Raw genomic sequence first — 68364 nt, forward strand, 5'->3', positions numbered from 1 at the left:
AAATCTGTGAAAAAGATTTTCAAACTCTAAGAGCAAGGGAAATATTTATGGTTGCTGATGACAAGCCATAACCATTTTTTGTGAGACAATAAACCTTTTAATTTTAATTCCCTGTGACTTCAAGACACAGTGTATCAAGTGGGTTTAGTTTCATGCTTCACTACCATAGTTCATTTGGAAGCAGAAGAGTTGGCATATAAAAATATGCAGTTTTACAGGATGTTTCCAGTGAACAGACAGATCCAAAATACTGGTTTGAAACTCCGTGGAAAGTTTACTATTTGATTTCTACATTGAGAATGGAGTTCAGTACGTGTATTGTGTTAGGGAAGGATAAGTGGTGAGAAATTGTTGTAGTAATTAATGGTAGCAATTAAGTTTCCAGATTATAAGGAAAGTGATAATGAAGTGTTGATTATAGCAGGTGAAAGAATGGGTACGGTATTGTATCCAACTGGGAGTGTGCTACTTGAAGCTCTAACAAGCTAAAAACTTCATAAATAAACTTTTTTCTATTCTTTTCTGCATAAAACTGCTGGAAAAGAAATGACAAACCTAAAATAGATACTGATCTCAGTTTCGACGGTATTACACAACTTCTATACAAAATTAAACTCCAATACAGTTTACAACCAGTACGAGTACATAGAAGATGGGTCATAAATCCTGTTTTCTGATCAAATGACCACCGATGCATGTCCATCTACAAACTTCCTCATTCAATTCACCACACTGTAGTCTCCCCTCAGTTTTAACCATATTTTTATTTTAGGTAGAAAAAAGGAGAAATATTAAAGCAATTTTGTTTCACATGCTGGCTATTCTTTGGCTAGACAGGGATTTGTGATTCCAAAAGTAAAAATACTTGAAAATGAGCAAGGTTAAGGGAAAAAACAGAGAAGGGAGAAATGAAGAAAGGAGAGAAAAAACAACAAATTGACTTTTGGTGATTTCTGAAGGCCTGATCTAGGGCTTCAGTGTTGCCTAGAGCCATGGTCCCTCTGTCCTTGTTCGAAGTTCTCCTGAGAGCTTCCAATGCAACCAGGCTGACCCCACCTTTACCTCCTATGCCAAGCTGCTCTGCCAGTCTGCTTCCTTCACATAGAAAAAGTTACACCAAGCCCAGACGTATCAAGGCCAATAGCAAAAGCAGGTAGAAGTAGCAGGAACCTCAGCCTGAAGGAGCATCAGAGAATTACTTCAGTGGACTGCCTCCAGGGGCAGAGGAGAAGGGATCTGATAGCTGAACCATATCATATACACAGATGCACAAAAGCAACCTCCCGCTTTGGCTGCTACGTGACCCTTCTGGCTAGTTGGTGCTGCCAGTTCAAGGTTGGATTTTTTGTACTACAGAGATCAGAGATGCACAGTCAGAGAAATGAAGAAGAAAAAAAAGAGTTCCGTTTTATTGTAGGCAATGCTTTTTCTGTTTAATTCTCCTTTTTAGCACCCCCATCTATGACAGCAGCCACCCACTCACGGCAGAGTGCAACGAGACCTGCTTGGGCCAGCTCGCTGTGCTGCTCTCCACTGTTTCCTAGCATCTTATTACCCGGAGAGGCAGCTGCCCTTGCAGAGGGCGATCCTGCCACAGGTCAGGCGCGCAAGCAAGGGAGGGTGATGGACTCCTCTACCTTTCATACAGCTTGCAGCCTTTCAAATCAAGACAATAAGAAGCATTCAGTCTCGTGCTCCAGGCTGTAAGATGATCACCGACAAGCCTAGGAGAAGAATTCTCCCACACAGTCATGCACAGAACCAATGAATAGCCTGCGAGCACTGTGGTTTGCCTGTAGTCCGTCTCCAATTTGAGATGTTAGTCCTGGTAGGGATTGGTTAGCAAACTGCATGGATCTACAGTCCATTCCAGTACGGGCACAGAAACCATACGCTAACTTTGGGTATCACAACTCAGACAAGTTATTGCAACAAAATAAGCCTGTGCAAGAAGCCAGAGAACAGATGTTATGTATTAATTGCTGATTTGATAAACTCGGTACATCCGGAAATCAGCATATACAGGCACTACAGAGTTATAATTATATCTCCAGCAACTGTTATCAGAATCACTTACTAGTGAATAGTTCAGTGCAGAGGACTTAGATGCACTCACTCAATGACAGCAAAAGAGGAAAAGCCTTTGCAAACATCTACGTGTGCCTGTGCACAACATCCTTTTTAAGCACAATCCATTGTAACCCAAATGTTAAAATATTAAGCCAGAAGTATTGCATACTTCTGAATTGGCTCTGCAAAAACATGAAATTGAATGCGAAGGTCTTTCATTTTTCTGTTTTATAGGCCTTTACAGCAGACCATTCTTCACAAAAACTGGATTTCCTCTTACTTTATTAAATAAAACCTGAGACTACCAGAAATAAAGCAGGAATCTAAAAACCTTGAATGTGAGTGATGTAGCAAATCAAGAAAGGCTGTGATTGTCTTTGAAAACATAACAGCAAACTGCTACGCAGTGAAGAGAACACTAAGGCAAACTCAAAGGACATATTGACCATGGAAAAAACCCTCAAGAATAAAAATTTTAGGTCAATAATTTCATTTAAAAATACAGAAAACTGTTCATGAGGAGCAAAACCCAAGAAATATTAAAAGGATATCTACAGAGGAAAGTAGCCTACAGTAGGATTACAGGCTTTTGACTTCTATTCTTTCCATGGGTAAGGATTAGCTTTGATTATACAACTACTCTGTTACTATTAGCGACTTTCTCACTTGCCAGTTTCAATAAAAGCAACACAAAATATATTTAGTTATTTTTGACACCAAAAAATGCAGCCACAGGGCAGTTACTTAACTACAGTTATGGGAAAGGAGTCCTGTTTTTTGTTATCTTCCAGAAGTAGATGCCGAATTTAGTTTGTACTGAAATCAACATCATTATGCGTATACTGTCATTCCTTCTAAAACCTCCCCTATCTTCATATCCCCACATAAATAAAACCAACTAACTCGATAACCTAAATCTCTCAATCAATGCCTCCAAAGCACATTTGGTCTTAAAAAAAAAGTCACTGTTCAGATTGAACTAAATAATCTTTCAGCAGAAGCAACTAAAACCATTTCTATGCATGCACTTCTCTAACTGGATTGTCGGAAAGTTGAGATTTCCAGCTGTTTACTGTCCTGGTAGGTGGCTAATTCAGCTGCAGTGCAAACACCGACATGCACAACAGCAGAAAGTTAAGCTACGGCATTCATTTTGTCCAAAGGCTTCCTATATTCTTAGTCAGATGATACCACCCCAGAGAGCCATAAAAAGAGAGCTCTATATTGCAAATAGTATGACAAGCAAGTAAATGCACAAGTTGTAATTCCACAATAAATTACATTAAGGTCTGATTTTAGGATGAGTAGGATTTGATAACTTCCCAGAGACACAGCAACTCAATATATAATACATCTCAAACTGCCTTTAGAGCATCTCGCCTCTGTATGTCAAGCCAAACACCCGTTAGATTTAAGACAGTTTAAAACGAAAAGGGCTTAATGGGATCTGAGTGCCCTTTGCTGGGTTGTGGACTCCTGTTCCTACTAGTGTTCACAGGATTAATTAATCTTGAACAGAAAAAATTAGTAATGCACCTGTCCCATACATCTTTAATTCAAATAAATCACTCTAGAGATGAGATTTGAATTTCCCTTTTCAAAGGACAAAATCTAGCACCCATCTTTATTTGTGCAACGTTACATTTACTTGTATAAGTACTCCAATGACAGCTATTTACAAGACATTTGTTTCCAGATCAATTCCTTCCTCCTGCTGTCCCTCCATCCTTCCCCAGCTAAAGCTCCAAATTTGTTTGAGGATCAGGCTTGAGTTACACTTGGAGATCTTCACTTGGTCTTGTCAAAGCTTATATTCAGACCAAGTCAGATTCTCAGGCAGTTAGCAGGGTGGCAGCCAGCCAAAACATTCTTAGGATTATGTTAGCTCTGACAGGGGTGAGCCTGACCTTTCCATCCTGAGTGTGCATCTCCAATTCTTATTCTGTTTCAGCTCTTCCTTTCTCAGAAGAGCGTGTTTTCATTGACATCAGCTTGCCGATTTGAGCATCTGCATAATTACTCGAGCCCTGCCATCAGCGCTAGACAGACCAGGACTAAGAGCCTGAGAACCAGGAGAGAGACCAGACCAATCCTTTTGGCAGCATCATGGACATAAGCTGTTTAAATTCAGTCACAAAATGCATTCTTAACTACTTCATAATGTTGCCTTGATCCCATAACATATAACTAGGAAGATGAACATACACAAAATTCTCTCATCAGTGTACTGGCTTTGCCTACCTCTGTGGTTATTCCATCTGTGCTGGTCTCTGCTCCTGGGTCTCGGTGCCATTACATGCAAACTCTTCCACTCCCAAAGGTATAAATGCAGAACTGTAAATTAGAAAGATGTAGGTGAAGATAGCATTGCAGCTTTTGCTTTTTACTTAACTGCCCTCATTTCAGGAGAGAGGTGAAAGTCCAGCTCAGTTTCTGATAGGTTTGTTTAAAGTGAGCTATCGCAAGATCTTAGCTGTATTCATTTAAAAGTGGCATAACATACTAACTTTACCTACAGTAACCGTAAGTCTGATGCAGGCAACACTTATCTACTACTAATCTTCTAACTGATAAATACTTATCTGTTTCAAATCCAAATTCTCTGAAGCCCCTAGAAGGAACAGAATCCTGCTCATTAAGTACAGTGTTAACACCTCCATCGACTATCCTGGATTTGAAGAGAAAGCTTCAGATACTGAATCGGAAGTTAAACACTTTCAAGAGCTCTTTCCTTCCTCATCACTTGTGTGGCAGAGAAGAAAACCTACTGTTAAAATTTTTAGAGAAAAAGCATTTAGGAAAAGAGCTTGAAATATTGTCATTACCCTTACCTATCTGTCTTACCCTGGAATCACAAAGCTGTAAATAATTACCTTTATAGAAATCAGACATCAGGATTATAAGTACAGATACCCTGCAAACCCTCTATTTATTTGGTATATCACACTATAAAGATTTTCTGATATCATAACCATGTGAAAGGGAGCGTGCATAGCATCTTTTTTTCTGATACACTGCTATGTACACATTAATAGTTTGATTATATTGATTTAGTTTCTCTTTGTGGCCAGTAAAGGAAGTCTTTCTTTGAAGGCACCAAGACTGATGTCTTTCTGCTCTTAAATTGATGGAGCTGCTATGTTGCTGAGTAACTTTTTTTATTGCTTTATTAATTAATTGGCACACCTAGCTGCACTTATGGTGCTAAAACCACATTATGCTGTGCTAGGCAAAGGCAGGTATTTTTTCTGTTGTCTTTGCAGCTGCAAAAGGCCTCCTTTGGAAATTTGTGATAAACATCCACCCCCTAAGATAGTGCTTGGACACGCACAACTGCCCTCTTTGTACCTCCTGAGGGATTTGTTGCACGATGAGCGTTAGGCAAAAGTTTACAGCAGCACCATCTACCGGAGAACCCCTTCCTTCTGCACTACACTGTGGATTCCTCGTATTTGTTAAAAAAGCAAAGAAAAGAGAAGTTGTGGCAACAGTTTCAAGTGGTAGGCATTGGCCACTGTTGTAAGTGATGCTTCCAAGGACCCTCGTGAAGCCAGTGCTCCATAAACATCTCTGCACATCACTGGACTCCCTCGGTTCTTCAGGTTACCAGAAAGAGAGACAGGCAACTGCTCCTTTCCCTGCACAGAGGCTGAGAGAGACAACACTTGCTTTAATTACAGACTGGGGTGGAGGCAGAGGTGGTATCTGTATGTTAGCGTGAGGAAAGGAGAAAATGTGGCTGCACCAGATGATGCGGGATCACACAGACCAGCTCTTGGTGATAGTACTCCGCAGGTTTGGTTCTTTAACAGTACTTGTGCCACGGCTCCCCTTTCACTAAGCAAACCGAGCATCCACTTTTATCCAAAGTAATACTTGCAAAACAGCATGAGATCGAAGATTAAGAAGTACAAACCTTAAAAAAAAAAAAAAAAAAACCAAACCCCAAAACCATGGAGAGACCCTGGGAATGGGCAGCAAAGCTCTTGGGTTCTGCTCTGGCACCCCTAAACATACATTTGATCTCAGAATAGTCACTGAAATTCTGTGCCTAAAAGTTTGCCTTATGCAAAGAAGCAAAGTTAATAGGATGTAGACCCCAAAACACTGATCCTTAGAGCTTCACTAAATAAAACAGGTTCCCAGAAGTCTTATTCCAACGGATCAGTTTAAGAATTAAGAAAGACTAAGGAATGTGCACTGGAGATGCATTAGATAGTCTTATGATGTATACCTACAAACGTATCACTATCACCTAATTTAAGGGATCCAGCTCTGCTGAAAATGAACTTCAAATGGAGGACAGTTTGTCCTAGAAGAATGCAAGCAAAGCTCTACTCTTAAATTCAAAGGCAGGAAGGCTTCTCTTTAATGACATTCATCTATTTATATCTTGGTTCATAAATAACTATAGAAATCTCTTTTCTGTGTGAATAGAAGCAGACTACAGAACATTTGTAAATGCATGCAAGCAATACAATGCACAATTTTGTTCTATGCTTTCTAGAATTGTCATCGTCTCAGGTGGAATTATCAGAATTAATTTTAGGATCATTAAAGGACAAAGCCCTTCTTAAAAATGGAACCAGAACAATCTATCTCTTAGTTGCCAAGAAGTGCGTTTAGGAAAAATCTGCTACTTTGCATTTAGAACATGAGATAATTTAGTAATGTCAACATCCAGCAAAACGGACTGAAGTGCTAAAGTGACTGCTGCCAGGGTGTAATTAAAACTTGAGTCTTAAAGGTTACAAAGCAGGTAGACCTGTATTCTGCAGAGGTTGACTCCACTACAATGACTAATTATTTTTTAAGAACAATGGCAAACCATATCAGACATCTTGCTGCTGATTTAAAAACATTAAGCTTTTAGTGCAAAACCTCTATCTTTTAGTTACATCTGAAATAGCAAACAAGGCATTTAAAGAAAGGAAAGGGAAAAAAAATTGTAGCTATTCACCATTCCTCAGACAAATACCTCAAAGCAAATAATACAACTTACAAAATATCAAAGAATCAATTTGAAGAAGTCTAAATATCTGTACACCCACAGAGGAAAATGTTGTGAAAATTGCATGGTTCTTTTACTAATTTTAACAGGTTTTATTTTAATAACTTTGAAGGCTTTTTGTTGATTTGAGTTTATTATTCATTCTTCAAGTTCTATGGGTAAGTTTTTCCCTATAGCTGTAATACATGTTAGCTCTTCTACTCCCACCAAATCTTTACTCATACAGGTTGATCAGCGACTCGGGTAATTTTATGCCTAGATATAAAACATTATAAAGGATCGGCTTTATTTCTAAGCATTTCTGAAAACAGACTTATATTTAACTAATGAAAGTTATACATCCAAAAGATTATATTCTTACAGGGACTTCTGGATGTTTTTTCTGAGGGCCTGGAAAGAATTTTGAAACTACCTGCATTATATCTGTGTGGTTAGTTAAAATTATTCTTTTAAATATTTTTAATGCAATTTCAACACCTAATTTTGTTTCTTTTATGATATCCAAACATCAATGTATATCAAGTCCACAAATGTTTCACCAACCTCTCTAGTCTTCAGTAACTAGTCAATTTGTTTCATCTGTAAATTTTACCATTTACAATACAGTGGGAACAAAAAGATGCTAAGAGATTGAATGAGACACAATATGAATCCTTGTGATACATCTCTGCTAATTTTTTGTCTCGCTAGAAGTTGACTATTGTTCTAATGGATTTATTTTTTTCCAGATAAAAAGTATTTACAAAACTAAAGAAAAATGAGCTCTCTCCTTGACAATTTAGTTCTTCTGCCAGCTTAACATTTGGACTTGAAAGTCTAAATTTATTAAACGGTTAACCACAAGAAAACTCTACCAGACCAGAAAGGCAAGATTTTCAAATAAGCTATTTTTTTCCCCAAACATCTGGCAGCACAGTTACAATGAGATATGGATGGAAACAAAGATTTCCCCCCAAGAATTTAATTTTTTTTAAAGACTGAAATACAAACTTTCATCCCAAACATTCTGTTTTCAATGGAGGGGATCTTGAGGGTGCTGTTGGGAAGGCTGGCAAGAGCCAAAGTTTCCCAATGGAAAACAAACTATTTCTGCAGACATACAAACAAAATTTTGTCAAAAAAGAAAAAGGAGGCAATTCTTCACTAACACGAATTTTTACATCATTCCTACTCATCATTTCAAGTGATACCTCTCTGCCAACCATGGGCTTACTCAAACACTTGAGTGTTTACTTAAAGACACATGACTTCTACTGAATGTCCATAATGTGGCATTACCCCCAGCAGGTAGGAAAGACCGTTCAAACACTTAAACATTGAAAAACAAAAATAGGCTAAACTAGATGGACTTCAGTTTGTTTTGTTTACTTCAGCTCATTTTTGATCTATCAGTATCCAGCACTGCCTTCATCCCTTACTCCCTATCACTCTTGCTTTTGGTATATTTGAAGTAATTTCTTGTTTATCTTTCTATCTTTAGTTATTTGCTCTTCAATTTTCTTCTTAGTCTTGCTTGACTTTTTCCTGTAAAAGTTTGTTCTTTCTATTGGAACCATTTAGATGGGATTTCCATTTTCTCTGTTTGGCTTGAATAACCTCTTAAACTTTACCAGCAGAAGAAAAATCTGCTATCCTGATTGAGTAATTAAGATTCTTTAGGCATGTTAATGAAAGGACACTGACAAGTGACTGAGCTATATATAATCATGGCCTTTTATAAAGTGTCACCAGAAAACCAGTAAAATAAATTCACTAATACTAGGTCTTTTAAACCCCATTAGAGAGAAAAGTCTATGAGATAGCCTGAACATTTCATCAGGTCAGCCAGGTTCTTTTCTGGTCTTATCTTCATGATGAGCTTCTCATTGCCATATGTGAACTTTCCAGATGAGATTCACTCATATGATTATTTCCCTAGGGGCTGGGAAGAGCACAGCCCTAATTAGCAATCTACTTTGATATGAAATAAATATTAATTGCCTTTTTCAGTCTGAAGGTGTCTACAATCCTTGTCTTATAGTGAAAAGAATGTGTTTCTTCTTAATTGTATTTTTTTTTGTTTTTTAAATCAGATGTATGTGCTTTCATTTTACTATTAAATAGGCCTTAAACTTGCCCAGGCAACATTGCTTACTTAAGGGTTTCTGTTATGCTATTATTGAGAAAGCACTGGGTTTTTTAATTCCTTTCAAGGCAGTTTCAATGTGGCTGTGCAATACAACATCTCAACCTGTACAACCGGGCATTATATTGTATTTTTAGATCTTCATTTCCTATTATGTTTGCTCTGTTTCCATTAGAGAGAGATTGTATCTAGCAAAGATAAATGCTCTGCTTGGAAACGTGCAAAGCTTGGAAGTGTTCAGACTCGAGGCATCACTGAACCAACTATCCAGGTCAGTAACTCTGGATCCAAAATTTAATCATATTCTGCTGTTTGTTTGCCTGGTGAGTACAGTTCAAGGTGGGGGAAGTCAATATACCAATCCAAAGCATCAAGTGCACAAACAAATTCCTGTCAGAGGAGACATAAGAACCATGACAGATATCAACTATGTCACTTCAAGAGCGACTGAAAAACTCAGACACTGTGATAACAAAGATGACATAAAATTCATTAGTAAACAGAAAATCAAATTGTATCATCTATCTTGGTCAATTAGTATTTTGAACTAACGCTTTGTGGTGAATACCTACTACTTACTATGAAAAAGGAAAAGAAAACCTAGGAGCTCCATGATGGATTAAGCACTGTTGTTTCTTCTTTCTGGTTTGAAACAACCCTAATGTGAAATAATATCAATCTCGTATCTTTCAATTTTCTGATTTCTAGAAAAATCTGTAGGATTATATTTCTAAAAGAAAAAAACCAAATCAAAAGCAAATGTAAACACTTATTGAATTCCTTAAAGGTAGATGAACATGAGCAAATACTAGATACAATATCTACTTTTATAGTATTATTAAATAATTCTTAAAATGTTTAAAAAACCATGGATTTTCCTCTGTAAAATACATATTTGGAATTAATCTAACAAGTGGCTGTCCCTACTGCTCAATATTTAAGGCATAAGGCACGATTATCAGGCAGTCAGAAAGATGGCTCTTAAAAAAAGCAATTTAAAGACATTAGTGCAGGGCAACAATTAATATTAAGGACGGGAAAGGGGGCATGGGACTTTGCTTTGATGTGAGAAGCGGGGGTGGAAGAATAAAGGCAGCTGCAGAGGGAAAATGAAATTTCTCCTTTCCAGTCCAGTGCTGTTTTTCTTCAAGCAGCCTTTTTTCAACTCCCTGCACCACGTTTTCCTTTTAAAAACAGTCAAGAAGTTTCCTTACACAACATCCATGGAAATCATCTTCCTTAAGAAACCTCAGGAATATAATGTTAGCTTTTCAACTTCTCCTCTTCAATAAGACAATAATGACAACCTGGCAGAAGCAGGAGGCAGGCATGAAAGCCTAGGGAGGATTTTTTTTCTTATTATCACACCATCACATCTGAAATCAGTCCAGGACTCAAGCAGAGATCTTTGACACAAATATTTGTAACGTTGAGCTAAAATACCAAACAAAAAAGCAGTCAAGCTCCGTTTGTGAAGTCAGAAATCTTCCTGAGGAGTTTCTAGATTTATCTGTCTTCATAAGATAAAAGAAAAGCAAAATCCAGAAGTTTTTCTGAACTGATACAGTTTCAGGATTGAGCATGATCTGCAGACTGAACATTTCACTTGAATGTTCTTTTTCTGTAGCCATGGAGGATTTAAAGTTTGCTAAAACAAGTGAACACGTTCTTCAAAACAATGCAGTACATCTTTCTTGTGAAATGAGAGCTAATCAAATGCAGCATCCTGTGCTATTGATGTCAGCCAGCAAGCCACTCACAGCACTACTAGATTCTCTGCCTTTAGGCCAATAAGTGTATTATGAACTGTTTTTTCCACCTGTTCTCAAAGCAAATGCCAGGATGGTCAATGTGTGAGAACATCCCACTGAAAATTGGATCAAGAAGTGACCGGAGCCGCCTTGCTAGGATTGAAGTCTTTGCAAAGACCAAATCTGTAGAAATTAAATGCACAAATGTAGAAAATTTAGAAATAGAGAAATCTAGTAAAAAATTATAAGGTAATTCAGCAGAAAAAACCCTGGATGGACTTTGAGGCTTTCAAGCGGAGTTTACAACCCAGACAAATCAATGAAAGTTAAAACAAACAGCAAAAACTGATTCTTTTACAAGGCAAAGTTAAAAGCATAAACTGTGTGCTTATCAGTGCTGATAAGTAAACTAGAGCTCTTAAAATACATCTTTAGAGCTGGTGTTGGTCTACAGCAGAGACACCCCATTGCCCTGCTGACAGCAGAAGCTGCATTCTGTGTGTCACAGGTGCTGTTTTAAACAGTCCCCTCTACACATTTAACAGCCCCAAACAATTTATCCCAAAACACTAAAAAGGTGTGAGTAAGGAAATTCAGGATGGGATCAAAGAGTGCTGGTTATTTCTTTCAAAAGTGTGTTAGCCTCCCATATGGCTACAGTCACCTCGTTCTAACCTGACATTAAAGATTTTCTCATTACAGAAAGAAAGAAAAGGGGTACAATCAGGATGGGTAAATGAGGTGACTCAGACCTTGAGAGGATGGAAGAGGAGAAAGTGAGATGAACAGTAAAGGAGGGGGTGGTTGACGTGGACACAGTGCAAGAAAGAAGGGAGACTGTTGGCAAAGAACACACATTACTGGAAGCAAAAATCATCTCTCAGAAAACCAGGCATGGGGTTTGGTTAAAATCTCAAGAGCAGCACAAATTCTTAGAGGATGGAAAAAATTATATTTAAATAAGAACAAGTACCTAGAAAATGGAAGGCAGGAAAGAAGAGATATATGCCTTTGTGGATATGCCTACTTTCTACTTGTACTCATGTTGTAGAGGCTCCTTCTAAGCTTTGGGATACTCTACTCTCTTCACCTGGCCTGGAGAACACCACAGACTGAGTGCAGAGGGTACTGCATATAAAGCACTGCTCAAGCACCGAATGCTCACACTTCCCAGAATCACAGAACGGCAGGAATTGGAAGGGACCTTCCATCTGATGTGTTACTCCATGAAATGAGGAATTGAGCACATCCTGGCTTTTTGCCTTCCTGTGGAGCCTAGCTGAAGCTACCAGAAAACATAATATCTTTCTTTAAATCCAGGTGTCTCGTGCAGCTGTCAGCTGAAAATCTCTATGGCAAAGCCAGCCTTACTGGCCATAACTTCTTGCCACAGAAAGAGGCATCTGAGCAGGAGAGGTCATAGCTACAAGGGGGGAGATGACCTGCCTTTTGGAACAGCAGACGCTACCACTTCACTCCACCAAAGATGGCAAGAAGAGCAAATCGAAACTTGTAAAGCAGTTCATCTCTCCCCTCCCTCCTTCCAATCCCCTTACCAGGGCAGGAGGGGTCAGCCTCTGACACCTCATCAGAGGTAGCAACATTCAACATAACCGGTGCTGCTGAAAGACCTGGATGAGTTCTGTACTACTCAGAAAAAAAGTTTAAACTGTTTGTAAGCCAAGATCTTCCAAGCAAGCACTGTAGTTTTCAGTGAATTTTCTTCTACAGTGACAGACAGAAAATGCCTGTGGATTTGAAACTTCCATTTAAATGTAAAACATTGCATTTTGCTGACTGACCAGAACAGGCCATTATGCTTTGTATATTAAAGCCTTGTGTTTTCCACCTATCGAGTGCATAAACAACAGTTTAACCTTTATCCCAAGGCATGTACACCCTTCTACTCCTAGAAAAATGAATTCATGTTTAGCAGTTAAATCAGTATCAACCTGACCTTTAAACACATCAGTGTTTCTTGGAAAAATATTATGGCTGAGATGCCTACTGTGGTAAACAATATTAGCTGCTCCAACCCATTGTTGAGCCATGCTGTGCGGAGCCTTATCAAAATAAGAGGGTGGAAACCAGCAGGGACCACAGATTTTCTGACAAACTCCACAGGATATGAAGAACAATGTAAATGTAACAGTACTGGCAGATATATTTCTATATTACTGTTCCAGAGATAACAGCTAAGGTGAATCATTTCCCACCACCTACAGTACTGAATTATTTCAAATTCTGAAGGGACCGTATTTATTTCATTGGTAGGTAGCAATTTACTTAGCTGAAGATCATTATATTTATGTGTCTGTGAAATCCTCACAATAATTATATATTTGAGCTGTCTCAGAAGTGCTATATATATTCTCATTAGTCATGTACTTCCAAGGATATTATCATTTTTTTTTCCTTCAACAACCTTTGCAATCTGAGTGTGAAGTACTGCACTGCATATGAACCTCAATTCTTATAGTTTTCTTAAACTCCAGTTTAATCAAACAGCAGGGTGGCCTATATTCAAATGCTAAGCGCGCTATGAAATATCTTCATTTCCTTAAATGACTGCACTGTAGAGCTTATTTAAAACAGACCGCACTGTGCAGCAAAACAGAGGAAGACATGGGAAAAGAGCCCTCTGTTCAATATTACTCTTGCAAAACTTTTCCAAAAAAGGTCATGAAAACATTTAGAGCAGGGTAAGCAGATAAAGACGAGGAGTTTCCTTGGTTCCAATCCTATCTTTGCCAAGTTGTTAATTATACCTCTCCAGGGTGGAGAGAGGTCCATTTATTTTCTTCAATACACTTCAGAAGTCTCATGTGAAAAATATTTTCCAAAAAAAATGGTGTACAAGTCTAACTGTAAGTGGTGGTCCATGTAGCTAGAGATTAATACACCCAGCGAGTACCATTCCTCCAAGTTGCAGTACACATTTACATTAAAACTTTCACCCCACAAGCCTGGATAAGACCATCATGCTTTCCTTTACCCCCAGTTTGTTGCACTCTGCAATGTTCCCGCAGGTAAATTTTTTTTTTATTCCCTCCTTTTTAAGTGCGACAACAGGAGGAAATGCCAGGCTTAGAGTTCTGGAGACTGAAGGTTCCTTGCTTGTGGTTGATGTTAATACTCCACCCTTTTTCACAAAGTTTGAGCCAAAGAAACCCAAGAGCTTTAAAAATATTAATCACTGACATCAGTAATCTCATTCTGTCTAGCTTATTATTAGCACACCTTCTAAAAGCAATTAGGAAATGGCGTCAGTTTTATTTTCCTCTACCATCCTTGCCAAAAGCAGATAATGCTTTGTATTTTGTTTCTCCTGGATGGCTGATGAATATTTCTTTTTTCTTTTCGAAATTAATCGAATATAAGCAGATGTAGTGTAGAACTTGTGTGCGAGGTACATCAGGTCATAAAAATTACTCATTAGGTAATTACCAACCAAAATGACAAACAACAGTTAAAATAAACAACAAGCACACGTAGAAGACTCAACATTATATCTTATAGATGCAATGTAGTTAGCAACAGTGGACAAAGCAGGCACAGCCACTGTAAGGTTGTTATAGTCTAGCAGCAACGTACTACGATTGCCAAAGTCAAGAAGGAAGGAGAGGTTAATTTGTAGCTTCAACTAAATAAGCTAAGGTTGAAACAGAGATGAACAGTTCTCACTCCTCTTACTGGTTTGGGAAATTGAATAGCGAGGGGGCGATGAGGAATATCTTGCTGTACTCTAGAGCGTCATTAGTGCACACAGTTATTCTGGCAAGGCACAGTGTTGCCAGGGGCCACCATCCTCTGAAAAGCAGTGTGGTTAATGCACAGGCAAATAGGCAAACATGTACCAGCCACCAGGCAACAGCAGTAAAGTAGTTTAAATCAAGAACATCAAGAGATGTTCTGGCTTGAAACATCAGTTCCCTTTGATCCTCAACCCATCATTGCAGGAACCTTTATTCTTCCCTTTGTCAAACATACTCCTAATTTTCATGGTGAATGCCTGCATTTAACTCCATCCTGTTTTTAAAAGTCTCATCACTGAAGATCACTGAAGAAACAATTTGAAAAGCATAACTACGAAGTTTCCCATAAACCATCCTTACATCAAAGGAAAGTCAAGAAGCAACGGACTTTGAGGAGCTCACTCCTCCCCTCACCTTGTATCTATATGTATGGAGATATATATACACACATGATCCTGTTGACTTCAGTGAGGCTGCTTCCATAAATAAAGAGTGTAGTTACACATAGGATGCACCACTTCTCTTCAGCTGAGCACCTATTCCCACCAAAGTCATAAGGCATTTTTTTTAGTACTCTAAGGTTGTGAAAACAAGTAAATAAGCACGACTGGGCAAATAGACATACACATTGTGAAACTCATCTACAGCAAATTAGTAAGCCTAAAAGATCCTCACAGTTTGAAACTGTGGTTCCTAATCTATGATTGCTGCCACATTTATTTTATTATGATATAAAATAAATATCACACCTTTAAACTTTTCACATTTCTAATAAATCAGCTCAGAGGGGATGACTCTCATGAGAGGATCGTGCCTGTGGTTAGAGTCCCACAGATACACAAGAGATGCAATTATGCTAGAATAGCCAATTCTACTGCTCTGACACGACTTATTATTTGACTAGCAAACAGGGAACTTTTTCAACTTAATTGCAGCCTGGCTTTTCTACCACTGATCTTTTTCATCCTTCTTTGCCTTTACCTTTGGCCTTCGTAGAACTTCATTCTATTTTAATCCTTTGGTTATTGATGTGGCCACTTCTTGTGTCTGTGTTTTGTACTTGCTATGAAAAAGCATAGCTTCAGAATAAGGTGAAGAGTAGTTGCTGATAAAATTTACCCCATCACAGCTCACTCATTAGAAACTTGTGGTTCAGCTTAAAGGAATCTACAGTGTTAATTTGAGTCATAACCTGATAGGGATTCTTAACTGTTGTGGTGCACCCTCCCCTCCAAAACCTAGGAGATCATCGAGTCTCTTGTCAAAACGTTTCATTTTAGATGCATCTTCAGACAGTAATGTTCCCTGTATCATAATGTACATGTTTGATAAGGAATTTGAAAACATAGAGGGCAGCCTTAAATACGTATCAGTAATGATTTGCATGATCTGCTAGCAAGTGAGAACTGAACTGCCACCAGTGTCAGGATCAGAGCTCACGTCCCTCCTGAACAGCGCCCTTGCTCTGTGGAGCTGCAGGTATCGATCACTATTTTGGCCACACATCAAAGTCACAAACCTGTCCTGACCAAGCATCATTTCTATCCCTTTATAACATTACACTTTGATTGCTCTACAACTGATTTTCACTAATTAACAAACAGCTTTGGCACAGGGCCCATGGATCCTGCTACCCGTGCTCTGGTACCTGCTGGAAAGTGCACAACAGAGCAACTGCCATTGCAGGATTAGGCCTTTAAAGGGCAAGTAATTACCAGCCTTTCAGGAACATAAACCACCTTTAAACTCAACAAAGCACACAAAAACTATTAGAAGATTCATCCAACATTTATCTTTTCACTTGTTATCTCAAATACATGAACTCATTCTTATACTGTTTGCATTGCAATGCATAAAATATTAACATTTAAAGGCTCAGGGACTTCTGAGAAGGAAAAAAAAAAGACTAAAACTACTTTAGATTCAGAAACATTTCATCAATATGTACTGTATTTGCATACTAGAATCAGAGGCTCCTGATTATGCATGTTTATTGATTTTGGCTTTGTTTTGATTAATGACAAAACTATGATGCATCTTGTGAGGTACCAAGGCTTGAGGGAGCTTAACACAATACAAATGGTTTGTATTTTAAGAAATGCTATTTATGCAAATAAGGGGACATTCACATGCATTTTGCTCAACCATGGTTGTAAAAAAGCTCTAAAACCATTCTCTTTTATACTCTGGATAATTTGGGGAGGCATGTTTAATACAGAAATGCTGCATAACAATTACATTTTTTCTTCATTATGAATGACTTCTATTATATCACCTTGGACAAAAGAACAAGCTTAAATTCCCACTGTGTCTAATTTATTATTACTGCAGAAGATATTGTTTTGTGTCAGAGCGCATACAACATTTCTAGAAATCTATTGTGAAAATCCTACTGGGGGGAGTTAAAGCAGAGTGGGGAGAAGTAGGGAAGAAATAACAAAACATAGCTGGCTATAAAAGTTTTTGCTTCTTTGTAAGAGAGCAATGTTAGCACATTAGCCTACAGCCATGCCAGTCAGCAAAATTGGAGAGGTTCTCATTATACAAAGAAAGCTGTAGATACTCATTATTAGAGCACAAAGCAAAGGTGAAGACAGCCTTCCTACGTGCAGTGTACTAAGTACATCCACAGTTATGACAGATTTTATTCATGTCCTAGATACCAGCATTTAGACCAGTGGGCTGAGATTATTCTGAATTTATCCAACAAGACACCTGCATATCAAGAAAAATAAAATTATCACATGGCATGTGTTCTGACACACTAATTATTCTTAGAGATCTCAGAAGATCTGTGTTTGCCTGTATATCAGAAGCCAATATGGCAGCTTTTATCTAGAATAAAGAAGAGAGCAGAGGTGATAAGGATCTTCCTCCTTAAGGTATAGTCCCAAAACTATGTTTTGGACCAACTCGATAGTCCAAAGCAGTGTTGTAAGAGAAGGACATGAAACAAAATTGGCCACTTCTGCAAGCAAGGACTGACCCATCTGCTAACAGATCCTGTGACAACTTATTTTGAGATCACAGTACAGTTTGCTGTCTGCTAGCTGTTGGGGCTAGGGACAACAGAATGCTGCTTTTCCATGTCATCCTCCCATGACCTAAGAATATTGGCTTCCAAAGCAGTTTAGAGCTGCTTCATGCTGTGGGAAATCTGGTTGAATCCCTTCTGCAGGTGCTACTCTGTATTTGGAGAGAGACTCAGCCAGTCTCAGAGGGAAGAAGTGGGGTCAGCTGAACAGTGAGAAAGGGTCAGGCTGCCACACAGTCATTCCTGCATCTGAAGGATCGGATTTGTCTTAGAAATTGTGCCTCTTAATGTCTTTGGCGCTTAACAAGCCCTCTTCTACTTCAGGGACTTCGTTATAAGTGACAGATGAAACGTTCATATTACTCTTTCAGCTCAATATGTTGGAAATTTTTCTCCACTTTAAGAAGAAATAGTATTGCCCATTGAAAGCCTTCATTCTACAATCATTACAGAAAAGCAGGACTCCCAGGTTGCAGGACAGTCTCTACTTAACAACTCAGCAGGGATCTCCCTTTTGTGATGCTCAGGGGTCAGGAACAACAGACCCAAATGGATAGACTGGGGAGATCACAACTATTTTCTGAGACAGTTCTCTGAATCTAACAGTCTGTCAGTGGGGACCTCGGCACAGGCTCACTCCTTCAGAATCCATCACTGTAGCAGGCTCCCTCCCAGTTACTCTGGAAGGGATCATCTAAGCCATGAAAGTACACGTACACTTCTTTTTCTAACAAAGGAAGTTTCATTCATTTTTCCACTCACTTGAAAAGGCAAATACAGACTGAATGAAATTTAAAATTTCATAAGGAATTATTTAACACAGAGGCTAAAGCTCTTGTATACTCAAGCCTGAACCTAAACTGATGCATAAAGAAAACTGTAGTATAAATTAGCACATAATGAAAACCTGACACTAGAAAAATAAAAAGTTGAATTAAATCTAAGTAGGAAACTAAAGAACTAATTTTGTTAATTTGCTAGATATTGTCAGTGATTAAATAAATAACTGTACTCAGATTATAGGCTATCAAAGGCAAAACAAAAATAACTGTGGATTGGAAAAGCTTTAAACTTTGTAAGCATCAAAACTGAAGAACTGGAAAAAGATATTTAAATCCACAAAACCCATACAACTTAGATTTGTGTCCAATTCAAGTATTTCTCTGACATGATCAAGAGCTTGCTGATACCAATATAAATCTGATAATTCAACTTGCTGCAGGTCTTGTGTTAATGTGAAACTTGCATACCAAAATACAGCCGTTCAACATCTGCCCTCCTATGGTACCTAGCTGAACTGCATGTTGCAAAAATATTTTTAAGATTAAATGTTAATTCTGTTCCAAATGATAGCAAGAGTAATTTAGAATGAAAATCTATGCCACACATACACAGAAAACTTTCACAATAATGCTTAAAAGTTGACAATATAGAGTCTAATACAAGTAACAAAAATAGGATTAAGCATTTTTAATAGAAAATATTCTACTTTGATATCAGTCTTCCCCCACCAGTCCTCTTTTTTTAAGTCTTTAAACCTGGTACTTAACTCCATCCATGAAATATTACACAATATGTTGATCATGCTGGTTTTTAATTTCAACTCAACTAAAGATGCATTGTTAAAAGGAATCACTATATCCCAGCTGAACCAGGAAATTAAACTTTATTTATTGGGTTCTGACTTTCTTATAAGTAGATACAGCCATATACCATCTGAGGGGAGGCACAGCTTGAAAAAGAGCACTGCCAATGTGCCACTGGGCCATTGATTAATTAAGCAATAAGATGAGAAGGTCTGTTGCTTAGGGTCATTAATGCATGCCTAAAATGCCATTTGAGGCATGAATGTCTAGTTAGCATTATAGAGCCTGATCCCTCAAGACTTTATGTCTGAGCACAATACTCGATACTTCTGTCAGTCTGTTTGCATAGGAGGCAGTGCCATTTGTACTTATTAGAAAATACTGGACAATCTAAACACAATCTTTATCTTGGGGAGGGAGGGAGGATGTGAATGAGAGAGAGCGCAGATATTTTTTTAGATTTAAAAAAAAAAACCAACCCACACTTCCATTTCAGAAATAGTACAGTTAGAGTTACAAAACTTGTCTCTCATTACACAGGATACTGAAAGAGATCATAAAAACATACGCAGAGCTCTTATTTTCTTCAAGTAATACACTGGCAGGCAACTAGGCCTCTAATAAAACTCCAAGTACTGTATATCAAAGCTATGCACAGGGAAAGAAGTGCAGTTTACAGTCTAGGAGTCAAGATTCCTGCTTTTTATAGTTGCAGCTTTGCTGCTGACTGAGAAGTCACCCTCAGTACTACATGTCACAGTTAAGTCACCTGTAGAATGAGTACTATGACTAAAACTCCTTCACAGGGCTATCATAAGAATTAATTCATTGCTGTTAGGGTAGCGCTTTAGAATCATATTACTATTGAGGCTCTGGAGAGAGTCCAGAGAAGAGCAACAAAGCTGGTGAAGGGGCTGGAGAACAGGCCTTATGAGGAGCGGCTGAGAGAGCTGGAGGTGTTTAGCCTGGAGAAGAGGAGGCTGAGGGGTGACCTCATTGCTCTCTACAACTACCTGAAAGGACGTTGTAGAGAGGAGGGTGCTGGCCCCTTCTCCCAAGTGACAGGGGACAGGACAAGAGGGAATGGCCTCAAGCTCCGCCAGGGGAGGTTTAGGCTAGACGTTAGGAAAAAATTCTTTACAGAAAGGGTCATTGGGCACTGGAACAGGCTGCCCAGGGAGGTGGTTGAGTCACCTTCCCTGGAGGTGTTTAAGGCACGGGTGGACGAGGTGCTGAGGGATATGGTTTAGTGTTTGGTAGGAACAGTTGGACTCGGTGATCCGGTGGGTCTCTTCCAACCTGGTTATTCTGTGATTCTGTGATACTATTTCTAGACATCCCACAGTAAGAAAAATAAAGATATTCCCAAGATTCTTCCAATTTTCTGAATTGGTTCGAGTCATCTGGAAAAAAGATCACTCTGTAGACCCTCTGCCAGAGCTGCTACATTTTGTATGAAATAGTAAAACACTGAGCTTGAAGGAAAGCGCAAGGTTTTCTCTAGTTGAGCAGTCTGAGCAGTCATCTGTGAGCAGGCAGATCTGAGTTCCAGTCCTTGCTTCAAATGAACATCTGCTTCAAATTTAAAAGCCATCCAACAACCCCAATCCAGGCAAACCCCTCTCCCCGGTGAGTGTCCTAACTCCTGGACTAGATAGTGATGCTCACTTCTGTATGCACATGAACTTTCTCTCGCTGATTTAGTGAGCATCTAAGTATTCCATACACATGAGACAGTTTCAGGAATTGGAAAATAAAGAACACTTACACTGCTGTGTAATAAGCCATAACCCTCTCTCTGAAACAATGCAAGCACAGGGGAAAGGAAAGAACCCATTTCGAATGGGTGTTGTAATAATTAAGCTCTTACACACAGAGATGATAATAGCAGCTCTTCATATACATTCTGAAGAACTTAATGTGTTTGACTACTCTTCCAATTTAAAACATGGTGGAGACATCAGAATAACTAATTTGTGCATCTTTTCCCCAATACAGGTTTGGGCTTGATGCTGTTAAGACCAAGGCACTTTAGACTTGTCCAGAAGCAGCATTTTATCCACTCATGGAAGACTTCTGGAACTTGGGTGTCTCTAGTATCTGCTACCAGATTAACAAGAGTTTAAATATATATAATATCTGTAAATTCTACACAGTTTACACATTTGCTGCTTACAGAATTAGCTGCATAACCCCAGAAAAGAAAAAAATTCAAGCTCTCCCAGCTTTTTTTGTTCATTCATTTATTAAAGACCTGGTTTACAGACTGTCCAGATGATTTCAACCAATCAGCTTCAGGAGCAACTAAGGTTTTGAGAATCACTACATATGCAGGCTGAGAGATATTTTTATTCTTTCACTAAAATGGGCTGAACCTGGAATATTGTGACCAACTTCAGGTTGCAGAAACATAGGATAGGATCCAGCAAGAGGTGGGTCAGAGGCACATGACTTGTGAGGAGAGGCTGAAGAAAAATGGATTTGTTTGGTCTGGTGAAGATGAGGCTAAGACCAGTCTGTGACTTCTTGAGGAACAGTCATAAAGGTGAGGCAGCCAAACTTGTCAGTAATGCCCCGTGATGCACTAGGTCACAGAAGGCAGACTGGGAGGTTCAGGATGGGTATTAGGAAAGCATTGTTCCCTTGCACTACATTGCAGAAATGGAATGGTTCATCTGGACAGGTTGTGCAAGCTTCCTCTTTGGAGGCTTTCTAAATGCAGACCAGCAAAGCCACAGCTAAACTGATTCTGTGCTAAGAAGGGTCCAGCCTAAGCAGAAAGCTGGTCAAGACATGCCCAGAGGTCCCCTCTGAGCAGCACTTCTTTGATTTTATTAGGCTGAAACTCACCTATTTCAAACTACATTTCTTTCTGTACAGCACATTTAAGAAATAATAATTTGAGGTATTTCACTTTCAGGTGAATCACAAACTGTGATCAGACAAAAGAGCAGGCTGATAACATGCTTTTCATAAATGCTACACAGCACTCTGCCTGAATCATAAATTGGGTGCTTTAGTGGTTCACTCACACCCACTATTGCAATACATCCAAATTAAGGTCAGCAAGGATTACTTCCCTGTTGAACTGGCCTCCCTTTAATTAGATATTCCAGAGATAATGTTTTAACAGCTCATTATTTTATTACTTTGTTGGGCAGGCAGGCATAAAACATGAAATTTGGGATGAGACAGCTCTACGTAGTCCTCTCCCACTTCTGAGTTAAATGGGTCTCTGGACTTGCCATTTACTGCTGATTAGATAATGCAGTAGCAGCAGGGGGAAGGGTAAGAAAATAAAGTTTGCAGACCCTGCTTCAAAGACAGAAATATCTAATCCCAAATTTCCACTTAATTTCAGAAATTTTATCTCATGTCAACCAGCGTGGCCACAGTATTAACATAAACATTTCTATAAAATACAGGGACATACTTTCAGTTCAACATCAGCACCGTCACAGTTATACCAATGTTTTGCTCAGCTAGGGAGAAGTTAAACCAGTGTAAGAACATTCACAGAAGCTTAACATTATCCACACTTCAATCACATCAACGTAAATAAATCAGAACCAGTTTTGGGTTTAGAAAGATGGCCAACAGTATTGCTACTGTGTAACTCTAGCCCAGGAAAGGAAAAAGGCTGATCTTCAGTGCAACATCTATATCAAGTTACTTCACTGGAACTAACCTTGAGAGCACATGCTAAGAAACAACATTTCAGCTACACGGAGTGATTTGATTACGAACACAGCGATTAGATTAGCAGCAGATGACTTAGAAGTCAAGCTGCTACATCCCCATTGAATTACTAGCTCCAGGAGCACTCCCCCTTCCACCCAACCTTCCCCAGAGGCCTAGCAGTTCAGGCTTTAAAGTATTTCTCTAAGCTTCTCTAGACACCAAGCAAACAAAAAGCAAAATTTAAATCTTGCCTCCTGTCATACCAAACCCAATCTGTTATCATTCAACATCAATAGTTTGTCTATCAGGGTGAAAATTACTATTAAAAGCACTTCACAGGTCACAGCATTTAGTAAATGAAAGAGCTATAAGAGGAAAACTGATATGTAACTTACCAGGAGGCCACAGGGACAAGGACAGCAGCTTTGTGTGAGACCTTTTTCTGAGATCCAACTTATCAGCAACCAGGGGGAAAAAAAAAAAAAAAGAAAAGGAAAAAAAAAACCACCCAAAACCCACTTTAAGCAAGCTGACATAAACACACAGCCACAAGCATAAGACCCTATTCCAAAGCAACTGAACTGTTACAACCCAAGAAACAAGCCATCTTCAACTGAGGCACAGAAAGTTCTGTGACACAATTGCAACTCTTCAGCTGAGCCGTATTAACCAATCTGAGCCTGCTGTGGGGCTCACCTGATGAGTATCAACTCATTAAGGCAAAGGAACTTGCATCCATCTACTCACCCATCCCCATGGTTACTTTGTTTAAACCAATTTTGCTTGAGTTCTGTGAATGTATCTACCATTTAAATTAACCTAAGAGAGACTTCTTAAAAAAGCTGTATAGACAGTCCCTAAACTGATGTAGGCTCAGGAGGAAAAACAGAAATCTGCTCATTTGAAAGGATTATAGTCCACAGCCTGTTGTTTCTCTTAAGGTGTGTTGGCTGTGTCCAAATTGTTGATGATACTGTTCAAGGAAATTTTGCAACAAACTTGCTTGGTTTCTGGGCATTTGTTTGTTCATTTTTGATAAAACGAGGTTAAAAAAAAGTCCATCTTCATCAGCACCATCTAGAGGATAACATCTACTTCTCCAAAGTAGTATTTGGCTGGATCAACCCATGTTGATTCTGCTGAGCCTACATCCACCTGATCCTAATAAACTACCACCTGGGAGCACTACCACCTGACTAGGAAACTTTTATGGGGGGAGTTACCAGCCATCTTCCCTTTTCTGCTACCCCACTAGAAGGCACAAAAACCCCTGCATTGCAAAAATATTTTAACTCAGTAGGCTCTCCTTTTCAGAGACGTTAATTGTCATAAGACTAAACAAAACTGATGGTTTCTAGCCAAAATATGCAAGGCTATGACTTTCTGGAATTTGCCTGGGGTGTTGATCATTCATTTTGAAATCAAGTGTATTGTATCTCCTGATATTTACCCAAGAAACATAGCCAAAGCATGAGATATGTGGAAATCACCTGTTTTGTTCAACCCAGCACAGTGTATTTCAGTTCATAGAGAAGTTTCATGATCTCTCTAGTTTCTGCTCTGGAATTATTATCACAATATTGTTGAGAACATGTATTAATCCACAGTTACTTTTTTAAAAAATGATCCATGTTTGAGTCAAAATGTGAAAAAAAAAAAGAGAGGAAAAAAGAAATCTGTAATCTGGCTATTGTTTTTTTAAGGCATGACAAACTACAGCAATTTATTTCACCATATCCAGTTGTAATGCTAAACCACAGATAAACATTACTAATGTAGCAAGAATGTGTTTCTTCCTTCTGATGGAGGTTCAGGATTGCCCTCTGGAGTATGCCAAACAGCATGGGGTACTTCATTTACCATGTGATTGGCACACACTTTAGTTTTGAATCAGTTTGGAGATGAAATTGTTGGCTAAAGCTCTGGAAATTCTGACTCTAGAGTTGTCAGGCAGGCTGTCTTTACTTTGAGAAAAAAAAAATTCTTTTTAATAACACTATGTTACTTGGATTTTTATCTGTTTTTACATTGCTCAATGATGTTTTGCATTTCTGCATATTGTGCAGCACCCCCAAAACTTTACTAGGGGGAAATTAATTAAAAAAGTGTTTATTATTTCAGCATATGTTAATAAAATTACCATACATTTGCGGAAATATTCTAATATAATCTATTTTGATGGCACACAAAAAGGTCACCCATTGCATGCTCATACAAAATGATGTATCTGTTCAGCAAAAGGCAGAAATAATTTCTTAACAAAGCTCATTTTCAAAGCATCTCTCATAACACAGGGAATTCTAAGAGTTGAGGGTTTATTTTTCTGTTTATCTTGTAAACAAAGGCCATTATCCAATAAACTTATGCTTTAATTTTTTTAGTTGACATTATTTTGCACAGCAACAAGCTTATTTCTAGTACATTTTAAGACACATGTCCTTAGGAATATAAAACTATAAAATCATGAATTCTTTTCTGATCCAGTCCACCTTACACTCAAACCTTCATGCAGCCTTCTATTCTCTGCTTGAGCTTTTCTTCCCCTCACTGTCATGAATGATACATACATGCACACACTTACATTTTCTAAGTGCACACACTGGTATGCAAATAGTGATCATAAAAACCTTTGTTTCTTTACTTATGCAACTGCTGTGTTATAACCAAATCCTACAGTTATTTTGCAGAGCAATCTAATGTGCAGCTTCTTTATTTACTTTCTCTAATGGCTAGTAACCTGCCTTCATACCCATGAAACCTTACACCAAGGTTTTGCTGTTACCTGAACAGGTAGTTTTGGCTCCCTGTTGTGGTGAATCCTCAAGGATCCAGTTCTGTATATACTTCTGTCAGCACAGATGCTGTCAGCTGCTTGAAGTACAGTCACACAAGGACAAGAGGAAATAGACTCAAGTCGTGCCAGGGGAGGTTTAGATTGGATATTAGGGAAAAATTCTTTACTGAAAGAATGGTAAAGCACTGGAACAAGGGAAGCAGTGGAGGGACCATCTCTGGAGGTGTTAAAAAGACATGTAGACATGACACTTTGGGACGTGGTTTAGTAGCCACGACAGTGCTGGGCTGACAGTTCAACTTGATGATCTTAGAGGTCTTTTCCAACCTTAATAATTCTCTACCACCGATGCTGAAATCGAAGGAGCTTTTGTATCAAGATGAGTGTCAGTCAGTATCAAAAAACACAAGCACAGTCACTACTTCTGTTATCCAAGTAGAGGTATTACTAAAAATATGTACAAACATGCTTTTCCTTATAATGTTCTTCTTCATTAAAATGTTTCTAGCAATATATATCTTCAGAGTAACATGGTTATTAATTTCAATGAACTCTCAACTGTACTACCGCATTCGCTTTACACATACGTTTATTTCACCATCCATTTGAGTAACAAGTAGTTCAGATCTTGAGAAAATGCTCTGATGATTATAAGTTAGGGTTACTAAGGTGTTTTTATAACTAAGGTGACTTGTTTGGCTGAGGTTTTTTTTCATTCTCAGGAACAGGTTTGTCAGCACTATGTTTTTCTAAATGGTGTTTTGGGTATCTCCTACAAAATGGGCTCTCAGTTTTTTGATCTTTCAGAAATGACGTCTGATAAACGGTTAAGCCATCGTTACTGCTAGAAACTGGCTCATGAGCCCATAGGAAGAAGTTCTGTGAGTTCTGTTGCCATCTCTCTGGTTCCACCTTCTTCCGGCCCAGGCCCTAAAAAATAGAAAGAAAAATTCATGTAAACATATGATTTACAATCACAGTTTCACAGATGAATCTTGTTATGTTCACTACCTCACTGGGAAGTTAACGAAGCTGTTACCACAGTGATTTCAAGAACTCATGGTTGAGCTTTAGCAAGTTAAAAATAATATTGTCAGACTTGCTTGTATGAACATTTCTGGTTGCATGTAAATGGGAAATCTGTTTACCTTTCATCTCTTAGTACTAATAAACCACTTCTAATTTGCATTTCTGTAGCATATTGTATACTCAAAGCTATTTAGCTCCACTCAAGTAAATTAATCTTCAGAGTAACACAAAGAAATGTGTTAATAATTTTAAGTTCATACTGCAGTAAAGAAAATGAGACAGACCATGAAATCTGATCTTCAAAACTATCCCAAATGCAGAGATGGAGCATGATTTGCACACTTCATAGCTTGCAGGAAATTTCTTTGAAACTATGGTTGAGCACTATCTCTAAAACTATGAGACACTGCACAAAGTGGACAGAAGTGGAAGTTACTCTGAATAATGAATACCAAAAAAATCTAGGTCTAAGAGAGCCCAAAGTCAGACAAACTTTCATTATCACAATTCGCTGCTTTCTCTCCTGCTCATTACCTTGTGAACTGTGCTATTTCTTTTGCTGCCTAGAAAGATGCCAACAATCTAATAAAATTGGAAAAACATGAAACTGCTGCATGAACAGAGAAACCCAAACACATTTAAATTCTATTCAGAGTTGTAGCTTCTGCAACATACGCTTAGCAGATATATTATAAAGAGATGTGGATTGGAAAGTAATACATTCTGGAGATATATTGTGTGCCCCCTATGGATTTTGGTTAAACTTATGATAAAGATGAGTCTGAATCAAACATGTGGGACTGTGAATTATAAGTAGCTGAGATCCCTACAAAAGTTCACCACAAGGCCACTCACTTTCAGCAGACTAGTAGGAAATATAACTGGGTACAAAATCATATTAAGACATAAAACCTAGGACCACTAGAAATTACCTGTCAGAGGCCCAAATCATAGGGGTTTTGTTTCCTTTGTATTCATTCTGCCACTCTCAATGACCCTTCATGATGCTGTACACCTGTGTCAGACCCAGACATGTCCCATCCCTACGTTATTAATAATGATTTCTTTGCTGGCTACACTCTTCTCACAATTTTTAGCATCTCTAACTTTTGCAGAGGAGAGAAAAGATACTGTGTTTAATCTCTGGCAGACTGAAAGATGAATTTGCTTGATTTTTCTCAGTGCTGGATACTTACAAAATCAAAATACTCTCCTGTATTCTGTAGAGAGTGTCTGTTGTCATGAGCAGAAAATGGGAAATTGTTGTTTGCTGCACTCTGAAAAAAAAGAAATTGCAGACAAAAAAAAAAAAGAAAAAAGAATTTTCATATGTCTTGTTTCAAATACCTCTACTAGCCTTAGTTCATATATTCTGACAGATGTTGAAAATACAGATGCCTACGTTCTAACACATAAGTTATATTCATATGTTAAATCTTCAACTGTACATAAATTTTATAGGGGCAACGTGGACCCTCTGTATTTTATTTTAATTTTTGGTTTTTACAAAAACATAAGGGTTTGCGTTCCTTTTATTTGCTGAATATAGACATGGTTAATATAAAAGTGTAAATTTTCAAATGAGAAATGCTACATTCTGTCTGCAAGGAGGAAAATACTTGATATATGTTAGGTTTGCCTTGTTTAATTCACTTGTAAGCCTAAAGCTAATTAAAATGAACTACAAAAGGGACCTCGAAACTGAATTAATCTATGATTTATGTACTGAATGTCATATACACTGCTGGTTGCAGGGGAAGTGGAGGAGGTATTAATTGCATAACACGTCCATAATTTCATTCTTTAACATGTTTACCCAGTCTCGACAATGAAACTAGAGTTTTAGAACAAAACAGGACAACTGCAAAAGAATTATCTTTAAAGTAATTTAACATATTTATTTTTTAAAGTCTTGTTTATTATATATCATTGCAATGTTATTAAAATAGCTCAAAATAGAAAAACTGAAAACACTTCTGGACTATGAGATTGCCTCTGTTCTTTCCCAAGCAGTACTTTCCTGCTTCACATAGGGAACTTTACATTTTTTTCTGTATATGCTGTAGCAATTTTTACTTTTAACATTGTGGAACACATTTTTCATCTTCCAACTATGATATTCACTTCCAAACAGAAAAGCAAGTTTTAATGGGACACAATTTAAAAAACATGTTTCAAGAGTAAGTGAATCTAAACCAGTTCTAAAGATAAATTTAACTGGCAGCCTGATCCAGCAAGAAGAATCACCAAGAAGAAAATTTGCATGCATGGAGTCTGCTGCATGATCACATCTTGCGGTATCTAGTATTCCAGACAGATTCTCTACCTTTTTTAGGTACGTTTCACATGCTCACTTGTTTTCTCATGCAGACTCAACCAAACTCTAGTTCAATGAATAACTAAGTTCAATAGATACATTCTCATATATGTGTTTAAAAATAAACACCTTCTAAGTCAGTAAAATGTAAAATTTACTAAAATATCCTACTGCAATTACATGTTAACCAACATTTTAGGAACAGTGTTTATTCCTAGTGCCTTTATGCTGCAGGAAAATTGAAAACCAAGATGGTAAATATTGAATATCACCTCTTGGAAGGATTCCTCATATTAACTTATGGTTAAAAAAATGTATTACAGAATAATTACAGGGCTATCATGAAGTCAGATATAAGAGGTAATATAAGCTTAAACAGTACTGTATTTCTGAGGAAATTAATTAACCTCACAGCCCGTGAGTTCCCTCATACAAAGAGATTAGAGACATCCAGCTGCTCATGCAGTGAGCTTCGAACACTCTACCAGCACTTTTTAAAAACATAACAAACTTCCTCAGATTGTTCCCGTGACAATACATTTTAGACTTTAATGCATCTTCATACCTCACCGCTGCACTCATTTTTATTCTTGATTTCTGACACGTAGGAATTCCACTGATTTTTTTAACAGTGAAGGACTGGTTAAGTACAAGGCATAAAACGTCCAGTGCACAGTCATATCAGTATTCATAAATGGTCCATGTAACTCGGTTCTCCTTTTCAGACAGTAGCTAAGAGAAGATGCTCCACAGAAAGGTATACGTAATACCAACATGATGTTATACTCATGTCACGGTATAATATTCTCATTTTCTTTTCCCTAGCCCCAGGCTTCTCTTTTAAATAATCCTTCTTAGCCCAATTCTGTTCTTCATTATAGCAAAAACTGTGAAATGGACTCCATGTAATTGCTGTGCTTCTAAAATGAAAATAGAAAATATTCTGTGCACAAAGTGGGTGGGTAAAGCAAAGCTTAGTATGATGATAAAATAAGGATATAAAAACATGCTTATGAAACTGTAATACCTTAAATACTCATCATTTTAAAATACTGTATTTTGCTTGCTTCCAAAACTGTCTCAAATCTCCTCATTTTTAAGCAAGCCCTAAAAATGTTTCAAATGGGAAGCTTCTAACTTTTTAATGATAAAAAAACCCAATCCACACACATTTTGGATCGAGATTGATCATAACATATTCTGGCACACAAAAATGTCTCCAACAGCCAGAGCAGCTAATAAACGGGAAAAGTAACTGATGCTGGAAATCATCAACAACTAGACCGGGACTTTGAGCATCTAAAATTACAACTGAGTAACAGCAAAATATGTTTCCTCTTTAGCACAGCTAGCAGTCATTTTACTCCCTGAGGCACAAAGTCTGCCAGTCCCCTGTGACTGCTTCACTAACTACTGTTAAGTGCTATTCTTATTCATAACTTGGTAAATGATATTTTGCAAAAGGGAGCTCTGGAAATTGACTGTTTTAGCACAGTAACTCACCTGTTCCTGAGCTCTGTAAGTGAGAGGCAAACTATCCTTAGGATGCTGAATTGCTCTTGAGTTCTGGACCTGTTTTAGGGCAGCGCCTGTAGTTGACTCATGTTGACTCTCACTTGCTCCAGCATGAACAAACTAGAAAATAATGAAAATTGTGACCCATGTGGGGAAAAAAAAAAAAAAGCCAACAGCAAAAACCCATATAAATCTGATTGGAAATGTGGGAAAAATGGGATTTTTACATAGTTTTTTTATTGTTTGGATTATAGCAGCACCTAGCGGCCTCTGAGAAAAAAAAAGGAGCCTCCTCACAGAACACAAATCCCTATCACACATACCTCATGATGTAGATCTGTAAAACAGAAGAGGCCAGCACCCTCCTCTCCACAACCTCCTTTCAGGTAGTTATAGAGAGCAATGAGGTCTCCCCTCAGCCTCCTCTTCTCCAGGCTAAACAACCCCAGCTCTCTCAGCCGTTCCTCATAAGGCCTGTTCTCCAGCCCCTTCACCAGCTATGTTGCTCTTCTCTGGACTCGCTCCAGAGCCTCAACATCCTTCTTGTGGTGAGGGGCCCAGAAATGAACACAGGATTCGAGGAGAGGTCTCACCAGTGCCGAGTCCAGAGGGAGAATAACCTCCCTGGACCTGCTGGTCACGCCGTTTCTGATCCAAGCCAAGATGCCATTGGCCTTCTTGGCCACCTGGGCACTGCTGGCTCATGTTCAGTCGCTGCCAACCAACACCCCCAGGTCCCTCTCCTCCAGGCAGCTTTCCAGCCACTCTTCCCCTAGTCTGTAGCACTCACAAGGTTGTTGTGCCCCAAGTGCAGGACCTGGAATTTGGTCTTGTTAAACCTCATCCCATTAGTCTCAGTCCAGTGGTCACACGCAAACAGGATTTGTTAAATAACCCTGACAGCACCTTAAGGGCATTTTTGCCTTTGAGGATGGACTTGCAAACATTGTCACAGTATAAAAAGGATATAAAGCTACTGGAGAGAGTTCAGAGGAATGACACGAAGTTGAGAAGGGTTTGGAGGGGAAGCCACATGAGGAGCAGTTAAAGTCACTCAATATGTTCAGCCTGGAAAAGAGAAAACTGAGAAAACCTAATCACGTTCTAACAGCTTCCTCACAAGGAAGGAGGAAGAGCGGGTGCTGGTCTCTTGTCTCTGGTGACCAATGATAGGACCTGAGGGAATGGCAGGAAGATGTGCCAGGGGAGGGTTAGATTGGATATTAGGAAACGATTCCTCACCCAGAGGGTGTGGGAACACGGGAGCAGCTCCCCAGGGAAGCAGTCACAGCGCCAAGCCTGACAATATTAAGCATTTGGACAATACCCTCAGACACACGATGTGAACGTTTGGGTTGTCTTGCACAGGGACAGGAGCTGGACTCAATGATCCTTGTGGGTCCCTTCCCACTTGGGACATTCTACAATGTGTCCACATGCTCTGACAGCAAGAACTGCCCAGGAAGGGGTGCAGGGAAACACAGTGGGGACTGCATCTCTCAAGGAATTTGGGGTGGCTGCTCTGCCGGCTGGCAGACAGTGATAGAGTGTGGATGCCCACCTGCACCCTGCCACTTGTCCTCCGGCCAGAAAAGTCCCAAGTTCATTCATTTGTATTACAACATAGTTCCTAAGATGGATGTAGCAGACTTTTTGTTTGGTTTTTTTATACAGAACATTTTGTAACATGTTTTTATGGAGGGGGAAGTGGAGAACCAACTGGAATTTAAGGCTTATTTCACAGAAATTAAAACTGAGGCACAGAGCCCTTGCTTAGGGTGAAATAAGACTGTGGCTGAGCAGAACATCTCTCTAAACCAAGCACAAACCAAGACTTTGCCTCTCAGGCCTTGACAGCCTATAAACAACATGACGCTCATTTGGGAAGTGGCCTGTTTTCCAGTATGTTGATATTCAAGGCTAACTTGCGCGGGAATCGGATACCGTGGCTGGCAAATGCACCAAGAAAAATGTGGCACTTGTATTAGTTAAGTATGAATGATTCAGACAGTCATAGCGATTTATTTTGAAGGCAATTACAAAGTTTCCCATTTTACTGTCAGACATTGGCAAGGATATTTGGGAATATCAGCTGCCACCACAGAGTTTTTCAAGGCTTTCTTCTAAATGAGCTACTTTGTTTCCTTAAGTGTCTGTTGAGGTTTTGATAAAACAGACAAGAGCAATTATTTGAATGTTACTATTAATGATGCCACGCTGCAAGTTACTTTTCAGTTCAACACTAGATAAATCACTCTTATAATGATTTACAGGGGCAAATGTAAACATTGCTTATAAAAATAAGCTATTTCAGATAATGCAATTTTGGTTAAGGAGAAAAAAAAATAAACAATTTTAAACAAGCTGTAAGAACAACCTGTTTTGAAGCACTTTCATGATTGTGTTGGTGTCTCAGCCTTGACTGCAATGAACTGTATTGATGTGTGCTGTGCATGGATCAGATCAGAAGGCTGTGGAGATAACTCATCCTATTTTAAGACTGAGTAAGCCGGTGATAGAAACAACTAGAGAAGGATAAAGAGCATGACATCCAGAGGAACCTACAATTTGTTTTCATTCCATTCCACTCCACACATTTTCAGATTCGGTGACTTGCAGTCCATTATTGCAAACTCAGACAAACAGCACTTTGGCCTTTAAATTATTATTCCACATTCCATTAGAATCTCTTTTTTTTTTTTTTTTTTTTTTTCTGAAGGACTGCACCTGTTTGGTATTTACTGGTGTTTTCCAGGAAGATATGGGTAAAGCTGAAGAAGTTTGAGGATGAAACTTTAAAAGGTTCCTTCCTAACACCATAAAAGGATTCCAAAGGAACATAAGGAATAAATAATTAAATCAAGGAAGAGTTATGCCAGTCTGCAGTGGCAGTAGACTTAGATCTGATATAACAAAAGTTTGACTAAATATGCTTTAAAATATTAAATACTTATATTTCTTAAATAGATTCTATGTGTGTATTTTCATAAAGAAGTCTATTGTTGTGTTTATAATATTGCTGTTACTGCTAAAAGACATGCTTTGTGTTAGTAAAACTATGCAAAATTAGAGCATTTTAGCTTGGTTTATGAAGGAAACAAGGTTTACACAACTGCACTTTCTGAGACCTCATACTAATTTTCAAATATTCAGGCAATTTTCAATCAACTTTGAGAGAAAAAGAACTTCAAAGATGACTAGGGTCAGCTAAGCTCCATGGGGAACAGCGTCAGGACAGAAAAGCGCTGTAGCAAGCAAGGGCAGGCATTGGCCCAGTTGCTAAATATATGTATCGCCTAGAAGAATGATGCCAGACAACCAGTATTTGTACTTACTGATCACTCACACACTGTACTGCCTCTTCTGGCATGGAGAATAAAGAATATAACCTAAGTGGAAAGTAGGAACTATTAAAAATCCTCTGGGCACTGTTCAAGGCACCATTTGCTTGTTTGTGCCAACACCGTGAAGCCTTCCTCAAAATCAGTGAATAGGGCGCTCTCTCTCTTTCTTTCTTCCTTCCTTTCTTTCTTTCTTTCCTTCTTTCTTTCTTGGTCAATAGATTTGCCTTGGATAAGCATCTGGGAACTCAAAAGTACACTTTGCCTTTGGATGCAGAAATAAAACCTTATACATTATTTTGCTGATTTCTTCTCTAAATAATTGTTTCCATAGTTTTGGCTTCCTTAGAAAGTAGTGTCAAATTGTTTTGATCATTAGCTGATGAAAATTAGCTCGTGATGAATTAGCTCATAGGGTTTAACAAGGTCAAGTGCAAGGTTCTACACCTGGGCCAGGGCAACTTATGGTTTAAATACAGGATAGGGGATACTGATTGAGAGCAGCCCTGTAGAGAAGGACTTGGAGGTGCTGGTTGATGAGAAGCTTAACATGAGCCAGTAATGTGCATTCACAGTTTAGAAGGCCAGCTGTATCCTGGGCCACATCAAAAGAAGCATGGCCAGCAGGTCAAGGGAGGGGATTCTGCCCCTCTGCTCTGCTCTGGTGAGGCCACTCCTGGAGTATCGTGTACAGTGTGTATAGGGGGTTGGAACTGGATGATCTTCCAATCCAAACCACTCTATGTTTCTATGATTCTATGAAAACGAGAAGACTTTCTTTTTGTTATATTGCTATATACAACTAATTCAAATTATTTCCTTTCACATTATACTTCATGAGTGCTGTTTAGCCGCTTCATTGAAGAAATATGTTTCCTTTCTTTATTTGCTGCATTCTCAGGGTTATAAAGAGCCTCAGAACTTCCAGACACCATGCTCACGAATATATCCAGAGTCTCACAGTCATAGAAGCATGCAATTGTTTCAAGAACTGGAAAAGCAAAGCAGCATGCTTATGCTTAAAACTGATACAAGAAGTATATACTATTAGAAAAAATTGAATATTCTGATTTAAGGTAGAGTTAAGTTTCATCTAAGTAATTTTATTTGTTTAAAGTTAGACTGAATGTCCCTCTGCTAGCACGTCTTCTTTTGGTGTTTTTTCAGACACTGTTTGTTCTTTGAAGATAGTAACACCTTGTGTGAAGTATGATGATCTGTGCTGAACAGATGTGTCTTCTTGTGTGATCCCCTCCGTTGGGAGTTTTCTTCCTATCCCAAAGGCAAGGTCAAGCAGAGAGCTGGGGCCAGCTCCAAATTAGCAAGAGTTTTGAGTGTTGTGAAGTTCATAAGAACATTAAAACTAGGCCTTGGTAAGTAGTAGAATAAGCATAAGATTTCTGGGAAAATTTATACATATGCATGTTAGTGGGAAATGGGCATGGCCAGCAGGTCCAGGGAGGTTATTCTGCCTCTGTACTCTGCACTGGTGAGAATGCTTCTCAAATTCTGTGTTCAGTTCTGGGCCCCTCACCACAAGAAGGATGTTGAGGCTCTGGAGAGAGTCCAGAGAAGAGCAACAAAGCAGGTGAAGGGGCTGGAGAGCAGGTCTTATGAGGAGCGGCTGAGAGAGCTGGGGTTGTTTAGCCTGGAGGAGGCTGAGGGGAGACCTCATTGCTCTCTACAACTATCTGAAAGGAGGTTGTGGAGAGGAGGGAGCTGGGCTCTTCTCCCAAGTGACAGGGGACAGGACAAGAGGGAATGGCCTCAAGCTCCACCAGGGGAGGTTTAGGCTGGATATTAGGAAAACATTTTTCATGGAAAGGGTCATTGGGCACTGGAACAGGCTGCCCAGGGAGGTGGTTGAGACACCTTCCCTGGAGATGTTTAAGGGACAGGTGGACGAGGTTCTGAGGGGCATGGTTTAGCGTTTGATAGGAATGGTTGGACTCGATGATCTGGTGGGTCTTTTCCAACCTAGTAATTCTGATTCTATGATTCTAGGAAATATCTTCCCCAGCAGCCTTTGTCTCACTGCATACGATCGATGGAGATCATTCCCGCATGCTGCCCGGCCCTGATAAAGGATGCTCGCTTCTAAAACTCCAAAACGAGTCGCAGAGTGTTTCATCTACCAACATTTTCCGTCTCCCCTTGCCCAGGCTCCCTAGCACGAGGGCTCCCCCTGCCCCTCTTCCCTCTCCTATTGGTTAGTGCTCCCTTGCTCCGCCCTCCTCACTGTCCTATTGGTCAGAGTCCGCCAGCCCCGCCCTCCTCGCTCACCTATTGGTTGGTTCTCTCTTTCCCCGCCCTCCGCTCTCTTCCATTGGTCGGTGCCCGCTCTCCTCGCTCTCCCATTGGTCGGAGCTCGCCCGCTCCGCCCCTAGCGCCCCCTGGGAGTTCCCGGGAAGCCGCGCGAGAGGCGGCTGTTCCTGCTGGGACTCTTCCCACCTCCCCTCCCCTCCCCTGCCCCGGTGTCCCAGCTGGCAGCGGCCGCTGACGGGGACCTGCGGCTCCTCCAGCGGGGGGACGATGGAGGAGCTCTGCGGGGTGGGGGCCGCCACCCCCCCTCTGCCGGGAGACGTGGAGGAGCCCAAGAGGGTAATGGGGCGGGCGGGGAGAGGGGGGTGGTGGGGGGATATGGGGGGCTGTGGGAGAGGGGTGTGGGACGAGGAGGCTGTGGGAGAGGCATGTGGGGCGAGGGGCTGTGGGAGAGGGATATGGGGCGAGGAGGCTGTGGGAGAGGGATATGGGGAGCTGTAGTAGAGGGATATGGGGGGCTGTGGGAGAGGGATATGGGGAGGGAGATTTGGGAGAAGGTTATGGAGGTGGGGGAATTCGCGTCCCGGTTCCCGCTAAACCACGGGACAGCCTGGGCACAGCCCACAGGGATGTTTTCAGCAGCTACCTTCTGGTCTGGCGAGTAAGGGAGTGCCGTTGTCAGGGCAGGAATACAGTAGGGAACGTGCTAATTATGATTAAGCTGTAATTGGAAGCGATGTTTTTGTCATTATGCGTAAGCGCAGTGTTCTGTTTATGTAAATAGTATCTGGTGGAGCTGTTTTTTCCATGAACGTACATCCCTCCAAAGCTTTTAACGTGTGTGACAGCTCCATGTTTTTGTTCTATTTGAAATTAAATACACAGTCATAAAGGTTGCCTGTGAAGGCAGAAGCATGTTTAGCTTTAACATGGGTGTTTGTTATGTAAGTAAGTGTTTGCTAAACTTTTGCAGTGTTACATAGAATCGTAGAGTAGTTTACGTTGGAAGGGACCTTAAAGATCATCCAGTTCCAACCCACCTGTGTTGGGCAGGGGCAGATACCACTGGATCAGGCTGCCCAAGGCCCCATCCAACCTGGCCTTGAACACGTCCAGGGATGGGGCAGCCACAACTTCCCTGGGCAATGTGTGCCAGTGTCTCCCTGCTGTCATGATGCAGATATTCCTCCTTATGTCAAGTCTAAATCTGCCCCTCTCCAGTTTATAGCCATTGCCCCTAGTTCTGTCACTACAAGCCTTTGTAAAAAGTCCCTCCCCAGTTTCCTTGTAGGTGCCCTTCAGGTAGTGGAAGGTTGCTATAAGGTTTTGGAGTTCAAAGGGAGTTTAAAGATCATCCCGTTCCACCCACTGCTGCCATGGCCAGGGACATTTTCCACTGGATCAGGTTGTTCAGAGCCTCATCCAACCTGGTCTTGAACACCTCCAGGGATGGGGCAGCCACAACTTCTCTGGTCATCCTGTGCCAGTGCTCATCACCCTAGTGAGACATTTATTTTAAAATCATCTATTTTGGTTTCAACCCTTCTGAGTAATTTCACATTCCATGAGGAGCTGATCTTAGTATCACCTTAGCCTTATAACTCGTAAAGGGGAGCATACGTGTGACGCAAGTGTTGGAATTGGGGTGCCTGAAACACTTGTGAGTGTATGCAAAAGTTATCAGTGAATGCAGGACTGAGCTTTGGTCACTTTACCATTAAAAACAGATTGTCATAGAGCAAGTTGATAGTTTTAATTGCACTTATTTTATAATGTAAAGACTAATTGCTCTTTGAAAACTAGGCATCAGCGTTGTTTCTGGGAGGCAATGAAGTGAAAAGTAGTGCTGTGGTGAAATACTCGTCAGCCCCACCGCAAGCAGCATTTGCCCGTCTTCAGGAGAAAACTGACTTGAAACTTCCACCTGCCAACTGGTTACGTGAAAGTGCGAAGCTGGGACCAGCAGGTACAACTATTCTTGGCAACAACAAAAAAAGTAAACCATTTTCAAGGTAAATAACATCAGGCGCTATATAGGCTTCACTATAGCAATTAGCTATTGCTTTTTCTTAACCGTTCTCCCTCTACTTTTTCATTCTTAGTTCTTGTCTGTATGCTATAATCTTGTCTTTTTGGTAAATGATTAATCGTACTGGTGATGATGTTGTCACATGGCCTGGGACAGTTGAGCTGAGTTCATGTTATTCTCTGGTTGGCTGGTGTCACTTGGCCAAAATCAAACTTGATTCATTCAGCTGGCCTTTCTGCTATTAGTAGCAGGTGAAAAAGGAACAACTGAGGTTCCCCTTGAAAGTTACAGGGCAAATTTATAGCTCTTCTGCATCTTTAGAAACTGGATCTGGCTAACAAATGCCTAAAGAAGTTTCATAATGATGTCAAGAGTGAACACAGAGGGTGAAATAAGGGGCAAAACCAAAAAGTGGTGTTACCTTGCAGTATGGATATTTGTTAAATAATTGGAGGATTTGAGTTCAGAGTGTTTATAAATAGGAGACTTGCATCCTCTGCTCAAGAAACAAATTCACAGGAAGTCAATTAGTTAGTGAAATTTAACAGTTTGTGGTGGGTCTGTGTTTAAATCCTCATAATCCGTTTTAGCAGATGTACGCTTTTGAGCAGAGTAACGTGTTTCCTGAGGCTTTATGACTTTTTCCTGTTTATTTTAGATATCATGTTTGTTAACAAATAGGGGTTGGTGGTTTAATCTTTGTCTCTAGTGTCAGTTCTATACTTCTGCTATTAGCTTTTTAACTTCGGACGCTTGCACATCATGTATGTTTGGGTTATAGTAATATCTGGTTTAATTCTAAAGAATGATCTGTACATTGAAATATTCTACCTTAAATAGCTTGTAATTTAAAGAGGCCTTAATGAAGATACAAGGATGTGTCTGTTACATCATGTAGGTCAGTTTTAGAAAACATAAATATGAGGTAAAATGAAATGACAGCTGCTAAATTGAAAGTATTTAATATGCTCAATTCCTTAAAGAGAGACTCTTCAAAAAACTATTCCTTCTTTAGTCTTCTCTAGTTTCTCATAGCTGTCTTAACATTTTCTGATTTCCTTGATTTCAATGAAACTTAAGCTACATCTTGGAATGTCTTGAAATTCCATCTAAGCACTTCCGAAGGTATCTTTGAAAAACCTGTAGAATCTAAAAATGAAATTATTCAGTTTATTAGCTTTAGATCTCCTTACACTTGCTAATGATTAGCTAGACTGTTTTTTTAAGAAGAAAAAAACTTTCGAAGATTTAATAAGCTTAAAAATCAGATCTCTATTTAATGTCACACTGCATTTGTCTTGACTTGTAATATTTTCTGAATAGCTTTGGGATGGCGTATGACTTCATTGACTCTGTTGGAAATGATGTGGATGTTGTGTCTGATTCAGAGGTATGTATAAGTTTGATGATTCAAAATATTATGCTGTATAAGCCATATACTAAGATACTGTCATAGTTTCTGTCATCTTTCTGTCCTTTGAGGAAAAGTAAAGATCCCCAAATGAAACATAAGCAGATCACCTACCTTTTCTGTCATTCAAGGGAGTTGTGTCACTGAATGAGAAATGTAGAGTCATCTTTGCTGTGTATTTCTGCAAATAATCTTCAGCTAAAATATGTGGTTTTGTGAATGCGGCACATCAGTCTAGCAATGTAGTTGTCTTGTGTATTTGAATTTTTTTTTCTATTCTTATCCACCAAAGACAGCCCCCCTCTAACCTTCTTCTTCCATCTGATTTTTGTTAGCTTTTTTTGGTGCTGGCTGTATCTGTAGAATTAAGGTGAGGCTATGCAGAAGAGGAAATGTGCATACTCATTTATTGTCTCAGTGTTGATGTTTGGCAGCTTCTTATTCAGACTTAGATCTCCATCCAGCTTCCTCTGGATGTCTGGCAAAGTGTTGGTATTCCTGTGGTGAAAATAAAGCTTTCGAAATACAAACCATCCATTTGCGGTTTTTTGTCACTTTTGATAATACCTGGCTGTGATCATCCAAAGGGAGATAGTGTTTAAACCCTGCGTATGGTTTATACTGACTACTTGGTCTTTTTATTACTGTCACTAATGTTCTCTGGCCTCAACAAATGCAACTTCTTGTGGAATGACATTCTTAAAATTACTGGCACTATAAGGTTTTATTTGCCTACCTGTGCCTCTTCAATGTTAGTGGTGTATTCCAATGCAGTATAAATTATATTGAATGTTGTCTCTGTTCTCTTTTCTCCTCCAAGAATATAAAAAAACTTTTGAAGATTCCTTATAGCAAGTCACATGTGAGCATGGCAGTTCATCGCATTGGGCGGACACTTCTGTTGGATGAGCTAGATATTCAAGAACTCTTCATGAGATCGTCTCAGGTTAAATGTTTAGTTTTTATTAAGTATGTCATAAGGTTAAAATGCATTATTTCAAGAATAGTATAGCCAGCAAGAAAGTACTTAAGTATCAAAATCCCCAAGAACAGTATGCAAGTACAAAAGGTGCTGTATTTTGCAGCAGTTACTTTACCTGTGAAATGCACCTGATGTTTTATATTTATGATATTGTAGGATTAAAATTCTGTGTCCCGCTTTCCTGTAACTACTTCAGTTTTGTTTTACTGCTTTAATAGTTTTATTATTAATCAGTATTTCTTACTGTTTCACCTCTTACCATGTATCTGACTTTCTAATACCTAGCTTTTCAATTAAGAACTTTGCCAGAAGATACATTCAAGATGTTAGCTGTGAAGTTACTTTCTGGATTTCTTTTGTTGTGGATGAATATTCATAATTTAATAAGGCACTAGATTTACTTTGCAGATGCTTCTTGGTATTAATTTCATGGTTTTGGTATTGCCTTAGACAGGGGACTGGACATGGCTGAAAGAGTTTTACCAAAGGCTAATTGATCAGAAGTGGCAACGAAAAAAGAAGAGTAAAGAACATTGGTACCAGAAGGCTATACTTTCTAAATTTTTGTATTACAGGTAACTTCATGTCTGCATGAATCTTAAATTCTGCACCACTTGGTTTTACCTGTTTCTTGTCTTGAAGTAAACGTTAAAATTCTGTTATGGGCTGTCTTATTTACCAATTTATCCTTATACAGATGAGATCGAGATATGCAATCAGGAAATGACTTGTAAATGTTTTAACAGAAGTTGAAGTATTTTAAAGTAAAATCGAAATATTAAAGAGTATAATAAATAGCATGACTTAACTGCATATCTCTATATTTCTGGATTTGAGGGAAGAACAACTTAAAATACACAAGGTAGATTGTGACACCTGCTGTAATTTTGTAGGTTTGAGCAATGGACAACTTGTAAATATAGCAATCTTATAGAATATTAGCAGAGTTGTTCTTTGAGAATAGTGCATAAATTCTAACAGTTCTAAAATGCATCTGTTTGCATATTGTCAACTGATCCTTTTAATGTTGTTTTGTCAGCATTAATGGTGATGGAGCTGCTCAGCCTGTTCCTTCAACTTCAAAACAGCACCAGGAGGATTCTGTTTCAGGTGAGAGTGATGAAGCAGGAAGGGCTTCCTGGCCAGCTCCTTTTGAAATGCCTTCTTCATTATCGGAAGATCCAGGTGCCTCTAACCAGGTTAGTGGTGTATCATGTTCTAAATGGCACCTTAGTTTTTGTGGAGGCCTATGTATTGAAAGGTTTTCAAGGGTGCTGCAGCAATGTTCTTTGCTGAATAAAATGAACTAAGGCATTAGAAGAACCTGGCAGTACATGCAGTTTAGCTCTCGACAAGTGTTTCAGAGCTCCAAATTTCAGATTTTTTTTTTTCTGTCACTCTAACACTAAATACATAGTCATCTCTGAATTTTTGAGAAACAAAAGATTTGGCTAGGAGTGGTCATCCAGGACTTTACCTAAAACTAGGAAAATCTGGTATTCAAAGTGGATATGGAAGCTTTTGATCTTTTTAAGTCTGCCATTAAAATGAATCTGGTTTGGCCCTGAATTTATTGGGTGAAGAGGAAAATGAAGATATATGAAAATGTTTGTGTAATGCTTTAGCAACATTTACAAATACTTGCAATAAGGTTACACAAGTGAACAGGGGAGATGTTTATACTAATTATGCAATGAGCTGTGATTAGTATTAGGCCCTAATTTAGGGTTTCAGCCTGTGGTTAATTTTAGTTATGAAAACTATTGATTCCTATGTTTGTCTGAGTAATATAATACAGGAGCTTATTACGTTTTTGAAAGGTTGAAAGATCTGTTGTATTCAGCCTATGTTAACATAATAATGGTGTTATAGTTATGCTTAAACAGTATTACCAATTGGTACATCAGATGACATGGTCAGCTAATTTTTGAAGGCTCTAACCTATGTTATCCATAAAATTGTAACTGTGTGTTATGGCATAGTAATATTCTGAAGTGGAAAAATATTTCAGTACTGGAAAGCTTTGAGAGAAAGGACTACTTGCTTTCACCTTCATGAGGGACTGTTGCCTAATAGAGCAGATGGATTATCATGAAGAGCCGTTGTGCTTTTGTACCATGCCATTTTCTTTAACTTACAAGTAAGACATCAGGATAGAGGTTTTACTTCTGGAGACTGATAATCTGGTGCTGAGCCTGGGGTAATAAAGAAGTTTTTATAAAAAAACTTCCAATTTCACCAACTTCTTTCCAAAGCCTCCTGGAATATAAAGAAAATATATAGAAAAGGATTCTGGTCACTGACTAGATGATTTTTCTAGCTTAATGCGTATTTATTTGAAGAATTTGGAGGTAAAGGCTTTTCCCTTGTATGCTTTTGTTGTTTGGATATTTTTTAATGGCCTAATTTTACCTCAGCAGCAGAATCACTCCTTATCCTTGTGCTTTTCACAGGGCAATGTGCCTCTTGAACCCTCATATATAGTGGGGCATGTGGCCTCAGCCCCCAAAGAACAAAACCTGACTACTTTATTCAATGACGGGGAAAACAGTCAGGTATGCTATATGTGAAATCTGAGCTCAAACATGGAACCCTCAGTTTAATCAAACATCTTAAAATTTGGTCTAAATTGGAACAAAGAGAAAAACCAAGTCCCCTGTAGAAGTAGCTTCTGTGGCATCTGTGATCTCAGTCTTTTAAGTTAATGCGAATGTGTAGCATAGTTCATTGTGTGCTGTCTCTTAGTTGCTGCTGCTTTTGCTCATTGCTTTCTCATCATTCTAGAGAATGTCACAGAGAACAAGTTTTACACTAGTGATTTATAGACCAACTTTTTTCTCTTAATGTAGGGACTTAAAAATGACTTTGTTCGTAATATCTTGTGGACCTTTGAAGACATCCACATGTTAGTAGGATCAAATATGCCTATATTTGGAGGTGGGAGATACCCAGCTGTGAGCTTGCGTCTCAGGTGAGTTTAGAAGTTGGTGAGTTTAGAAGTTAGTGAGATATATATGCCAGCCTTGACTGACTTGTTGCTTTGCTTTCCGTTTAGTGATATTTTGTTTGGTTGACTCTTAATTTTTATGAGCAGTTTAAAGAATAAAATTGACACTTGAATGGTGATGGCATTATGAAGTATAAGAAAATGGAAACAGTCCCAGTGCTATGCCACTGCACTGGGATTTGAGATGTTCTATTGATTTTTCTGGCCTGTAACTAAATCTTTGTTTGACAGTACAGGTGGTTTCAAATTTTTCCTGACTTCAGTGTGAATGTTGAGTTAAAATGCTTCTGTAAATCTAGGCCTTAATTTTATTCTATTGCTGCTTTATGGAAGAGGCCAGTAATAGTCCTCCTGCTGGGATTCTGACTTTCAATAGTGGTTATTACTTAAAACTTGTGACTGTAGGAGTGTTAAGTTCTGACTGTCTTGCTGTTCACTGATACTTTATGTTGATCACTTTATTACCGGTCTTTATGTTCCTGCCTATGCATAGGCTAAGAATGAGCAAAAACTTGAAACAGTTTAGTGTAGGTCATCTTTTTAAGAGACATCCTGGAATTAACAGCACCTTGCTTTTCAAGGAGGTTTGGAAGGTGTGGGAGAAGCCTTGTGCTATAATTAGTTGTAGCTAATACTCTGTTCCATCGGAACTTTTTAAATACTTATTATCTCGGTAATAGTGTGGCATCTGAAGCTTGTTAAAATTTCAGTATAAGTGTGGCCAGAAATGTTTATCAGCTAAAGGAATGTGAATGTATTTAATTGGAGAGATCAGTACATCTGTTTTGCTTGATGTACAACATTGTTTGCCTTTTTATAACAATTCACAAATAGTTGCTTTAGTATTCACCCACTCTCAGGTGACTTAAATCTAAATCACATTAGTAAACATCCCTGTTCTGGAGAATAAATAAAGACTGAAATAACACTAGAAATATTTGGTTTTAGGGATAACAACAAGCCAATAAATGTGCTAACTGGAATTGACTATTGGTTGGACAACTTAATATGCAATGTACCAGAGCTTGTGATGTGCTTTCATGTTAATGGAATTGTTCAGGTAAGTCTGGCTTTTTGCATTATGCCTAGTTAATCTGTTCTTCAGTTTCTAATATTGCTCCAGTTGCAGTAAGTCTTTCTAATCTTATTGTTCTGACAAAAAAGGTCACAAAAGTCCTTTATGGTAGAATGAGAAACATCTACACAGCTTGTAGCAGTCACCCAAAAACTTATTTTCTCTTCCAGGCATGCAGGTTTTCTTCTTCCCCTGATGTATGAGTGAAAGCAAAAATGGAAAATGTAGCACTAGAAATACTTCAGTATCTTGCATCTTAAAATCTGTAGTGTTCACTTGTCAGGATAGATGCAAGCTTTTTAAACTTTTGTTTGTTTTTACTGTTTTACAGTAGACCACACCTACCAGCTGAGTTTCTGTTGTACCTCGAGTGTCTAGTTGCTTACTGGGCTGACTAGATTTCATTGAAGTAATAGTTAGGTGTTGGACCTTCACTGCTTTTTTCACCTTTTTATCTCCATTTACCATGTTTGTCACAGAAGTGAATCTTCTTCAAAGCTTTTATTGAGTAGTGTAATCAAGATGTGCTTACTTCTAAAATAAATCATAGAAATTAACTCAATTTATAATGACGCTGTATCATAATAGTAGCCTTCGTTACTTTCAACAGTTGATAGAGGCACTGATCTATAGATTTGTGGGGATTAGGTGGCAGAAACCCCTCTTAATCTTACATTTTAACATATATTCCTTGCAGAAATATGAAATGATCAAGACTGAAGATATTCCCAACTTGGAAAACTCTAATTTTTCTACCAAAGTGATAAAAGACATTGCTCAAAATATATTATCTTTTCTGAAATCAAATTGCACCAAAGAGGGACATACTTACTGGTTGTTTAAAGGTAGGCAGATTTAGATTGATTTGAAAAGGTTTATGATAATGTCATGTTTATTAATGAAAGGTCTTACCTTTCAGCAAGTGGGAGTGATATCGTGAAGCTCTATGACCTAACCACCCTTTGTGAAGAGACAGAAGACAAATACCAAAACCCTTTTACAATGCCAGTGGCAATTCTTCTATACAAGTGAGTTTTTATAATTTTTCTTGCAGTAATTCTTGCAGTTGTGATTGTTAAAAATACAGAACAAAATTATGATGAAATGAAAAGGCGTGAAATTAAAATAATCTTTTCCACATAAGCTTGGCAAGCCTCAGTCCCAAAAAATCAAAACAGACTTTCTTCATTTTACCACTTCTCCTTGTAAATTGAGGAAGTTTTGTAGACCTATCAAAGTTTGGCAGATCTGCCTTTGCAGTGGTATTGTTCGAAGCTTTTTTTTTTTTTTTTTCTTCTAGCATAAAGACATTGTCCAGGGATTTACTGTTTTGTACAACTTTTGTTTTAGAGTTGCTTGCAATATGATGCTGAAGAAAAATCAGAACAAGAAACACTATGGCACGATCAGAACATTGCTCCTTAATTGTCTTAAGTTGCTGGACAATGGCAGACATCCTCAAGTAAGAATTAAGTGTTTTCTTGTAGTTTTGTGTAAATATAATGGGAATGCTGTCGTCATAATACCCGTGGTTATATTTTGTGCAGTACTTTCTCCTCCTTCTGCAAGGGAGAGAATCTAAATTTATTTATAAACTTGGAAGTTGATTTGTGTTTAGGGAAATCCTGGGCTATTTTTTTTTTGAGTAGCCTTTGCTGACGCTCATTGCTGCAGAAGTCTCCTGTTCTGCTCTAAAAGGAACTTTTGTTCTCAGTCCTGAAGAGCCCTCTTCTGTTTGAAAGCTGTACAGATACTGAGGCAGGTTGTAGCTCGACACTGTAAAATGTGAATATAAGAAGAAACTTTTCTTCAGTCTGGAGGTGTCTGGGTATTGGGACAGATCAGCTAGAGAGGCTGTAAAGTCTCCATCCTTTGAGATAATCAAAGCTTGACTGGACATGGTGCTGAGCATCCTACTTTGAGCAAGGAGGTTGGGCTAGGCAGTCTCCAGGGGTCCCTTTGAACCTCTACTATTCTGCGATTGGCAGGAGAATTGGAAAAAGAACCTCAAACTCTTAATCTCTTCATTAGACCATTGTATCAGCCATCAGTACTTTCAGATGCTCAGCGCTTTCAGAACCAGTAAGAAAACTAATGAAAATGTCTGGTAAAACTGTATTAACCTTCTTTATTCCAGATACTTGATTCTGATTATTTTTTTAAGTAAAACTGGAAACTAATTGGTCTCAAAGACAAGTAGTTGATGAAAATTTGGGGAGGCAAAAAAGGTATTTATATCTTAAGTTTTTAAGTATTACTGCTACCAGATGTGCCAGCTTCCTTTTGAGTTGCAGAAGATAATGGAGTGTGCTGCTTCCTCATTGGGATTTTGACTAGACCTCCTCACAATCTCTTCTGTGTCTTAAACTGAGAAATTTGTAGGTTCAGAATGGTAAAAGGGAACCAAAAGAAAAATATAACTTGAGAATAAATCAGTATTTTTTTTTCTCTCCTTTAAAAAGATTATTGCTTCAGCAAACTACATGTTATCAGAGCTCTTTCAGCTGGATGAACCTAAAAAAGAAGACAGTACAGACTTCCCTATAAATGGAAATTCTGATGAAAGTTATAGTGAGGAAGAGGAAGAAATGCCTGACAGTGATGAAAATGGTTCTTACAGTAACAGTTCTGATCCACCAGATGACAATAAAGCAGTAGCTATAATAAAATCTGTTGGAGAGTTATCAGTACCAGAAAAATACAAGTCTGTTCATCGAATACGTGTAAGTGAAACTGTGGATTTAAGGGTTTTCTTGAAAGAGTCAGTTCATATAGCAAGATTTGTTACTGAAATTTTGTTACCTGTTAGGTCTATCTTCATGTTAACTGAAGCATGAGGCAGTGAGGAAAGAAACTTTTCATGAGCTGGTCATAAAATTTGAGATCTTTCAATTTTACAGCATAGCAAGCTTGACATAAATTTTTCCCCTATCATCTTGCATCTTAGTTTCTAACACTTTGAACGCTTTCTAACAGCCTCCACTCCCCTCCCACCACCTCCCAAAGAAAAAAAAAAAAAAGAAAACAAGACCCCGAGACATTGAGTTCTTAAAGGTGATGAAAGTACAATTTTGATGTATAGCCTGAGGAAATTATTTCTGTATAATTTTGAATCTGCTGATCTTCCCAGGCCTGCATTGCAGACCATCCATGGATGGTTTGTAATTACTGTTATGGAATAGAATCATCTCATCTCTTCTCTTTGCATTGTTTTTGGGATTCCCAGGGGAGACAGAGTGTAGATGACCAGGTATATGAATTGCTCACTGAGATTAAGAGGAGAAATACTGTGACGCTTTATAGTGTAATAGAGTTCAAGGTTTTCTTAATGCTGTCTCTCATTTGCATCTTCTAGCCAGTAGTTTATTATAATACGTGTTCTTTTCCTGTTCCTTTCTTGCTGCTGCTTCAATGAAGCCTAGTTGTGCGTTCCCTGTCTGCCATGGCACCGAGGAGCGCTGCAGGCTAGTGCTCAACCATGTCCTGGAGGTAAGTTTACTGTCAGCTTTTTAATAGTTTCACCTGGTACCTTATTCTTCATGCATTCATCTTTGCAAAATGTTGCCTTCAAGGTGAATTAAGTGATTTCGTCTTTCAGGGCTTGAAGTCTGTTGACAGCAGTGTTAAAAAGGAGGGTGACCTTCCTGCAGCTGACCCCAGCACGCCAATCCCATTGAAATATGAAGATGAATCCACCAGTGGTGGTTCTGGATGTCTGGAAAAACAAATGGCCTTGTTTTTAGACAAAAGTAAGTTGCTTTGTCGTGCAAATGAGATGTTTCCATCACCACCAGAAACTGCTGCTACTTTATTTTGACTGTCAAAACAGTTTACTTACAAGTCACTAATTGTGCTACTGCATAAGCAGAAGTAGCGTACTGAAATTGGAGAACAGTCTGTTCCTTCTTAAGTAAGAAAATAATAGGTTATTTGGGATATTTTGCATATCAAAGCATCTTTTATTAATAAACACATAATTTTACTAGATGCTATTTAAATGTGGCTTTAAGATAACTTCCAAAAGGACTTAGTATTTTTGGGGTTTGCAATGTAGAGAACTAAGTTGTGTGGGTTGTTAAAATCAGCCTTTTTTTTTTTTTTTGTGACTTGGAAGTTTTGTGAAGGAACTTACTTCTGGCAGGTGTCTCTCCTACATTATACTTGCTCCGAATTGAATATGAAATGTTAATTAGGATTTTGTTTTCTTCTACCTCTACAATTGTGAAAGGAAGCAGTAAAGAAAAGATATTTTGCTTGCTTGAATACTCAGATTCTAGAATTTTCAGGCTATGGTCCATTTTACTTCTCTGGAATGCCGTGAAAGGGTGTAGGAAAGATTCTTCTCCTTAAAGTAGTAGAGTTCTCTCAAGGGTGAGAAGACCTTTAAGTGTAACCCAGAAAGAAATTGAAGTCTTCTTGTTTTAGAAGTCTTCATTCTTTATTTTTCTTCCCTTCCCTTTTTGAAAATCTGTAAATAATAAGCAAGTTCAGTTTTGAGATATTCATTTAAGTGGTCTTGTGTTTCTCTCCCAATTTTATGATTGTCTCTTGAAGGTCCATGACCTGTAGAGGCATGCATACTTTTTGAGTTTTTGTTAGATCTGTGACCACAGAATTTTAACGTCTCCATCAAAGTTATGTTGTGTCGAGCTCGCATAAATTCTGCACATTACTGTTAATAAAAACCAGTCTTGCAGTTCATATTAAGATTTACTGTGAAATTTTACCTGGGGTCAACTCAGTGTGCTTGTTTCGGCTCTCCTGCAGCCAGGCTCTTTTCTTCTGCCTTTGCAATTTGGAACTGATGGCACACTGCAGCTGCTTGCCAGCTGGCAAGGAGAATGTCCGCATGCTAACTTTTCTGTTTAGAAACAAGTGTTTCCTGGGGGATGTAGGAGACAAATATTGCACAGATCAGAACAAAATATTTTAGTTGATTTCTGTAGCTATGCTGGAGTTCTTCCCTGAAGTAGCAGTGGTTCCACTTGCTTATGTTATAATGTTTGAACTCAGCCTAGGGAAAAATAGTTCAAATGTAAGGGAGAAACATGTACCAGTGTGCGTTTTCTGTGACTCAAAATTATGTGGTTTCTCTACTAAGTGTGTATATTTACATATGTATAGAACAAGTAAGTACTCTTAATTCTTGCATTCAGAAGTAGTTCTCCTCTATATAGATACGGTATATTTCCTTTGGTATGCCTAAAGTCAGCGGCCTCTTCTTTCTGGTTCCATAATCACTGTGGCATCAAAGAAGGAACCCTCGATCTTATACTGTGGATGTCTTGAAACTAGCATGAGAAAGATATTGGTGTTCTTGCAGTAAGGACCAGATGATCCTGCTCCTTCTGTGATCGAGGCTGTCTTGGCTGCCACTGCATCTGTTTCAAAAGCTGTTTGAAGTATGAGAGGTTAGCTGCACTGTCAGCGTGCTCACTGTATTCGAGCATCCCACTGTCAGAGTATGTAGAAAAGTTCCAAGTATTGGGTCCGTTTTACAGATGAAAAATGTAGTGGCAGACAAGTTGGCATAACTCTACCTGTGCAGAGCTGTAATAAGGCAATTTACATTCTATCTGTGTACTGATAAAGTTACATCCAACCTCTGGCATATGTTATAGAGATGAGATTTACTGCTGAGGTTCTGTTCCTGTTACAGTGGGCTCATTTCAGAAGGGTAAGCATTCCAGTCAGTCAGGAATGATTCCTGGATCGTGGCAATATAAAATGAAACTCCAGCTCATCCTGAAATCATCAAAGGCTTATTATGTCCTGTCCGATGCTGCTATGCTTCTACAGAAATATGGGAGAGCATTACGATACATCAAGCTGGCTTTACAGTGCCATGGTAAGTTGCTAGAATGTTTGTCACCTGTACCATTGCCCATATATACCTTTAATGATGTCAGATGCTGTTCTTATGCATGATTTACCCTAGTGGCATGCAGTGGCAACTCTGATGACCGTGTGTTTAGTTAAATCAAGTGTCTAGCTCGTTATTCAGGAGGGAAGTCTGTTGTAAGAGTAACTCTTCTCTGGTAGAAAGGTGCTCCCATTTTGACAGACTGGGAAAACATAGAGTGCAGGTTTGGAGCTTCAGTGTACTTGAAGTTGGGACAGTCAGTCTTGGTGCCAAGACCGAGAAAGTCTTCTGCAGTCTGAGTGCTATTGCTGCAAGCCTGTGTTTTTTTCCCTGGAAGTGCCTGGTGGTTCCCATTTCATTTTAAAATATTTCTGACTCTCAGAAATACCCATCTTGTTTATCCGCTGAATTGAATGCTTCTCTAAAATGAAATACATCCTCAAGTGTTACTGAGGAAAATGAAGGAAGTAAAATCAGACTGTTTAAAATATAACTACAATAATGAGAATAACTAATTGGAAAATACCATTAGCTGAGTATTGTAGCTTCCATATTTGTAGGGCTTGGGGCAGAGGGAGGCTTATGAAACAGGAGCACTTGATCTTAAAGCATCAATGTGCATATCAATAAATCAAAGCATTTTGCAATTTTTGATCTTTTAAAGACTTGAGAGTCAAGCTGAAACTGTGCCTTTTGGAAATCAGTTTGTAGGGCAATAGCTCACTTGAGTTCATCTGTAGAGAGTGAGTTTTCCTTTAGTCAAATCTGAGTGTCATGGTTTAGCCCTGGCCTGTCTGATTTTGGCAGCTAAAGCTATGCGATTAGGCTCAAAAATCCCTTCTCTTCCACCCTAAGGAAGATGGGAGGAAAAAGACTTGTGCATTGAAGACTAAAACTACAACTTTAATGAAATTATAATAATGCTAATAATAGCGATGAAAATAATTAGAAAGTAATAAAATGTATACAAATATGAGATCGTGCCCCCACACCCTGATGACTGTATGTCACCACAAATACTGCAGAGCAGACAGGAGGGAATGAGTCCATGGGTAGGAGAGAGCTGATCTTGGGAACTGGATTTGGGAATGCACAGATCCAGGATCAGGAGCAACCAGACAGATGAGGTCCTTATTGGACGTTGGCCATCACAGAAGAGAGACGAGACCCTTGTGGTCTCTCAATTTTATAAAACGTGTGACATATATGAGATGAAATACTCTGTTCAGTTTAGGGTCACCTGTCCTATCTGCCCCTCCTTCAAAGCGCCCCCTTTTTCTGCAAGCTTGAGGGTGGCCTTGGTTACTTTAGGGAAGTATTAGCATTGGCCTTTCTGCGTACCAATGCCTTGTGTTACCACTTCTAGCAGGAACGCTGTCTCAAAAACATCCAGTTGGCTTTCAGAGAGTGAAGTTACTTAGAGCAATTGAGTTAGTCACAAAACTGTCTCAATTTTAGCTCGAACCACAATACTGAGATAAGTATTTGTAATTACCAGATTCACTGCTCATCTTGAACAGCACAGTTGCTATTTTGAAACTGTCAGCTGTGTAGAGCAACTATGACTTCAAAATAGGTTAGGTCTTAGAAGAACATGTGTTGTCTGCACAGAGACTAAGTGTGGCAGGTAACATGAAAACCAATTATATTGTCAGTTTACGTCAAATCTTCTGATGTTTAATTCTTGTCTTTCCCCTCCCTCATCCATGATATTTTTTTTCCTAATAGATACATACTGTTGTCTCTGCGGCAGCATGCTTCCTGAAGTATTAGTATTCCTTTGTCAGTGTTTAACCCTTTGTGGAGATATCCAGTTAATGCTTGCTCAAAATGCAAACAACAGAGCAGCATATCTTGAAGAATATAATTACCAGACAAAAGAAGATCAGGAAATATTACACAGCCTTCACAGAGAATCCAGGTGCCAAGGTATGATACTGATACAAGCTAAGTGCCGTAATTCCACTACAGGACAGACATAAGTCATTTCATTGTGCTTCCTCAAAACTGTGCACCAGTGTAATTTCTGGAGGAGGGTTTATTATGCTTCAGTTCTGTTTTCTCTGGAGAAAGCTTACCATGCCGGACAAATGTAAGAAGTCTGTCAAGATATTAAATGACATGCCTGAAACTGTAAAATAACTAAAGGTGATTGATTAAGTAACAGGTAAATTGTGCTTATCTATAGAAATTGTGGGATCATTTTGATGTGCGCTTAATCTAGTGGAGAATGCCCAGAACAGTGACCATCAGATTTAAGTTTGTTTGAAAATACTTTGACACGCAGCCTTTGCGTTTTGTTTTCTAGTGTTTGCCTGGGCTACGGACTTGTCTACAGACTTGGAATGTCAGCTTTCTGTCAGCTGTAAATGTTATGAAGCAGCTTATGAAATTTTACTTTTCAGTAATATAAAAAACCAACATCCAGAGCAGCGTATACAGGTACTGAAGAGGATGGGTAATATCAGGAATGAGATTGGAGTGTTCTACATGAACCAGGCTGCTGCAGTGCAGACTGAAAGAGTGGGCAAGTATTCTTTTTTTCTCTTCTTACTATTTTACAGTCTTACAACAGTGATCGTTTTAACTAGCAGTGTGAGATATCTTGAGTATTTCTGATTATAAAGAAGATGTTGAAAGAAATTCATAGTAAATCCTTTTCTGTTATTGGTGTTATGTAACTTTAACGGCCCTTGTAAATAGTTGTCCGCTGTGGCTTGTACATGACTTGAGCCTAAACTGAAATGGAATCTATAGCTTCAGAGAAATTCTGTTAAAGTGTGTGTCAAGGCATTAAAAACATGATGGAAACTTTAAACCAATTCTGTTACAAAACAAAGGGCATGTTGCATTCTTGATGTGTTCAGTGTAGCTTAGATTCATTCATACTGGGCTTAAATTTAAGCATAAGAATAGTTTCAGTAAAGTCAGTCTATGAATTTATGGCTAAGGAAATCCTTGGGGGATTTGCTTCTGGCATTTTTGTGGGGTTTTTTTGTTGTCAGTGGTTATTTTTCAGAGGAAATGGAGGTTACCTAGGCTTCCTTATAGAGCAAGGTGTTGGGCAGGTTTGTGCTTTTGAAAGCAAACTGAATGATGTCTTATCTACCAGTAAAAGTTACATAAACTAGACCGAATCAGACACCGGTGGTTCAGCGTAAACAGCTCCAGTATTCCAAATACTGGCTGTTTTCTGTGACCTTTGTCCAACTGATATATAATGGATTTGGTGGTGGGCTTTTAATTTGTAATTGTTCATCATTTTGGTTTTTTTTGCAGAACTGCTATTTAGCTGAAGTCAAAGCTCAAATATTTAATTCATTTGTCCTTAAAAGTCACTTTTTATTGTTTCATACTGTAAGTTTATAGGAGCAACTGCAATACCCTGAATACCTATGGAAAAAAGTGGGGCTTTTTTAGTTAATTTCCCCTGTTTGGTTTTTTTTCATGTCATGTTATTGCAATTCTTTTGAAAGTATATTGTATGTAATAGTGCACTTCAGGTATGAAGAATTTCAAATGTTTGAAGTTTTCTAAAGAGTGTTTTCCATTAATTGGAACTTGAGAATCACCACCCTTAAATTCTAAGAAGTCATTTATGAGAAAAAGAACATAATGAGAATGTTTGTTCAGCATCTTTCAAGAATTTGAATGAACTGGTAAACCTTTTGTCTTAACCCTAGTGAGTAAAACTGTATCGACAACAGAGCAGCAACTTTGGAAGAAAAGCTTCTCTTGCTTTGAAAAAGGAATTCAGAATTTTGAGTCAATTGATGATGCAACCAATGCTGCTCTTCTGCTGTGCAATACGGGGAGGCTGATGCGAATTTGTGCTCAAGCGCACTGTGCAGCTGAAGGCGACCTCAAAAGAGAGTTTTCCCCAGAAGAGGCCCTTTATTATAATAAGGTAACATACTGTTTTTAGAATGGCCCGTACCTTCATATGACTTTTACTGCAGAATATTTGTAAGAATCTTTGTAAATATCTAAGTCTTGATGTAATAACTTGGGATACCTCTCCTGCTTCCATATTATTCTAATCCTCACTGTATAGGCTTCAGTACTATTTTTGATATTTGGTTCCATTGCTCTGACATATGAAGTGCTGCGGCACTCAGGTCCTGGTGTTCAACAGACAGCAATGTTGCACACAGGGGGGAGAGAGAGAGAGAGATGTGTGAACAGGAGTAAAGTTATGACCAAAATGGATGTAAAGAAAATACTGAAGAAGGCTCAGATATTTTGAACGCTTCCTTGAGACTCATTAAAAAGTTATTAATTTCTAGTTTCTATAAATGCAAGATTTATTCACGTATATTTTGTCATCTCTAGGCTATTGACTACTATCTGAAGGCATTAAGGTCGCTTGGTAAGAGAGACGTGCATCCAGCTGTTTGGGATTCTGTGAACTGGGAGCTGTCGACTACTTATTTCACTATGGCAACTCTACAGCAGGATTATGCTCCGCTATCTAGAAAAGCTCAGGAACAGGTAATAAAGAGTGTTTGTGACCATAAATAAGCTATTTTCTTTCTGAAAAACTGAATAGTGAGCAAAATTTCATATTGGAATAATTTCTAAGCCTTTATTAGATTGAAAGACATCTCTGAAGTAGTTCTTGCAAGCCATAAAACTTTTAATCACTTGCATTTTGAAGGTTTTGCTTAATAAAAAGATGATTCCACAGATTTTATCCTTACACTTGCATATAGTGGTGTTCTAATTTCAAAATAACCACACTATACCTCTTTGTTTTATCTTGTAGATAGAGAAGGAAGTTAGTGAAGCCATGATGAAGTCCTTGAAATACTGTGATGTTGATACGGTATCTGCACGACAGCCTCTCTGCCAGTACCGAGCTGCAACCATCCACCACAGGCTTGCTTCAATGTACCACAGCTGCCTGAGAAACCAGGTATTAGTAAAAACTGTTTTGGTGTTCTGTATAGGTTCCATATGTCCAGTGTGTGCAGAGATTGATAGTTATCCTACCTGTAGCTGGGAAATGTGTATTTAAGTTTAACCAGGTAAATGTGAGGTGGTTTATTTGCAAATCCTTGTCAAATACAATGTTACTTTTAAGTGTAGTTTGTCAGTTGTAGAGTGTATTGAGCTTTATAGTTCTGTGTAATCTAAATAGTTCCATGTTTACATAATAGCAGCCGTTGATAAATATTTCTTTTGTTTTGGTTTTGTGTCCAAGCCACCCTTCTGATGCTTAAGCAGCCAGCCTAATACTAGGATACTAGCAGATGATTTATTAAAGCCTTTGTGTAAAATTGCATGTTGCTTCCTGATATTTTTTTTACCAAGTTATTATTCTTTATGGTTAACTTTAGTTCTACTTGGTGTGAATTTGCTAGCATTAAGTATGAAGTGCTGGCAAACTGGTGATGTATTCTAGAAATGTGCAGACGTTTAGATGAGCCATTATGAAATCAGCAAGGGAATGATTGTTGGTACCTCAGGTATCAGAAGGCAGGTTTTTTCCTTATGGTACCTCATAGCAAATCTCAGACTATTTGTATGATTCTCTGTACCCTACTTTGCGTGCAGGTTGGTGATGAACATCTGAGGAAACAACACCGTGTGCTTGCTGATCTTCATTACAGTAAAGCAGTACGACTATTCCAACTCTTGAAGGATGCACCCTGTGAGTTCCTTCGTGTGCAGCTGGAAAGGGTGGCATTTGCAGAATTCCAGATGGCGAGTAAGTCTTGCTCTTCTTGCTTTCCAAGCTGCCTATTTTATTTCATTTTTAGATAACTTTGTAGGTGAGAGCTGGAGAAATCTACAGAATAGCATTTTCTTTGAAAGAAAACACATTTTTATCCTTCTGGTTTTCAGTTGGCTGGGACAGCATGCACTTTTTCCCATGAGAACTCTTGAAATCTTTGTATAGAAGAAAAAGTATAATCCGTAACAAGTTATTTGCGTCCTTGATTTTCATCTCTATTTTAGGTCAGAACAGCAGTGCTGCGAAATTAAAGACTTTGTCTGGGGCCCTTGATATAATGGTGAAAACCCAGAATGTGTTCCAGCTCATCAAAAAGGAGCTTGTGGCAGAAAGTGAACAGGTGAACAAAAGTCATGTGGTGTGATCATCTGCTCCCTTATATCACCTAAAACTGGTCATTTAGCAGATAAGATATTGCTTGCTTACTGTTCACTAGAGTCGGTTGCTTAAATAGTATGGAGTGGGATTGAACCTATTGCAGTCCTCTTCAAGCCTTTAAGTGCAAAAGGATAAAAAAAAACTTGCTCTCGAACAATCCTTTCACCCACATGTGGATTAAAACGTGTTTGTACATGGACATAGGCTGACTGAGTCAGCGGAGTTCTGTGCAAGTCTCTGTTATTTCATAAAAATTATCTGAAAGAACTTAGGAATGTATGTACCATATAAACTGGATTTCTCTCTATATAGTATATTTAACGTTGAAATATTAAAATGTGGAGGGTCATCTGTAGCTTCCTAATGTGCTAATACCTTCTTAGGGTCTATATAAATAATTATTTGCAATATGTGCTGATGTGTGTTCATCCCTTGCTGGCATGAACAGATTGAGTAGTCCATACTTTTCTGATATTTTTATAGCTAAAAATTACCATATTTATATATATTTACCTACACTATAGGCAGCTGTCGTAACTTGTATACAGTCTGGATGTGAGCTAATGACTGAAGCCTCATAAACGATGTCGTAGCAATTGCAATATTGGTTCCGCTTCTGTAGAGAATAAGCTAACCTGCAAGTGGGTTGTCTGACTGAACTGAATGCCATTTAAATGGTGGAGTTAAATGAAATGTGGGTTTGCTTTTTCTCTCGTAGATAAGCAGGGATAAAAGTAGTGCTGAGAATATGTCACATAATGAGTCCTCCACTGGCCTTAACAAAGAAGAAGTATTGAAACTGCTTGGTATTTTTGAGTCCAGAATGTCATTCCTTCTCCTCCAATCCATTAAATTGTTAACCTCAACCAAGAGAAAAATGGGGTAAGTTGAACCTTGATATGCATCTGTAGATGTGACTCTCGTCCATAAATCTATACGAACTCTGTAGTCTTAAGCATGCAAGAAAGGGTGATATTTATTCTTTCATGGTGGTGACTCTGCTGTGTGGAGAAGGAGCCAAGATATGCCCTGGTCATCTAAATTTTGCATGTTTGCTGTGGCTTTGTGTGTAATTGAGGGAGTGACCAATAAAAGTCTTTACTTAATGTATCTAGGCAGCTTTTTTCTCTCCCCTTTCTTGATGGCAATCCAGGACTGAGAGAGAACAAAAAAGTCAGACTTGTATGGCTGTATTTAAATAGGAAAATAGCAGTTTGTAATCGTCATCTGAAATACAGTTACAAATAACTGATGCTTTCTCCTGCTCTGTGATATCTGACATACCCTTCAGGGGCTATAAATCCTTTGTCCTTCCTAGGTACAAATTCACATACAAAGCAGTTTAACAGTAAGTGTCTCTGTAGGAGACTGGTAAATAGGAAAAACAGAGAGACCAGAAGAAAGCCTGTTTGCTCTCTTTGCAGTAGTTTAGGTGCATTGTTTGGCACTTTTACTCTTTAAAACAGAGCTTCCACAAGGTGGCAATCAAAATATGTGAATTGCAGAGGATCGAAGTATAATTTGTATGGGACCACATAAATGTCAAAGTAACCAAGTAAATTGTTTCAGCTCTGTTGTCTCATATGATGAGCAAAGGTTGTAAACAAAAAACCTCTTTGGGTTTTGTTTTATGGGTTTTTCCTCCCTCTCCTCGATTTACTTTCTCATCACTTTCTTGAGCGGGGTTTTGTGCTGAAGATTCCATTGAGGGAATGCATTACAGTTCTAATTTGAATACTATGAAGTAGGAGCGTTCCTGTAACATATGAAGCTTCTTTAAACAACAGTGGATCAAGGCTAAGCTTTAACTTTTTCTTAACCTTTCTAGCAACTTGCATGTGTCTTGTGTACATTTCCTCAGTTCTGCTTTGTAGAAGATAACGTCTGCCCTCTCTTTTCATAATAGGCTGAAAAGGGAGGAAGGTGGAGCTTGCAAATGGTATTTCAGGGTCTCAGGTGCAGTTTGGCAGAGGAGAGGAGAACATGTGGTAAAATTAATGTTTGATAGCAAAACTCGCAGACTAGCAATAAAATTGGATGAAGTCAGTTTTACTCTCAAAGTGAAATGCAGAAGCATAACTGAACTTGGCTATGAAAATCGGGAGAAAGAAGTTATTGGAAGTAATACTTCATTTTGGGAATTCCTGTAACTTATCCTGGAAATGCTTTGTATTTCAGTGGCTTTTTATTGACTCCCTCTTCTGTTTAATAAATAAACCTGTCTGATTTCTGCCAAGTGTTATGAATTTAATTTGCTTCAGGAATTACAAAGAAATGGTGAAGCATTTGCAACTAAACTGACTGCTGCTTGCACACATATGCGCTTTATTTATTTATATCAATGGCAGCATTCATGTTTTTCTAGTTTGAATCACTTACTAGCCTTGGACATTAAATGTAGTAAAGCAGGGTGGGAAAGAGGAAGGGTGACAGCACTGAAGCAGAAGACAGCGCATGTGTGATAAGTGATGTACTGTATTTGTCAAATGGAGCTTAGACTGCAGACTGAAAATCTGTTTTGTGTAGAGGTACTGAGCATGGAAGCATCTCTGTTGTAGGGAAATAGCTTGGATGTGTGGAACTTGAGAGAATGAGGCCAGATCGCAGGCTTCACACTGGAATGGGGAAATGATGCCCATAGTGGCTTAGAAAGGAGAGCTAATGGCACGGGGGCTGGGAAACTCTCTGGAGTTTTTGGGTGTCTGTTTGCATTTGGCATGATCAGATTAGACACTAACTTAGACAGAAGTACAGAGTTTTGGCATGGAGACCTAGCGTCAGGGAGTTTGTAATGTGGCTTGGGATTATGAGTTAATAAAGTGGCTAGACTGGAGCTGAATAAAAATTAAACACTTTATCCCCGCTGCAGTATAGATAGAGGCTCCAACTGCAGTCCTTTTGAAACGGTAGGAAATGGGAACTAAGGAAATCAGAGACTCAAATCAGAACACCAGCCATGTGATTTCAGAGGTGGTCATCCATGTTGCTGTTTAGTAATTGTTTTGGTAATTTGCAGAGTAAAATATTGTGGTCGATAGTTGGTATCATCCGCTTTCTTTTTAGGGGCATCAATGAAGAAGAAGCTGTTCTTAAAACAAACAAGCACGTTTACTCCCTGCTGTTGCGTGCAACTGCGAACAAAAGCGTGACTCTGCTAGAGCGAATAGAGGTAATCCTAAATTTACTGGACCAGCTGGCGCAAAGTAGCGAAGCCAGTAATGGAGGAATCCAGTGACTTAAAGGCTGCAGAGCAGCAGAAGCAGTGCCTTGCTATGTGGGGGGAGCAGTGGTATATTTTTTTTTACCCCCATGTGATATTTGTATTTATTGAAGGTGATAACATTACCTACGTTGTTACATTTGTAAAGTTGGAAGAGAACAGGAGTTCCTTTTTATCCTGCGATAACTCTGGAATGGTTCAGTACTAGCATTTCTTTGTTTGAAATGCCAAAGTGAGGATCTGGAGATAAACTTAACAATTTTTTATGTTGGAGAAATTAATGATTTTTCTCTTACAGGTAATGGGTTTTGCAGTGATAATATTTTGCATAGGAATGTAATCCCACAGTTGCTCTGGTTTGATATTTAATGCAGTGTACTTTGTAAGCAAGGCTTCACTGGAACACTTTAACCAGTAACGTGAACTGAAGTTGTACAAGGAAATTTCCGTTGAATACACGGGTGCACTACTTCTATTACAGTTACTGTCCTGCACAAAACTGTGTGCCTTTCTAGCTTTGGTGCAAGACTCTTGCAGATATCAGCCATCACTGGAACTTCATTTACTCCAGACAGTAAAAATGGGTTTAGCTGTGTTTGAATTGATGAAGAATAGTATTATCTTTTCCAGACTTGAAACTGTGAATAAATGAGAGCATATTTTTGAATAAAAATTTATTTATTAAGTATAACCTCATGAATCGGTCTGCTTTGTTTTATTGGCTATGACTGTTACGAGCCTTATGAGAGAAGCAAACTGCTCAACAGAATTAAAACTATTTGAAAGGCAGTGGGAGCTGGAAAATATCTGTAAAATCAGGCCTGACAAATGAGTGGAGTCTTAATCTCAGCGTGTGAGGACCCTGGTTTTTGGAAATGTATTATTTAAGTGTAGTTTAAAAAAAAATGTAACATTTGATGTCGTTCACTTTATCAAAACAGTATAAAACACTTTATAAAAAGGTAGCAACAGCTTTTCCATGTCGGTATGTTTGCATCTGTCTCTTTTAATCTCCCTATACTTAATACACAAGTAGTGAATTAACTCTCTTAAGCTGCTTGTTTTGAAGAGCTGATTCTTACTCTCATGGTGAGATATACAGAACAATGGCTTTCTGTATAACGCACGCTTTCACCTAGAAACCCCTGGTTTGTGGAAATTTCTATCCTGACAATTTCAGTGTGATTTTACAAGAGCATCCTTAGATCTGTCTTCAGAAGAAACCTGATCTTTCTGATACAACACAGAGCACAAATGCACCTGGAGAAGAAAAAGGACCTTGTGAAAGGATAAAGGATGACAGGCACAGTATGTGTGTGTGTTTCTTCTGATTTGGAATGACTGATTTGAAAAAGGCAGCAGGCTTGGGTTTAGGTTTCTGTCTTTTCCTGCCTCCCACTTTGTGGCTGGCTCCATGTAGCTCCCCTTGCACTCCCCTGGCTTTCGGAGACGTCAAAGCTGCAGTGGTTTCTGAAGTAAGGTGGCTAAAAGCTTGGAATTGGTATTGTCAGGAAGCCTGGGAATAGCGAGGGGTAGGATAATCTCTTCTTCAGAGCAAAGGAGCTGAGAAGGGGGACTAGGCAAGACTGCAGAGGTCAGTAACAGTGGCTCGGGTGTGGAGAAGTGAGAGAGATTCCTGGTCAGAGAAGTCTACTGCTCTGATGCTGGCAGATTCCTGATAGTAAGGGGAAATTCTAGTTGAAACCCATCGATTAGATCCGATGTAGCAGGTTCTTGTAATGCAAGACGTCAGTGCATGCACAACTAGCTTTCACTTCATTCAAGAGGGACAGTCTGGAAGGTCTGTCCCAAAGCAAAGTGTCAGCTGAGAGCATGATCTCTAGTCCTCCTGGGAATGAAACAGGTGCTTACGTGGGGCTAAAGAGATTTTGCCTGCCTGAATGCATTTTACTGGCACTGCACAGCACAGATCAATGTGAAAGGCAGTGCTTTCTCCTGAGGAAATCTGAGGTAGTGGGTGCAGTTTAGGGAGGTAGGGAGGGGTGGAAAGGAGCGGAGGAGTTGTAGGGGCAGACAGGGGGAGTTTTTTTCTGCAATTTCAAAACAAAACCTACATCAAGTGCTTTAAACAGTAATCAGAAGCAAACCCCCTTTACCCCTTTCCTTAACCTGCCAATTCCAGAAGTGGCTGCTAGCACAGATTCCATTAGGTGCTTCTGCAGGTGCTGGGTATTTGGCGCTTGCCTGGCAGCCAGATGAGAAGAAAAGCCTCGGTGTAAGCCCTGAGAACTCGTAGCAGTCTGTTACTGTGATTTTGGAGGACTTGTAACCTCTTCTTGATTCCTTGTAACAAAATGCAAGGTAACAAATGCATCTTAGAGTGCTTCTCTGAGTCAGGCAGAATAGATCAGGTCTGTAACCTGCCCCATTGCTTACTAATAAAAATCTTAAGCTGCTGCAGCAGTTGGACAAGATTCATCCTCTTCGGTGGAAGTTCTCCTGCTTCTTAATTACACAGCAAAGCATTGCAAAGTCAGCAGCTGGGAGAGTGATCTCTTCCTTTGAGCAGTGTTTGTGTGCAGGGAACAGGCTCGGGCAGTGCTCTAAAGGCTGGTGGGTAATCTGTAAAGGGCCCCTCGTATAGAATAGCATGTGGACCTCCTATAAAGAGGAATGCCTCAGCCCTGGGGAGGAGTTGGTGGCAATGGCAGTCAGGGAATGGTGGTGCCAGCTGTGGAAAGGTTGCTGGGATAAAGCTAAGCCAGGCCTGCATGTCAGCTATCTGGCTGGAAAGGAATAAGCAGCTATACAATTGCTGCAGTTCTACCCTCTTGTGTCTCCTACAGGGAACCAAACTATAGAGCTGGTATTTGTCACTGACAAACCATGAGCAGGCCAGAATTTCTGATTCACACATAATGTCACTTGAGTCATAGCAGCTGTGTGTGGCCTTCATGTCCCACAGCAAATGCCAGCTATGCCTCACTTACATTAACCTCTTCTGTTACAAATCAAGTGTCCTGAGTTAACTTCTGCTTGCCACAGGTCAAGAAGGAGCATGTTGGCTGATGCGGTGGGTGTAAGGCTGATTTCCTGCCAGAGCCCTTTGCACTCCCATTGTTGTATCGTTATGTTACATGTGATCCATACATATTACTTGATAATAATGGCTACTGACAGTTTCTGCAGGAAAGACATGTTGAAATGGGCCTTAGCTGAGTAGCGAGATGACAGCTGCACCTTAATTATGCTAGCAAAAGAATTTGCTGTATACTATAGAGTATTTTGAATGAAAAGTTGAACAGTATGGCCTGCTGTGTGTTTATAAGGGCATTGCCCCACTGAATCCAAATATTCAACAGCCTAACTGCAATTGTCTCAGGAACAAAAAAGGCAGAAAGTCAACAACTGCTGTGTAATCGTTCTCATCCTCCTCTCCTTGGGGCACATCTACACTGTCCTGCACCTACAACCAGTTACTATAGTGAGTTTGTCCTACGGGATGCTCTTCAATGATGAAGTATTCCTCCCCCTGTTCAACAGTATTGTCCTGCAATGGATTTCTTCAGAGATTGTATTTAATCTTGAGAAACTCAACTGTTACAAAGCAAAATGGTTGTCTTATTGTGCCAGTTTGACCAATGAATCCACATATACAACTTGAAATTGCTTCAGTTTATATTATCATAATTGGGTTCAGATTAATTCTTATTCTAGGTACAGAGCATTCTATCTCATTGGAAATTCAGGTCATTCTCAGAATTAAGCAAATAGAAACCTGCAGCAAATGAGGATATCTCTGTTAACCAATAAACCTCAGCACTGTACTAACAGCATGACTTTCATGAGGATTATAATTGAGTATATTATGATTTAAATTTGTTATGAATTTCCTAGCATTAGTGCTAGATAGGATTACTCTTTCTCCTTTCACAAGTAAACAATTAAAGCATAGAGCACCTCCAAAACAGACAACTCTACCACCATTATTAATGATTATAATCCAGTTTATTTCTCTGTTAATAAATCCTCCTTCTTTACAGGAATAGAAACCAAATCTAATTTTTAAGACCTTGTAACTGCAACTGCAAGAACTGTTGTATTCCAGTGAGAATCTACAGTCATTTCAATCTAAGTATTTGAAAAGCAGAACAACAAACAAGTAAACTTTACAACAGAACCTACTTCCTTGTAAGTCAGCTTTTATTTTACAAAAGAGAAATATATGCATGTAAAACTGACTGTACAGAAAAATGAAAACCTTACCTGTGTGCTCGGAGATACCTGAGGTGATAGGCTGAGCTTATTTCAATACTCTAGTCCAACACAGACTGGCTTCTCACACCTACTTTTCAAGGAACACTCACACAGAATATTTACACTGCACACATGAGAAAAAGGGAATAGCTCAATGCTTTAAAATATGCTGTACAAATTCCAGATTTCTTAGATATTTAGGTGCAAGCTTCTCCCACCAGGCCCTGACAAGGACAATGTTGCATGTTCCTGCAAAGTAATTCCTTGCAGGACAACAGGCGTGCAAAATGGAAAAGACCATCTTTGCCTTCAAAGGCATGCTGTGCCCTTACTTAGATAAACAGCAGTTCTGTAGCTGAAGTGCTTTTTGGATCCCAGCGGCGAGGTCTTGGGGAGTTGGACTCTGTGCGGTGCAGCTAACTTGGATTCCCGCTGCTTCCATGGCTTCAGCAGTTGTTGGACCAATAGCAGCAAACTGAAATGACATTGTTCACAGTTACCACAGCGTAGCCAGGTGTGGTACCAGCTCCTAACTGTGTAGTTAGGTACATATACTTCCTTCTTTGCTGGTGTTGTACCAACCTGCAGGGCTGAGACTTATAACCGGTACTAACCATCTCAGGTTGGAGATTTTTCAGTATTAAAACCCAACTATCAGTTAGGCTCCTTAGAAATTACTTAGGAGAGATTATTATTTATCTTGCCATTATAGACAGTTAAAGCTCTTAGTCCCACCAAACAGGAAAAGTGAAAGAAATTTTATATGCCTCAGCCTGCCATTGCTGATTCAAACAAGAACTACTCATGCTTTCACATCACTAAGAGAAAATGAAGCCTATGCCCAGCAGAGAATGAGTAAGTTAGCTGGGGGAAAAAGATCTAAAGAGAAAATAATTACTTTTTCTTTTTAAAAAAAATATGTAATAACATTTGTATTTGCTATAACCTGTCTTTTCAACAAAATAAACACAAACAAAAGAGAAAATTAAGGCTTGTAATGGGTATAAGAGCTTTCCTATCTCTTATTTGCCCATCCCAAACTTAGTCCCTATTGTACTTCACCACTTTTAAAGAGAAGATACCTTGATGTGGTTGATAGAATCTCCCGACAGCTTCTGAATGTGTTGCAGGCAAAATTTGACACCAGAGGGACTGAAGAACACGATACTTGCTGGAATTCCCTGAGTAGAAGTAACCAGAGGTTGGCACAGTTTGCTCACTCTTCCAGCAGTACGTCAGTACCCCTTAACATAAACCCCTTCAGCTGTCTCTACATGGACATGAAGTGATTTTAGTGCTGAGAAACAGCAGTTAAGCAAACAGCAATGGTTTTTCTGGAGCAGACAGACTGCCCAAACCCCATTCTACCACAGAACACTGAAATTCAGATGTGACTTCAACCAAATACTTTGTCATGCAAGTGCTGGGTGATAAATGTACTGAAAGTGTTCTGGAGCTGCACTCATTTTTCTACTTGGTGAGAAAACTCACCAAGTTATTTCCCTCAATCCATTCTCATCTATCTCAGTTCTGCACATATTGTTTCCCAGCTCATGTGGTTTACCCTAAGTTGTGTCCTCTCTGAGATGCCCTGGCAAAGATGAGGTGATGCCTTAGAACTGCAGACCTTTGGAAGGGCTTTCTCTCTCAGAATAAGGCTGCCTTACGACAGCAGCAACCTTTAGACAAAAGAAAACTCTGTAAGATTCTTTCTGGAGTGAAGGTCCCAAGCTCTTGAGCTGCAGCCCCAAAGCACATCCCTCCTTTACAGTGATTTTCTGTCTGATCAGAACAATAGACTAGCTCCGCTCAAACTACATCTGTTGTTATGTTATAGCGCATGATGTGGGCGCTGGCCTTAGCTCACCGGGGCCAGAATGACAGTTTAACACGGTGCCGTTTGCTGTCTCACCAAGTGCTAAACATTTGTCACTTCATGTCAGGTCTCCATGCACTAAATATATAACCACTATATCATCAGTTAAGAACAGTTATAAAAAGCACATGAGAAACGAATTTTAACAGCTTTACACTGCAAGTAACGTCTAATTGCAGCAAGTGGAGAGTTTTATAAAAAGAGTTCAGAAAGTTACAAAATGTATATGTACTACCAACTCACTTCTGTACCTGCTATAAATTAAATACCATGGGGATCAGACCTGCAATGCCCACCTATAGACACCAGGAAACTACAAAGCATCAGTTAGACTGCCCATGCCACAGTCTTTTAGAACCTCTTGAAAAGGAACTTTAAAATCAATATGAAATTTAACAAGACATTAACGCATAGATTTTAAAAAGAGATGCAACATGCTCAAGTAGACCATGTTTCTGTAAGAAGGAAATATTTTGAATAAAAGTAATCCTAGATACCACGTAGACTCCTACAAATGGAAAATTCAGAAAGCTAATCTTGAAAAAACAAAAACAATTATTAGTACCTTCAAATCTTTTACTATGCACTGATCCTTACTATGCTTATCATATACCTCAAAAATTCTCCAATTACATCAACATCCAATACCTGTTGCGAGAGATAACTGCTCAAAGATTCCTGCAGATTAGCATGTTGGGTTGTTTCATAAACAGTAAGGCTTTCCAGAGGTATACCTGGAATTAGGACATATATTCATAATTAAACAGGGTTTCAGTAATTTCTATGATTTCAGTAAAACACCTTCAACATACTAACTGCACTGAAGCGTTCTATTTTAGGCTAAAAATGTAGAAACAAAATTCTGTGAAGGGTGTGTAAGTATTTCTAAAGTTGCGAGACATCATAGTAAAGGATCTGTAGTCAAAGGGTCTTGAGGCATACTGGAAAACTGCCAAGTCTTGTGACATTCCCGTGAGTAAGCTATCTTCCAGCTCAAAGATGAGAATGCGAGTGAAGAACAAGGCAAATAACCTCGCTCCCATCACACCACAACTTAGTCCCAGAGCTGTGAGCAGCAATCCAATGTCACAGTTTTTGCTCTCACGCTCTTAACTTCTAGCCAGCAGAACTGCAAATTCCATTTTTACTTAGTGAAATTTGGTTACAAGCTTTAGAGACAACTTCTCTCATAACTGACTAATTAAATGAGGCTCCAAGGGAAATTCAACCTCTTTCTCTAAGTACTGTAGGAAGTACTTCTCTTTTCAGGGCTCCACATGGAAAAAGAAGAGCTGAGGAATTAGGTTTCTCTCCTGTAAACACAAAACCAAGAACTTTAATTAACTTCCGTTTTTATCAAAGAGTAAACGTGATATATTTAATTAATTTTAAAGGTATCAAATGTTGAGCACTGTGGGAAATGCTGTATGCTTCATGACAGACACAGCCCTTCAAAGATAACTGAAAACATTTGCAGTGCAACTGCATCCGCAATTCAGAGGACAGAGGCTACTTATCATGTAAATTAAAAAAAATTCCACAACTATAATATGAATACATTGGCTAAAAAGATCTTGTGCAAGATAGACTGCATTTCTATTCCCCTCATCGTTCTATAAAGCAAAATGAGTACTGAGCAAGTTATCTCCTCCTCAGAAACACAATCTTCCTCAATTTTCTATTTAACATCTTAGTCCCACGCAATACATGATAGTGCTCTCCATATAAAAGAATGTTCAGGCAGACAAAGAGGAGGACAGAAATACACTGCTGAGAAGTTTTAATCTATCTAAAGGTCTTATTTTCTTACTTCCTTCAAGGAAAAACGATTCCACTTCCACTGCTAGGGTGGAAGTGAATATCTTCCCTTGCTCTTGTGCTTTAAAATGGAAGACACCTCCAATCTTAATGCTACATTGCCGACACGTGAAAGCCCCTTGGAGAATTTGGAAGGACCTTTCTGATACATGGCTGTTCAGAACTTAACTCTTGTAGGACATGATACACCTGGGATGTGATTTCCATAGGTTCTATATGTTTCTAATACATTAAACAAATTCTGCTTGCAAAATACCACCAGGTCGCAGTATTGACATGGCCACCTCTTGGGCTACACCATTCCCACAGCCCCTCTGTCCCCGTGCACGCCCACACGCTGGAAACAGCAAAGTGCAAATACTGACAAGAACCACCACGCTGTGAATGCAAACATGTGGCTCAGGAAGAATGGAATAGAACTGTCTATAAGTGATTCTCAATAATTTCCTGGGTTTAGGGCTTCAACAAACTGTTTTGTT

At 39.0% G+C, this 68364-nt stretch overlaps 3 protein-coding genes across 4 annotated transcripts in view; 1 reads left to right on the forward strand and 2 right to left on the reverse strand.

Annotated features, from left to right (window-relative positions):
- Nucleotides 1–26263: 26263 nt before the first annotated feature.
- TEX36 (testis expressed 36) lies at nt 26264–34944 on the reverse strand. The gene is made up of 4 exons (XM_069864148.1): nt 34843–34944; nt 30657–30788; nt 28033–28113; nt 26264–26737 (listed from the first exon to the last, which is right to left on the reverse strand). The coding sequence occupies exons 1-4, from the start codon at nt 34942–34944 to the stop codon at nt 26489–26491; spliced, it is 564 nt and encodes a 187-aa protein (XP_069720249.1). The 3' UTR covers nt 26264–26488.
- Nucleotides 34945–36449: 1505 nt separating this feature from the next.
- Nucleotides 36450–60669, forward strand: EDRF1 (erythroid differentiation regulatory factor 1). Of its 2 annotated transcripts, XM_069863234.1 has the most exons (25): nt 36450–36610; nt 38075–38283; nt 39624–39690; nt 40532–40657; nt 41144–41268; nt 41733–41892; nt 43147–43248; nt 43543–43664; nt 44649–44760; nt 45473–45620; nt 45695–45803; nt 46126–46237; nt 47238–47498; nt 48193–48264; nt 48374–48524; nt 50435–50623; nt 52367–52567; nt 52947–53169; nt 54326–54545; nt 54971–55129; nt 55404–55553; nt 56195–56348; nt 56600–56715; nt 57472–57635; nt 59817–60669. In XM_069863234.1, the coding sequence occupies exons 1-25, from the start codon at nt 36542–36544 to the stop codon at nt 59986–59988; spliced, it is 3693 nt and encodes a 1230-aa protein (XP_069719335.1). In that variant the 5' UTR covers nt 36450–36541; the 3' UTR covers nt 59989–60669. The 2 variants fall into 2 exon arrangements, with proteins under 2 accessions (XP_069719335.1, XP_069719336.1); XM_069863235.1 differs by lacking the exon at nt 43147–43248.
- A 3239-nt stretch (nt 60670–63908) lies between these two features.
- Nucleotides 63909–68364, reverse strand: part of UROS (uroporphyrinogen III synthase) — a 13490-nt gene continuing 9034 nt past the window's right edge. The window contains exons 6-9 of the mRNA XM_069863996.1: nt 67297–67380; nt 66716–66801; nt 65274–65372; nt 63909–64666 (exon numbers count right to left, since the gene is read on the reverse strand). Coding sequence (XP_069720097.1) covers nt 64520–64666; nt 65274–65372; nt 66716–66801; nt 67297–67380 — 416 coding nt within the window. The 3' untranslated portion in view covers nt 63909–64519. The remainder of the gene's footprint in view (nt 64667–65273; nt 65373–66715; nt 66802–67296; nt 67381–68364) is intronic.

Source organism: Phaenicophaeus curvirostris, chromosome 9, assembly GCF_032191515.1.
Source record: "Phaenicophaeus curvirostris isolate KB17595 chromosome 9, BPBGC_Pcur_1.0, whole genome shotgun sequence".
Lineage (NCBI taxonomy): Eukaryota > Metazoa > Chordata > Aves > Cuculiformes > Cuculidae > Phaenicophaeus > Phaenicophaeus curvirostris.

Excerpts from the sequence above, each read along its gene's own strand:
- EDRF1 (XM_069863234.1), top strand. The coding sequence starts at position 36,542 with ATGGAGGAGCTCTGCGGGGTGGGGGCCGCCACCCCCCCTCTGCCGGGA. Across the intron at positions 44,761-45,472 it reads ATGTTAATGGAATTGTTCAG|AAATATGAAATGATCAAGAC; the intron begins GTAAGTCTGGCT and ends TATTCCTTGCAG. Across the intron at positions 48,265-48,373 it reads TGCTCAACCATGTCCTGGAG|GGCTTGAAGTCTGTTGACAG; the intron begins GTAAGTTTACTG and ends TTCGTCTTTCAG.
- TEX36 (XM_069864148.1), bottom strand. The coding sequence starts at position 34,944 with ATGGTGTCTGGAAGTTCTGAGGCTCTTTATAACCCTGAGAATGCAGCA. Across the intron at positions 30,789-34,842 it reads GGCTAAACAGCACTCATGAA|TTTGTTCATGCTGGAGCAAG; the intron begins GTATAATGTGAA and ends ATTATTTTCTAG. Across the intron at positions 26,738-28,032 it reads CAGGAGAGTATTTTGATTTT|GGCCTGGGCCGGAAGAAGGT; the intron begins GTAAGTATCCAG and ends TCTATTTTTTAG.